This window comes from Symsagittifera roscoffensis, chromosome 5, assembly GCF_963678635.1.
Source record: "Symsagittifera roscoffensis chromosome 5, txSymRosc1.1, whole genome shotgun sequence".
Taxonomy (NCBI): domain Eukaryota; kingdom Metazoa; phylum Xenacoelomorpha; order Acoela; family Convolutidae; genus Symsagittifera; species Symsagittifera roscoffensis.
This window is the reverse complement of record NC_087066.1, coordinates 26,290,482-26,362,570: the sequence shown is the minus strand read 5'-3', so window position 1 is coordinate 26,362,570 and position 72,089 is coordinate 26,290,482. Positions and strand designations below refer to the sequence as shown.

Sequence of the window (72,089 nt, the reverse complement as noted above, 5' to 3'; positions counted from 1 at the left end):
TATTGGCACAGTTGAAAGTTGTTTTATTTTTCGGCGACAATGGTGTACTTCGGCGCTGTTGAGCGTTAGTTCAACAGCGCCGAAAAGAATGCTGTTCAACAGTGCCAACTTTTGATGATTTACGGCACTGTTTAACAATTTTCTTTTTTTCGGAGACGGTATTGTGCTTCAGCACTTTTGAGGGGTACAATAATGCCAAAAAAACCTGTTCAACAGTGCCAATTTTTGATGCTTTTCGGCACTGTTGAGCTTTTTTCGTTTTCCGGTGGCAATGTTGTACTTCGGCGCTTTTGATGGCTAGTACTACAGTGCGAAAACAAAGGTTGTTCATTAGTGCCAACTCTTGATGATTATTGGCACTGTTGAAAATGGTTTTCTTTTGCGGCGGCAGTGTTGTACTTCGGCACTGTTGAGAGTTAGTACATCAGTGCCGAAAAGAATGCTATTCAACAATGCCAATTTTTGAGAATTTTTCGGCACTGCTGAATATTTTCTTATTTTCCGATGGCAATGTTGTACTTCGGCGCTGTTGATGGCTAGTACATCAGTGCCGAAAAAATGCTATTCAACAATGCCAACTTTTGATGATTTTTGGGCACTGCTTATTTTTTTAATTTTCCGGCATCAAGGTTGTACTTGGCGCTAGTGGTGGTTGGTACTACAGTGCCGAAACAAAGTTTGTTCATTAGTGCCAATTTTTGATGATTATTGGCACAGTTGAAAGTTGTTTTATTTTTTGGCGACAATGGTGTACTTGGGCGCTGTTGATGGCTATTACTACAATGCCGATACAAAGGTTGTTCATTAGTGCCAATTTTTGATGATTATTGGCACTGTTGAAAATTCTTTTATTTTTTGGCGGCAATGTTGTACTTCGGCACTGTTGAGAGTTAGTACATCAGTGCCGAAAATAATGCTATTCAACAATACCAACTTTTGATAATTTTTCGGCACTGCTGATCATTTTATTATTTTCAGGCGGCAATGTTGTAGTTCGGTGCTGCTGATGATTAGTACATCAGTGCCAAAAAAAATGCTATTCAACAATGCCAACTTTTGATGATTGGACACTGCTGATCAATTTATTATTTTCAGGGGGCAATGTTGTACTTCGGCGCTGTTGATGGTTAGTACATCAATGCCGAAAAAATGCTATTCAACAATGCCAACTTTTGATGATTTTTGGGCACCTTTTTTTTTTTATTTTCCGGCATCAAGGTTGTACTTGGCGCTAGTGGTGGTTGGTACTACAGTGCCGAAACAAAAATTGTTCATTAGTGCCACTTTTTGATGATTATTGGCACAGTTGAAAGTTGTTTTGTTTTTTGGCGGCAATGTTGTACTTCGGCACTGTTGAGGGTTAGTACAACAGCGCCGAAAAGAATGCTGTTCAACAGTTCCAACTTTTGATGATTTCCGGCATTGCTGATCATTTTATTATTTTCAGGCGGCAATGTTGTACTTCGGCGCTGTTGATGGCTAGTACATCAGGGCCGAAAAAATGTTAATCAACAATGCCAAATTTTGATGATTTTTGGGCACTGCTTATTTTTTTTATTATTTTCCGGCGTCAAGGTTGTACTTGGCGCTAGTGGTGGTTGGTACTACAGTGCCGAAACAAAGGTTGTTCATTAGTGCCAATTTTTGATGATTATTGGCACAGTTGAAAGTTGTTTTATTTTTTGGCGGCAATGGTGTACTTCGGCGCTGTTGATGGCTATTACTACAGTGCCGATACAAAGGTTGTTCATTAGTGCGAATTTTTGATGGTTATTGGCACTGTTCAAAATTCTTTTTTTTTGGCGGCAATGTTGTACTTCGGCACTGTTGAGCGTTAGTACAACAGCGCCGAAAAGAATGCTGTTCAAGAATGCCAACTTTTGATGATTTCAAGCACTGCTGATCATTTTATTATTTTCAGGCGGCAATGTTGTACTTCGGCGCTGTTGATGGCTAGTACATCAGGACCGAAAAAATGTTATTCAACAATGCCAAATTTTGATGATTTTTGGGCACTGCTTAATTTTTTTATTATTTTCCGGCGTCAAGGTTGTACTTGGCGCTAGTGGTGGTTGGTACTACAGTGCCGAAACAAAGGTTGTTCATTAGTGCCAATTTTTGATGATTATTGGCACAGTTGAAAGTTGTTTTATTTTTTGGCGGCAATGGTGTACTCCGGCGCTGTTGATGGCTATTACTACAGTGCCGATACAAAGGTTGTTCATTAGTGCCAATTTTTGATGGTTATTGGCACTGTTGAAAATTCTTTTTTTTTGGCGGCAATGTTGTACTTCGGCACTGTTGAGCGTTAGTACAACAGCGCCGAAAAAAATGCTGTTCAAAAACGCCAATTTTTGATGATTTCAAGCACTGCTGATCATTTTATTATTTTCAGGCGGCATAGTTGTACTTCGGCGCTGTTGATGGCTAGTACATCAGGACCGAAAAAATGTTATTCAACAATGCCAAATTTTGATGATTTTTGGGCACTGCTTATTTTTTTTATTATTTTCCGGCGTCAAGGTTGTACTTGGCGCTAGTGGTGGTTGATACTACAGTGCCGAAACAAAGGTTGTTCATTAGTGCCAATTTTTGATGATTACTGGCACAGTTGAAAGTTGTTTTATTTTTTGGCGGCAATGGTGTACTTCGGCGCTGTTGATGGCTATTACTACAGTGCCGATACAAAGGTTGTTCATTTGTGCCAATTTTCGATGACTATTGGCACTGTTGAAAATTCATTTGTTTTTTGGCGGCAATGTTGTACTTCGGCACTGTTGAGCGTTAGTACAACAGCGCCGAAAAGAATGCTGCTCAAAAATGCCAACTTTTGATGATTTCAAGCACTGCTGATCATTTTATTATTTTCAGGCAGCATAGTTCTACTTCGGCGCTGTTGATGGCTAGTACATCAGGACCGAAAAAATGTTATTCAACAATGCCAAATTTTGATGATTTTTGGGCACTGCTTATTTTTTAAATTATTTTCCGGCGTCAAGGTTGTACTTGGCGCTAGTGGTGGTTGATACTACAGTGCCGAAACAAAGGTTGTTCATTAGTGCCAATTTTTGATGATTACTGGCACAGTTGAAAGTTGTTTTATTTTTTGGCGGCAAAGGTGTACTTCGGCGCTTTTGATAGCTAGTACTACAGTGCCGAAACAAAGGTTGTCAATTAGTGCCAACTTTTGATGATTATTGGCACAGTTGAAAGTTGTTTTATTTTTCGGCGACAATGGTGTACTTCGGCGCTGTTGAGCGTTAGTTCAACAGCGCCGAAAAGAATGCTGTTCAACAGTGCCAACTTTTGATGATTTACGGCACTGTTTAACAATTTTCTTTTTTTCGGAGACGGTATTGTGCTTCAGCACTGTTGAGGGGTACAATAATGCCAAAAAAACCTGTTCAACAGTGCCAATTTTTGATGCTTTTCGGCACTGTTGAGCTTTTTTCGTTTTCCGGTGGCAATGTTGTACTTCGGCGCTTTTGATGGCTAGTACTACAGTGCGAAAACAAAGGTTGTTCATTAGTGCCAACTCTTGATGATTATTGGCACTGTTGAAAATGGTTTTCTTTTGCGGCGGCAGTGTTGTACTTCGGCACTGTTGAGAGTTAGTACATCAGTGCCGAAAAGAATGCTAATCAACAATGCCAATTTTTGAGAATTTTTCGGCACTGCTGAATATTTTCTTATTTTCCGATGGCAATGTTGTACTTCGGCGCTGTTGATGGCTAGTACATCAGTGCCGAAAAAATGTTATTCAACAATGCCAATTTTTGATGATTTTTGGGCACTGCTTAAATTTTTTTATTTTCCGGCGTCAAGGTTGCACTTGGCGCTAGTGGTGGTTGGTACTACAGTGCCGAAACAAAGGTTGTTCATTAGTGCCAATTTTTGATGATTATTGGCACAGTTGAAAGTTGTTTTATTTTTTGGCGACAATGGTGTACTTCGGCGCTGTTGATGGCTATTACTACAATGCCGATACAAAGGTTGTTCATTAGTGCCAATTTTTGATGATTATTGGCACTGTTGAAAATTCTTTTATTTTTTGGCGGCAATGTTGTACTTCGGCACTTTTGAGAGTTAGTACATCAGTGCCGAAAAGAATGCTATTCAACAATACCAACTTTTGATAATTTTTCGGCACTGCTGATCATTTTATTATTTTCAGGCGGCAATGTTGTAGTTCGGCGCTGTTGATGATTAGTACATCAGTGCCGAAAAAATGCTATTCAACAATGCCAACTTTTGATGATTTTTGGGCACTGCTGATCAATTTATTATTTTCAGGCGGCAATGTTGTACTTCTGCGCTGTTGATGGTTAGTACATCAGTGCCGAAAAAATGCTATTCAACAATGCCAACTTTTGATGATTTTTGGGCACTGCTTATTTTTTTTATTTTCCGGCATCAAGGTTTTACTTGGCGCTAGTGGTGGTTGGTACTACAGTGCCGAAACAAAGATTGCTCATTAGTGCCTTTTTTTGATGATTATTGGCACAGTTGAAAGTTGTTTTGTTTTTTGGCGGCAATGTTGTACTTCGGCACTGTTGAGGGTTAGTACAACAGCGCCGAAAAGAATGCTGTTCAACAGTTCCAACTTTTGATGATTTCCGGCACTGCTGATCATTTTATTATTTTCAGGCGGCAATGTTGTACTTCGGCGCTGTTGATGGCTAGTACATCAGGGCCGAAAAAATGTTAATCAACAATGCCAAATTTTGATGATTTTTGGGCACTGCTTAATTTTTTTATTATTTTCCGGCGTCAAGGTTGTACTTGGCGCTAGTGGTGGTTGGTACTACAGTGCCGAAACAAAGGTTGTTCATTAGTGCCAATTTTTGATGATTATTGGCACAGTTGAAAGTTGTTTTATTTTTTGGCGGCAATGGTGTACTTCGGCGCTGTTGATGGCTATTACTACAGTGCCGATACAAAGGTTGTTCATTAGTGCGAATTTTTGATGGTTATTGGCACTGTTCAAAATTCTTTTTTTTTTGGTGGCAATGTTGTACTTCGGCACTGTTGAGCGTTAGTACAACAGCGCCGAAAAGAATGCTGTTCAAAAATGCCAACTTTTGATGATTTCAAGCACTGCTGATCATTTTATTATTTTCAGGCGGTAATGTTGTACTTCGGCGCTGATGATGGCTAGTACATCAGGACCGAAAAAATGTTATTCAACAATGCCAAATTTTGATGATTTTTGGGCACTGCTTAATTTTTTTATTATTTTCCGGTGTCAAGGTTGTACTTGGCGCTAGTGGTGGTTGGTACTACAGTGCCGAAACAAAGGTTGTTCATTAGTGCCAATTTTTGATGATTATTGGCACAGTTGAAATTTGTTTTATTTTTTGGCGGCAATGGTGTACTTCGGCGCTGTTGATGGCTATTACTACAGTGCCGATACAAAGGTTGTTCATTAGTGCCAATTTTTGATGGTTATTGGCACTGTTGAAAATTCTTTTTTTTTGGCGGCAATGTTGTACTTCGGCACTGTTGAGCGTTAGTACAACAGCGCCGAAAAAAATGCTGTTCAAAAACGCCAAGTTTTGATGATTTCAAGCACTGCTGATTATTTTATTATTTTCAGGCGGCATAGTTGTACTTCGGCGCTGTTGATGGCTAGTACATCAGGACCGAAAAAATGTTATTCAATAATGCCAAATTTTGATAATTTTTGGGCACTGCTTATTTTTTTAATTATTTTCCGGCGTCAAGGTTGTACTTGGCGCTAGTGGTGGTTGATACTACAGTGCCGAAACAAAGGTTGTTCATTAGTGCCAATTTTTGATGATTACTGGCACAGTTGAAAGTTGTTTTATTTTTTGGCGGCAATGGTGTACTTCGGCGCTGTTGATGGCTATTACTACAGTGCCGATACAAAGGTTGTTCATTTGTGCCAATTTTCGATGGTTATTGGCACTGTTGAATTTTTTTTTTTTTTGGCGGCAATGTTGTACTTCGGCACTGTTGAGCGTTAGTACAACAGCGCCGAAAAGAATGCTGCTCAAAAATGCCAATTTTTGATGATTTCAAGCACTGTTAAACCTTTTTTGGTTTTTTTGAAGCAGTATTGTGCTTCAGCACAGTTGGGGGGTACAATAGTGCCGAAAAAAAGCTGTTCAACAATTCCAAGGTTTGATGCTTTTCGGCACTATTGAGCTGTTTCTTGTTTTCCGGCGGCAATGTCGTACTTCAGCGCTTTTGATGGCTAACACTACAGTGTGGAAACAAAGGTTGTTTATTAGTGTCAATTCTTGATGATTATTGGCACTGTTGAAAATGGTTTTCTTTTGCGGCGGCAGTGTTGTACTTCGGCACTGTTGAGAGTTAGTACATCAGTGCCGAAAAGATTGCTATTCAACAAGTCTTACTTTTGAGAATTTTTTGGCACTGCTTAATCTTTTTTTATTTTTCGGCGTCAAGGTTGTACCTGGCGCTAGTGGTGGTTGGTACTACAGTGCCGAAACATCGGTTGTTCATTAGTGCCAATTTTTGATGATTAATGGCACAGTTGAAAGTTGTTTTATTTTTTGGCGGCAATGGTGTACTTCGGCACTGTTGAGGGTTACCATAACAGCGCCGAAAATAATGCTGACCAACAATGCCAACTTTTGATAATTTTTCGGCACTGTTTAACAATCTTCTTTTTTCGGAGACGGTATTGTGTTTCATCTTCTTATTTTCCGGCGGCAGTGTTGTACTTCAGCGCTGTTGATGGCTAGTACATCAGTGCCGAAAAAATGCTATTCAACAATGCCAATTTTTGATGATTTTTGGGCACTGCTTAATTTTTTTCATTTTCCGGCGTCAATGCTGTACTTGGCGCTAGTGGTGGTTGGTACTACAGTGCCGAAACAAAGGTTGTTCCTTAGTGCCAATTTTGATGATTGTTGTCACAGTTGAAAGTGTTTTTTTTTTGGCGGCAATGTTGTACTTCGGCACTGTTGAGGGTTACCATAACAGCGCCGAAAAGAATGCTGTTCAACAGTGCCAACTTTTGATGATTTCCGGCACTGTTTAACAATCTTCTTTTTTCGGAGACGGTATTGTGTTTCAGCACTGTTGAGGGGTACAATATTGGCAAAAAAAGCTATTCAACAGTGCCAATTTTTGATGCTTTTCGGCACTGTTGAGCTTTTTTCGTTTTCCGGCGTCAAGGTTGTACTTGGCGCTAGTGGTGGTTGGTACTACAGTGCCGAAACAAAGGTTGTTCATTAGTGCCAATTTTTGATGATTATTGGCACAGTTGAAATTTGTTTTATTTTTTGGCGGCAATGGTGTACTTCGGCGCTGTTGATGGCTATTACTACAGTGCCGATACAAAGGTTGTTCATTAGTGCCAATTTTTGATGGTTATTGGCACTGTTGAAAATTCTTTTTTTTTGGCGGCAATGTTGTACTTCGGCACTGTTGAGCGTTAGTACAACAGCGCCGAAAAAAATGCTGTTCAAAAACGCCAAGTTTTGATGATTTCAAGCACTGCTGATCATTTTATTATTTTCAGGCGGCATAGTTGTACTTCGGCGCTGTTGATGGCTAGTACATCAGGACCGAAAAAATGTTATTCAATAATGCCAAATTTTGATGATTTTTGGGCACTGCTTATTTTTTAAATTATTTTCCGGCGTCAAGGTTGTACTTGGCGCTAGTGGTGGTTGATACTACAGTGCCGAAACAAAGGTTGTTCATTAGTGCCAATTTTTGATGATTACTGGCACTGTTGAAAATTCTTTTATTTTTTGGCGGCAATGTTGTACTTCGGCACTGTTGAGCGTTAGTACAACAGCGCCGAGAAAAATGCTGTTCAAAAACGCCAAGTTTTGATGATTTCAAGCACTGCTGATCATTTTATTATTTTCAGGCGGCATAGTTGTACTTCGGCGCTGTTGATGGCTAGTACATCAGGACCGAAAAAATGTTATTCAATAATGCCAAATTTTGATGATTTTTGGGCACTGCTTATTTTTTTTATTATTTTCCGGCGTCAAGGTTGTACTTGGCGCTAGTGGTGGTTGATACTACAGTGCCGAAACAAAGGTTGTTCATTAGTGCCAATTTTTGATGATTACTGGCACAGTTGAAAGTTGTTTTATTTTTTGGCGGCAATGGTGTACTTCGGCGCTGTTGATGGCTATTACTACAGTGCCGATACAAAGGTTGTTCATTTGTGCCAATTTTCGATGGTTATTGGCACTGTTGAAAATTCTTTTATTTTTTGGCGGCAATGTTGTACTTCGGCACTGTTGAGCGTTAGTACAACAGCGCCGAAAAGAATGCTGCTCAAAAATGCCAACTTCTGATGATTTCAAGCACTGTTAAACCTTTTTTGGTTTTTTTGAAGCAGTATTGTGCTTCAGCACAGTTGGGGGGTACAATAGTGCCGAAAAAAAGCTGTTCAACAATTCCAAGGTTTGATGCTTTTCGGCACTATTGAGCTGTTTCTTGTTTTCCGGCGGCAATGTTGTACTTCAGCGCTTTTGATGGCTAGTACTACAGTGTGGAAACAAAGGTTGTTTATTAGTGTCAATTCTTGATGATTATTGGCACTGTTGAAAATGGTTTTCTTTTGCGGCGGCAGTGTTGTACTTCGGCACTGTTGAGAGTTAGTACATCAGTGCCGAAAAGATTGCTATTCAACAATGCCAACTTTTGATAATTTTTCGGCACTGTTTAACAATCTTCTTTTTTCGGAGACGGTATTGTGTTTCATCTTCTTATTTTCCGGCGGCAGTGTTGTACTTCAGCGCTGTTGATGGCTAGTACATCAGTGCCGAAAAAATGCTATTCAACAATGCCAATTTTTGATGTTTTTTGGGCACTGCTTAATTTTTTTTAAATTCCGGCGTCAAGGCTGTACTTGGCGCTAGTGGTGGTTGGTACTACAGTGCCGAAACAAAGGTTGTTCATTAGTGCCAATTCTTGATGATTATTGGCACTGTTGGAAATGGTTTTCTTTTGCGAAGGCAGTGTTGTACTTCGGCACTGTTGAGAGTTAGTACATCAGTGCCGAAAAGATTGCTATTCAACAATGCCAACTTTTGATAAATTTTTGGAACTGCTGAACATCTTCTTATTTTCCGGCGGCAATTTTGTACTTCGGCGCTGTTGATGGCTAGTACATCAGTGCCGAAAAAATGCTATTCAACAATGCCAATTTTCGATGATTTTTGGGCACTGCTTAATTTTTTATTTTCCGGCGTCAAGGTTGTACTTGGCGCTAGTGGTGGTTGGTACTACAGTGCCGAAACAAAGGTTGTTCCTTAGTGCCAATTTTGATGATTGTTGGCACAGTTGAAAGTGTTTTTTTTGGCGGCAATGTTGTACTTCGGCACTGTTGAGGGTTACCATAACAGCGCCGAAAAGAATGCTGTTCAACAGTGCCAACTTTTGATGATTTCCGGCACTGTTTAACAATCTTCTTTTTTCGGAGACGGTATTGTGTTTCAGCACTGTTGAGGGGTACGATATTGGCAAAAAAAGCTATTCAACAGTGCCAATTTTTGATGCTTTTCGGCACTGTTGAGCTTTTTTCGTTTTCCAGCGGCAATGTTGTACTTCGGCGCTTTTGATGGCTAGTACTACAGTGCCGAAGCAAAGGTTGTTCATTAGTGCCAATTTTTGATGATTATTGGCACAGTTGAAGGTTGTTTTATTTTTTGGCGGCAAGGGTGTTTTTCGGCGCTGTTGATGGCTATTACTACAGTGCCGATACAAAGGTTGTTCATTAGTGCCAATTTTTGATGGTTATTGGCACTGTTGAAATTTGTTTTATTTTTTGGCGGCAATGGTGTACTTCGGCGCTGTTGATGGCTATTACTACAGTGCCGATACAAAGGTTGTTCATTTGTGCCAATTTTCGATGGTTATTGGCACTATTGAAATTTTTTTTTTTTTTTGGCGGCAATGTTGTACTTCGGCACTGTTGAGCGTTAGTACAACAGCGCCGAAAAGAATGCTGCTCAAAAATGCCAACTTTTGATGATTTCAAGCACTGTTAAACCTTTTTTGGTTTTTTTGAAGCAGTATTGTGCTTCAGCACAGTTGGGGGGTACAATAGTGCCGAAAAAAAGCTGTTCAACAATTCCAAGGTTTGATGCTTTTCGGCACTATTGAGCTGTTTCTTGTTTTCCGGCGGCAATGTCGTACTTCAGCGCTTTTGATGGCTAACACTACAGTGTGGAAACAAAGGTTGTTTATTAGTGTCAATTCTTGATGATTATTGGCACTGTTGAAAATGGTTTTCTTTTGCGGCGGCAGTGTTGTACTTCGGCACTGTTGAGAGTTAGTACATCAGTGCCGAAAAGATTGCTATTCAACAATGCCAACTTTTGATAATTTTTCGGCACTGTTTAACAATCTTCTTTTTTCGGAGACGGTATTGTGTTTCATCTTCTTATTTTCCGGCGGCAGTGTTGTACTTCAGCGCTGTTGATGGCTAGTACATCAGTGCCGAAAAAATGCTATTCAACAATGCCAATTTTTGATGATTTTTGGGCACTGCTTAATTTTTTTCATTTTCCGGCGTCAATGCTGTACTTGGCGCTAGTGGTGGTTGGTACTACAGTGCCGAAACAAAGGTTGTTCCTTAGTGCCAATTTTGATGATTGTTGTCACAGTTGAAAGTGTTTTTTTTTGGCGGCAATGTTGTACTTCGGCACTGTTGAGGGTTACCATAACAGCGCCGAAAAGAATGCTGTTCAACAGTGCCAACTTTTGATGATTTCCGGCACTGTTTAACAATCTTCTTTTTTCGGAGACGGTATTGTGTTTCAGCACTGTTGAGGGGTACAATATTGGCAAAAAAAGCTATTCAACAGTGCCAATTTTTGATGCTTTTCGGCACTGTTGAGCTTTTTTCGTTTTCCGGCGTCAAGGTTGTACTTGGCGCTAGTGGTGGTTGGTACTACAGTGCCGAAACAAAGGTTGTTCATTAGTGCCAATTTTTGATGATTATTGGCACAGTTGAAATTTGTTTTATTTTTTGGCGGCAATGGTGTACTTCGGCGCTGTTGATGGCTATTACTACAGTGCCGATACAAAGGTTGTTCATTAGTGCCAATTTTTGATGGTTATTGGCACTGTTGAAAATTCTTTTTTTTTGGCGGCAATGTTGTACTTCGGCACTGTTGAGCGTTAGTACAACAGCGCCGAAAAAAATGCTGTTCAAAAACGCCAAGTTTTGATGATTTCAAGCACTGCTGATCATTTTATTATTTTCAGGCGGCATAGTTGTACTTCGGCGCTGTTGATGGCTAGTACATCAGGACCGAAAAAATGTTATTCAATAATGCCAAATTTTGATGATTTTTGGGCACTGCTTATTTTTTAAATTATTTTCCGGCGTCAAGGTTGTACTTGGCGCTAGTGGTGGTTGATACTACAGTGCCGAAACAAAGGTTGTTCATTAGTGCCAATTTTTGATGATTACTGGCACTGTTGAAAATTCTTTTATTTTTTGGCGGCAATGTTGTACTTCGGCACTGTTGAGCGTTAGTACAACAGCGCCGAGAAAAATGCTGTTCAAAAACGCCAAGTTTTGATGATTTCAAGCACTGCTGATCATTTTATTATTTTCAGGCGGCATAGTTGTACTTCGGCGCTGTTGATGGCTAGTACATCAGGACCGAAAAAATGTTATTCAATAATGCCAAATTTTGATGATTTTTGGGCACTGCTTATTTTTTTTATTATTTTCCGGCGTCAAGGTTGTACTTGGCGCTAGTGGTGGTTGATACTACAGTGCCGAAACAAAGGTTGTTCATTAGTGCCAATTTTTGATGATTACTGGCACAGTTGAAAGTTGTTTTATTTTTTGGCGGCAATGGTGTACTTCGGCGCTGTTGATGGCTATTACTACAGTGCCGATACAAAGGTTGTTCATTTGTGCCAATTTTCGATGGTTATTGGCACTGTTGAAAATTCTTTTATTTTTTGGCGGCAATGTTGTACTTCGGCACTGTTGAGCGTTAGTACAACAGCGCCGAAAAGAATGCTGCTCAAAAATGCCAACTTCTGATGATTTCAAGCACTGTTAAACCTTTTTTGGTTTTTTTGAAGCAGTATTGTGCTTCAGCACAGTTGGGGGGTACAATAGTGCCGAAAAAAAGCTGTTCAACAATTCCAAGGTTTGATGCTTTTCGGCACTATTGAGCTGTTTCTTGTTTTCCGGCGGCAATGTTGTACTTCAGCGCTTTTGATGGCTAGTACTACAGTGTGGAAACAAAGGTTGTTTATTAGTGTCAATTCTTGATGATTATTGGCACTGTTGAAAATGGTTTTCTTTTGCGGCGGCAGTGTTGTACTTCGGCACTGTTGAGAGTTAGTACATCAGTGCCGAAAAGATTGCTATTCAACAATGCCAACTTTTGATAATTTTTCGGCACTGTTTAACAATCTTCTTTTTTCGGAGACGGTATTGTGTTTCATCTTCTTATTTTCCGGCGGCAGTATTGTACTTCAGCGCTGTTGATGGCTAGTACATCAGTGCCGAAAAAATGCTATTCAACAATGCCAATTTTTGATGTTTTTTGGGCACTGCTTAATTTTTTTTATTTTCCGGCGTCAAGGCTGTACTTGGCGCTAGTGGTGGTTGGTACTACAGTGCCGAAACAAAGGTTGTTCATTAGTGCCAATTCTTGATGATTATTGGCACTGTTGGAAATGGTTTTCTTTTGCGAAGGCAGTGTTGTACTTCGGCACTGTTGAGAGTTAGTACATCAGTGCCGAAAAGATTGCTATTCAACAATGCCAACTTTTGATAAATTTTTGGCACTGCTGAACATCTTCTTATTTTCCGGCGGCAATTTTGTACTTCGGCGCTGTTGATGGCTAGTACATCAGTGCCGAAAAAATGCTATTCAACAATGCCAATTTTCGATGATTTTTGGGCACTGCTTAATTTTTTATTTTCCGGCGTCAAGGTTGTACTTGGCGCTAGTGGTGGTTGGTACTACAGTGCCGAAACAAAGGTTGTTCCTTAGTGCCAATTTTGATGATTGTTGGCACAGTTGAAAGTGTTTTTTTTTGGCGGCAATGTTGTACTTCGGCACTGTTGAGGGTTACCATAACAGCGCCGAAAAGAATGCTGTTCAACAGTGCCAACTTTTGATGATTTCCGGCACTGTTTAACAATCTTCTTTTTTCGGAGACGGTATTGTGTTTCAGCACTGTTGAGGGGTACGATATTGGCAAAAAAAGCTATTCAACAGTGCCAATTTTTGATGCTTTTCGGCACTGTTGAGCTTTTTTCGTTTTCCAGCGGCAATGTTGTACTTCGGCGCTTTTGATGGCTAGTACTACAGTGCCGAAGCAAAGGTTGTTCATTAGTGCCAATTTTTGATGATTATTGGCACAGTTGAAGGTTGTTTTATTTTTTGGCGGCAAGGGTGTTTTTCGGCGCTGTTGATGGCTAGTACTACAGTGCCGATACAATGGTTGTTCTTTAGTGCCAATTTTTGATGATTATTGGCACTGTTGAAAATTCTTTTATTTTTTTTTGGCGGCAATGTTGTACTTCGGCACTGTTGAGCGTTAGTACAACAGCGCTGAAAAGAATGCTGTTCAAAAATGCCAACTTTTGATGATTTCAAGCACTGTTTAACCTTTTTTTGTTTTTCGGAAGCAGTATTGTGCTTCAGCACAGTTGAGGGGTACAAAAGTGACAAAAAAAGCTGTTCAACAAGGCCAAGGTTTGATGCTTTTTGGCACTGTTGAGCTTTTTTGTATTCCGGCGTCAATGTTGTACTTCGACGCTAGTGTGGTTGGTACTACAGTGCCGAAACAAGGGTTGTTCATTAGTGCCAATTCTTGATGATTATTGGCACTGTTGGAAATGGTTTTCTTTTGCGGAGGCAGTGTTGTACTTCGGCACTGTTGAGAGTTAGTAGATCAGTGCCGAAAAGATTGCTATTCAACAATGCCAACTTTGGATAATTTTTTGGCACTGCTGAACATCTTCTTATTTTCCGGCGGCAATGTTTTACTTCGGCGCTGTTGATGGCTAGTACATCAGTGCCGAAAAAATGCTATTCAACAATGCCAATTTTTTATGATTTTCGGGCACTGCTTAATTTTTTATTTTCCGGCGTCAAGGTTGTACTTGGCGCTAGTGGTGGTTGGTACTACAGTGCCGAAACAAAGGTTGTTCATTAGTGCCAATTTTTGACGATTGATGGCACAGTTGAAAGTATTTTTTTGAGGGCAATGTTGTACTTCGGCACTGTTGAGGGTAGTATAACAGCGCCGAAAAGAATGCTGTTCAACAGTGACAACTTTTGATGATTTCCGGCACTGTTTAACAATCTTCTATTTTTCGGAGACGGTATTGTGTTTCAGCACTGTTGAGGGGTACAATATTGGCAAAAAAAGCTATTCAACAGTGCCAATTTTTGATGCTTTTCGGCACTGTTGAGCTTTTTATCGTTTTCCGGCGGCAATTTTGTACTTCGGCGCTTTTGATGGCTAGTACTACAGTGCCGAAACAAAGGTTGTTCATTAGTGCCAATTTTTGATGATTATTGGCACAGTTGAAGGTTGTTTTATTTTGTGGCGGCAAGGGTGTACTTCGGCGCCGTTGATGGCTAGTACTACAGTGCCGATACAATGGTTGTTCATTAGTGCCAATTTTTGGTGATTATTGGCACTGTTGAAAATTCTTTTATTTTTTTTTGGCGGCAATGTTGTATTTCGGCACTGTTGAGCGTTAGTACAACAGCGCCGAAAAGAATGCTGTTCAAAAATGCCAACTTTTGATGATTTCAAGCACTGTTTAACCTTTTTTGTTTTTCGGAAGCAGTATTGTGCTTCAGCACAGTTGAGGGGTACAAAAGTGCCTAAAAAAACTGTTCAACAAGGCCAAGGTTTGATGCTTTTCGTCACTGTTGAGCTTCTTTGTATTCCGGCGTCAATGTTGTTATTCGGCGCTTTTGATGGCTAGTACTACAGTGCGGAAACAAAGGTTGTTCATAAGTGCCAATTCTTGATCATTATTGGCACTGTTGAAAATGGTTTTCTTTTGCGGCGGCAGTGATGTACTTCGGCACTGTTGAGAGTTAGTACATCAGTGCCGAAAAGAATGCTATTCAACAATGCCAATTTTTGAGAAATTTTCGGCACTGCTGAACATCTTCTTATTTTCCGGCGGCAATGTTGTACTTCGGGGCTGTTGATGGCTAGTACATCAGTGCCGAAAAAATGCTATTCAACAATGCCGATTTTTGATGATTTCAAGCACTGTTTAACCTTTTTTGTTTTTCGGAAGCAGTATTGTGCTTCAGCACAGTTGAGGGGTACAAAAGTGCCTAAAAAAACTGTTCAACAAGGCCAAGGTTTGATGCTTTTCGTCACTGTTGAGCTTCTTTGTATTCCGGCGTCAATGTTGTACTTCGGCGCTTTTGATGGCTAGTACTACAGTGCGGAAACAAAGGTTGTTCATAAGTGCCAATTCTTGATCATTATTGGCACTGTTGAAAATGGTTTTCTTTTGCGGCGGCAGTGTTGTACTTCGGCACTGTTGAGAGTTAGTACATCAGTGCCGAAAAGAATGCTATTCAACAATGCCAATTTTTGAGAGTTTTTCGGCACTGCTGAACATCTTCTTATTTTCCGGCGGCAATGTTGTACTTCGGCGCTGTTGATGGCTAGTACATCAGTGCCGAAAAAATGCTATTCAACAATGCCGATTTTTGATGATTTTTGGGCACTGCTTAATTTTTTATTTTCCGGCATCAAGGTTGTACTTGGCGCTAGTGGTGGTTGGTACTACAGTGGCGAAACAAAGGTTGTTCATTAGTGCCAATTTTTGATGATTGTTGGCACAGTTGAAAGTATTTTTTTTGGCGGCAATGTTGTTCTTCGGTATTATTGAGCATTAGTACAACAGCGCCGAAAAGAATGTTCTTCAAAAATGCCAACTTTTGATCGTTTCAAGCACTGTTTAACCTTTTTTTTGTTTTCGGAAGCAGTATTGTTCTTCAGCACAGTTGAGGGGTACAAAAGTGCCAAAAAAGCTATTCAACAAGGCCAAGGTTTGCTGCTTTTCGGCACTGTTGAGCTTTTTTTTATTCCGGCGTCAATGTTGTACTTCGACGCTAGTGGTGGTTGGTACTACAGTGCCGAAACAAAGGTTGTTCACTAGTGCCAATTCTTGATGATTTTTGGCACTGTTTGAAATGGTTTTCTTTCGCGGAGGCATGTTGTACTTCGGCACTGTTGAGAGTTAGTACATCAGTGCCGAAAAGATTGCTATTCAACAATGCCAACTTTGGATAATTTTTTGGCACTGCTGAACCTCTTCCTATTTTCCGGCGGCAATGTTGTACTTCGGCGCTGTTGATGGCTAGTACATCAGTGCCGAAAAAATGCTACTCAACATTGCCAAATTTGGATGATTTTTGGGCATTGCTCAATTTTTTATTTTCCGGCGTCAAGGCTGTACTTGGCGCTAGTGGTGGTTGGTACTACAGTGCCGAAACAATGGTTGTTCATTAGTGCCAATTTTGATGATTGTTGGCACAGTTGAAAGTATTTGTTTTTGGCGGAAATGTTGTACTTCGGCACTATTGAGCGTTAGTATAACAGCGCCGAAAAGAATGCTGTTCAACAGTGACAACTTTTGATGATTTCCGGCACTGTTTAACAATCTTCTTTTTTTCGGAGACGGTTTTGTGTTTCAGCACTGTTGAGGGGTACAATATTGACAAAAAAAGCTATTCAACAGTGCCAATTTTTGATGCTTTTCGGCACTGTTGTGCTTTTTTTGTTTTCCGGCGGCAATGTTGTACTTCGGCGCTTTTGATGGCTAGTACTACAGTGCCGAAACAAAGGTTGTTCATTACTGCCAATTTTTGATGATTATTGGCACAGTTGAAGGTTGTTTTATTTTTTGGCGGCAAGGGTGTACTTCGGCGCTGTTGATGGCTAGTACTACAGTGCCGATACAATGGTTGTTCATTAGTGCCAATTTTTGATAATTATTGGCACTGTTGAAAATTCTTTTATTTTTTTTTGGCGGTAATGTTGTACTTCGGCACTGTTGAGCGTTAGTACAACAGCGCCGAAAAGAATGCTGTTCAAAAATGCCAACTTTTGATGATTTCAAGCACTGTTTAACCTTTTTTGTTTTTCGGAAGCAGTATTGTGCTTCAGCACAGTTGAGGGGTACAAAATTGCCAAAAAAACTGTTCAACAAGGCCAAGGTTTGATGCTTTTCGTCACTGTTGAACTTTTTTGTATTCCGGCGTCAATGTTGTACTTCGGCGCTTTTGATGGCTAGTACTACAGTGCGGAAACAAAGGTTGTTCATAAGTGCCAATTCTTGATCATTATTGGCACTGTTGAAAATGGTTTTCTTTTGCGGCGGCAGTGTTTTACTTGGGCACTGTTGAGAGTTACTACATCAGTGCCGAAAAGAATGCTATTCAACAATACCAACTTTTGATAATTTTTCGGCCTTGCTGATCATTTTATTTTTTTCAGGCGGCAATGTTGTACTTCGGCGCTGTTGAGCGTTAGTATAACAGCGCCGAAAAGAATGCTGTTCAACAGTGACAATTTTTGATAATTTTTCGGCCTTGCTGATCATTTTATTTTTTTCAGGCGGAAATGTTGTACTTCGGCACTATTGAGCGTTAGTATAACAGCGCCGAAAAGAATGCTGTTCAACAGTGACAACTTTTGATAATTTTTCGGCCTTGCTGATCATTTTATTTTTTCAGGCGGAAATGTTGTACTTCGGCACTATTGAGCGTTAGTATAACAGTGCCGAAAAGAATGCTATTCAACAATACCAACTTTTGATAATTTTTCGGCCTTGCTGATCATTTTATTTTTTTCAGGCGGAAATGTTGTACTTCGGCACTATTGAGCGTTAGTATAACAGCGCCGAAAAGAATGCTGTTCAACAGTGACAACTTTTGATGATTTCCGGCACTGTTTAACAATCTTCTTTTTTTCGGAGACGGTTTTGTGTTTCAGCACTGTTGAGGGGTACAATATTGACAAAAAAAGCTATTCAACAGTGCCAATTTTTGATGCTTTTCGGCACTGTTGAGCTTTTTTTGTTTTCCGGCGGCAATGTTGTACTTCGGCGCTTTTGATGGCTAGTACTACAGTGCCGAAACAAAGGTTGTTCATTACTGCCAATTTTTGATGATTATTGGCACAGTTGAAGGTTGTTTTATTTTTTGGCGGCAAGGGTGTACTTCGGCGCTGTTGATGGCTAGTACTACAGTGCCGATACAATGGTTGTTCATTAGTGCCAATTTTTGATAATTATTGGCACTGTTGAAAATTCTTTTATTTTTTTTTGGCGGCAATGTTGTACTTCGGCACTGTTGAGCGTTAGTACAACAGCGCCGAAAAGAATGCTGTTCAAAAATGCCAACTTTTGATGATTTCAAGCACTGTTTAACCTTTTTTGTTTTTCGGAAGCAGTATTGTGCTTCAGCACAGTTGAGGGGTACAAAATTGCCAAAAAAACTGTTCAACAAGGCCAAGGTTTGATGCTTTTCGTCACTGTTGAACTTTTTTGTATTCCGGCGTCAATGTTGTACTTCGGCGCTTTTGATGGCTAGTACTACAGTGCGGAAACAAAGGTTGTTCATAAGTGCCAATTCTTGATCATTATTGGCACTGTTGAAAATGGTTTTCTTTTGCGGCGGCAGTGTTTTACTTGGGCACTGTTGAGAGTTACTACATCAGTGCCGAAAAGAATGCTATTCAACAATACCAACTTTTGATAATTTTTCGGCCTTGCTGATCATTTTATTTTTTTCAGGCGGCAATGTTGTACTTCGGCGCTGTTGAGCGTTAGTATAACAGCGCCGAAAAGAATGCTGTTCAACAGTGACAACTTTTGATAATTTTTCGGCCTTGCTGATCATTTTATTTTTTTCAGGCGGAAATGTTGTACTTCGGCACTATTGAGCGTTAGTATAACAGCGCCGAAAAGAATGCTGTTCAACAGTGACAACTTTTGATAATTTTTCGGCCTTGCTGATCATTTTATTTTTTCAGGCGGAAATGTTGTACTTCGGCACTATTGAGCGTTAGTATAACAGTGCCGAAAAGAATGCTATTCAACAATACCAACTTTTGATAATTTTTCGGCCTTGCTGATCATTTTATTTTTTTCAGGCGGAAATGTTGTACTTCGGCACTATTGAGCGTTAGTATAACAGCGCCGAAAAGAATGCTGTTCAACAGTGACAACTTTTGATGATTTCCGGCTCTGTTTAACAATCTTCTTTTTTTCGGAGACGGTTTTGTGTTTCAGCACTGTTGAGGGGTACAATATTGACAAAAAAAGCTATTCAACAGTGCCAATTTTTGATGCTTTTCGGCACTGTTGAGCTTTTTTTGTTTTCCGGCGGCAATGTTGTACTTCGGCGCTTTTGATGGCTAGTACTACAGTGCCGAAACAAAGGTTGTTCATTACTGCCAATTTTTGATGATTATTGGCACAGTTGAAGGTTGTTTTATTTTTTGGCGGCAAGGGTGTACTTCGGCGCTGTTGATGGCTAGTACTACAGTGCCGATACAATGGTTGTTCATTAGTGCCAATTTTTGATAATTATTGGCACTGTTGAAAATTCTTTTATTTTTTTTTGGCGGCAATGTTGTACTTCGGCACTGTTGAGCGTTAGTACAACAGCACCGAAAAGAATGCTGTTCAAAAATGCCAACTTTTGATGATTTCAAGCACTGTTTAACCTTTTTTGTTTTTCGGAAGCAGTATTGTGCTTCAGCACAGTTGAGGGGTACAAAATTGCCAAAAAACTGTTCAACAAGGCCAAGGTTTGATGCTTTTCGTCACTGTTGAACTTTTTTGTATTCCGGCGTCAATGTTGTACTTCGGCGCTTTTGATGGCTAGTACTACAGTGCGGAAACAAAGGTTGTTCATAAGTGCCAATTCTTGATCATTATTGGCACTGTTGAAAATGGTTTTCTTTTGCGGCGGCAGTGTTTTACTTGGGCACTGTTGAGAGTTACTACATCAGTGCCGAAAAGAATGCTATTCAACAATACCAACTTTTGATAATTTTTCGGCCTTGCTGATCATTTTATTTTTTTCAGGCGGCAATGTTGTACTTCGGCGCTGTTGATGGCTAGTACATCAGTGCCGAAAAAATGCTATTCAACATTGCCAAATTTTGATGATTTTTGGGCATTGCTCAATGTTTTTTATTTTTCGGCATCAAGGTTGTACTCGGCGCTGTTGATGGCTGGTACTACAGTGCCGAAACAAAGCTTTTTCATTAGTGTCAAAGTTTGATGATTAGTGGCACTGTTGGAAATTGGAAATAGTTTTTTTTCGGCGGCAATGTTGTACTTCAGCACTTATGAGTGCTAGTACATCGGTGCCGAAAAGAATGCCATTCAACAATGACAACTTTTGATAATTTTTGGGCACTGCTTAACCTTATCTTTTTTACGGCGACAATGGTGTACTTCGGAGCTGTTGATGGCTAGTACTACAGTGCCGATGCAAAGGTTGTTCATTAGTGCCAATTTTTGATGATTATTGGCACTGTTGAAAGTTCTTTTGTTTTTTGGCGGCCATGTTGTGTTTCGGCACTGTTGAGCGTTAGTACAACGGCGCCTTGATCATTATTGGCACTGTTGAAAATAGTTTTCTTTTGCGGCGGAAGTGTTGTACTTCGGCACTGTTGAGAGTTAGTACATCAGTGCCGAAAAGAATGCTATTCAACAATGCCAACTTTTGATAATTTTTTCGGCACTGCTGATCAATTTATTGTTTTCAGGCAGCAATGTAGTACTTCGGCGCTTTTGATGGCTAGTACATCAGTGCCAAAAAAATCCTATTCAACAATGCCAACTTTTGATGATTTTTGGCACTGCTTAATTTTTTTTATTTTCCGGCGTCAAGGTTGTACTCGGCGCTGTTGATGGCTGGTACTACAGTGCCCAAACAAAGGTTTTTCATTAGTGTCAAAGTTTGATGATTAGTGGCACTGTTGGAAATTGTTTTTTTTTCGGCGGCAATGATGTAATTCGGCACTTATGAGTGCTAGTACATCGGTGCTGAAAAGAATGCCATTCAACAATGACAACTTTTGATAATTTTTGGGCACTGCTTAACCTTATCTTTTTTACGGCGGCAATGGTGTACTTCGGAGCTGTTGATGGCTAGTACTACAGTGCCGATACAAAGGTTGTTCATTAGTGCCAATTTTTGATGATTATTGGCACTGTTGAAAGTTCTTTTGTTTTTTGGCGGCAATGTTGTGTTTCGGCACTGTTGAGCGTTAGTACAACAGCGCCGAAAAGAATGCTGTTCAAAAAAGCCAATTTTTGATGATTTCAAGCACTGTTTAACCTTTATTTTTGTTTTTTGGAAGCAGTATTGTGCTTCAGCACAGTTGAGGGGTACAATAGTGCCAAAAAAAGCTGTTCAACAATGCCAAGGTTTGATGCTTTTCGGCACTGCTTAATTTTTTTTATTTTCCGGCGTCAATTTGGTACTTCAGCGCTTTTGATGGCTATTACTACAGTGCGGAAACAAAGGTTGTTCAATAGTGTCAATTCTTGATGGTGATTGGCACTATTGAAAATGGTTTTTTTTTGCGGCGGCAGTGTTGTACTTCGGCACTGTTGAGAGACTGTTGAGAGTTAGTACATCAGTGCCGAAAAGGTTGCTATTCAACAATGCCATTTTTTGAAAATTTTTTGGCACTGCTGAACATCTTCATATTTTCCGGCGGCAATGTTGTACTTCGGCGCTGTTGATGGCTAGTACATCAGTGCCGAAAAAATGCCAATTTTGATGATTTTTGGGCACTGCTTAATTTTTTTTTCCGGCGTCAAGGTTGTACTTGGCGCTAGTGGTGGTTGGTACTACAGTGCCGAAACAAAGGTTGTTCATTAGTGCCATTTTTTAATGATTATTAGCACAGTTGAAAGTTGTTTTTATTTTTTTGGGGCAATGTTGTGTTTCGGCACTGTTGAGCGTTAGTACAACAGCGCCGAAAAGAATGCTGTTCAAAAATGCCAACTTTTGATGATTTCAAGCACTGTTGCTTAACCATTTTTTTGTTTTTTGGAAGCAGTATTGTGCTTCAGCACAGTTGAGAGGTACAATAGTGCCAAAAAAGCTGTTCAACAATGCCAAGGTTTGATGCTTTTCGGCCTTGTTGAGCTTTTTTTGTTTTCCGGCGGCAATGTTGTACTTCAGCGCTTTTGATGGCTAGTACTACAGTGCGGAAGCAAAGGTTGTTCATTAGTGCCAGTTCTTGATTATTATTGGCACTGTTGAAAATGGTTTTCTTTTGCGGCGGCAGTGTTGTACTTCGGCACTGTTGAGAGTTAGTATATCAGTGCCGAAAAGATTGCTATTCAACAATGCCAAATTTTGATAATTTTTCGGCACTGCTGAACATCTTCTGATTTTCCGGCGGCAATTTTGTACTTCGGGGCTGTTGATGGCTACTACATCAGTGCCGAAAAAATGCTATTCAACAATGCCAATTTTTGATGATTTTTGGGCACTGCTTAGTTTTTTAAATTTTCCGGCGTCAAGGTTGTACTTGGCGCTAGTGGTGGTTGATACTACAGTGCCGAAACAAAGGTTGTTCATTAGTGCCATTTTTTAATGATTATTAGCACAGTTGAAAGTTGTTTTTATTTTTTTGGGGCAATGTTGTGTTTCGGCACTGTTGAGCGTTAGTACAACAGCGCCGAAAAGAATGCTGTTCAAAAATGCCAACTTTTGATGATTTCAAGCACTGTTGTTTAACCATTTTTTTGTTTTTTGGAAGCAGTATTGTGCTTCAGCACAGTTGAGAGGTACAATAGTGCCAAAAAAGCTGTTCAACAATGCCAAGGTTTGATGCTTTTCGGCCTTGTTGAGCTTTTTTTGTTTTCCGGTGGCAATGTTGTACTTCAGCGCTTTTGATGGCTAGTACTACAGTGCGGAAGCAAAGGTTGTTCATTAGTGCCAGTTCTTGATTATTATTGGCACTGTTGAAAATGGTTTTCTTTTGCGGCAGCAGTGTTGTACTTCGGCACTGTTGAGAGTTAGTACATCAGTGCCGAAAAGATTGCTATTCAACAATGCCAATCTTTGATAATTTTTCGGCACTGCTGAACATCTTTTTTTTCCGGCGACAATATTGTACTTCGGCGCTGTTGATGGCTAGTACAACAGTGCAGAAAAATGCTATTCAACAATGCCAATTTTTGATGATTTTTGGGCACTGCTTATTTTTTTTTATTTTCCGGCGTCAAGGTTGTACTTGGCGCTAGTGGTGGTTGGTACTACAGAATCGAAACAAAGGTTGTTCATTAGTGCCAGTTTTTGATGATGGTTGGCACAGTTGATAGTTGTTTTCTTTTTTGGCGGCAATGTTGTACTTCGGCACTGTTGAAGGTTAGTATAACCCCGCCGAAAAGAATGCTGTTCAACAGTGCCCAACAGTGCCAACTTTTGATGATTTCCGGCACTGTTTAACAATCTTTTTTTTCGGAGACGGTATTGTGTTTCAGCACTGTTGAGGGTACAATAAGGCCAAAAAAGCTGTTCAACAGTGCCAATTTTTGATGCTTTTCGGCACTGTTGAGCTTTTTTCGTTTTCCGGCGGCAATGTTGTACTTCGGCGCTTTTGATGGCTAGTACTACAGTGCGGAAACAAAGGTTGTTCATTAGTGCCAATTCTTGATGGTTATTGGCACTGTTGAAAATGGTTTTCTTTTGCGGCGGCAGTGTTGTACTTCGGCACTGTTGAGAGTTACTACATCAGTGCCGAAAAGAATGCTATTCAACAATGCCAACTTTTGAGAATTTTTCGGCACTGCTGAACATTTTCTTATTTTCCGGCGACAATGTTGTACTTCGGCGCTGTTGATGGCTAGTACATCAGTGCCGAAAAAATGTTATTCAACAATGCCAGTTTTTGATGATTTTTGGGCACTGCTTATTTTTTTTTATTTTCCGGCGTCAAGGTTGCACTTGGCGCTAGTGGTGGTTGGTACTACAGTGCCGAAACAAAGGTTGTTCATTAGTGCCATTTTTAAATGATTATCGGCACAGTTGAAAGTTGTTTTATTTTTTGGCGGCAAGGTTGTACTTCGGCACTGTTGAGGGTTAGTACAACAGCGCCGAAAAGAATGCTTTTCAACAAGGCCAACTTTTGATGATTTCCGGCACTGTTTAGTAATCTTCTTTTTTTCAGAGACTGTATTGTGCTTCAGCACTGTTGAGGGGTACAATAGTGCCAAAAAAATTGTTCAACAGTGCCAAATTTTGATGCTTTTTGGCACTGTTGGTCTTTTTTTGTTTTCCTGTGGCAATGATGTGTTCGGCGCTGTTAATGGCTGGTACTACATTGGCGAAATGAAGGTTGTTCATTAGAGCTAATTTTTGATGATTATTGGCACCGTTGAAAGTTCTTTTTTTTCGGCGGCAAGGTAATGTTGTACTTCGGCACTGTTAAGGGCTAGTACAACAGCGCCGAAAAGAATGCTGTTCAACAGTGCCAAGGTTTGATGCTTTTCGGCACTGTTGAGCTTTTTTTCCGCCGGCATTGTTAAACTTCTAAGCTTTTAACTGTGTAACTCTCAACTGTGTACTTCGTCACTGTTGAGAGTTAGTACATCAGTGCCAAAAAGAATGCTATTCAACAATGCCAACTTTTGATAGTTTTTCGGCACTGCTGAACCTTTTTTTTTCCGGCGGCAATTATGTACTTCGGCGCTGTAGATGGCTAGTACATCAGTGCCGAAAAAATAACAATTTTGATGATTTTTGGGCACTGCTTATTTTTTTTCCGGCGTCAAGGTTGTACTTGGCGCTAGTGGTGGTTGGTACTACAGTGCCGAAACAAAGGTTGTTCATTATTTTCAATTTTTGATGATTATTGGCACAGTTGAAAGTTGTTTTATTTTTTTTGGGGCAATGTTGTGTTTCGGCACTTTTGAGCGTTAGTACAACAGCGCTGAAAAGAATGCTGTTCAAAAATGCCAATTTTTGATGATTTCAAGCACTGTTTAACCATTTTTTTGTTTTTTGGAAGCAGTATTGTGCTTCAGCACAGAATCAGCACACTGCCGCCAGTTCTTGATTATTATTGGCACTGTTGAAAATGGTTTTCTTTTGCGTGTTGTACTTCGGCACAGTGTTGTACTTCGGCACTGTTGAGAGTTAGTATATCAGTGCCGAAAAGATTGCTATTCAATAATGCCAAATTTTGATAATTTTTCGGCACTGCTGAACATCTTCTTATTTTCCGCCGGCAATTTTGTACTTCGGGGCTGTTGATGGCTAGTACATCAGTGCCGAAAAAATGCTATTCAACAATACCAATTTTTGATGATTTTTGGGCAGTGCTTAGTTTTTTAAACTTTCCGGCGTCAAGGTTGTACTTGGCGCTAGTGGTGGTTGATACTACAGTGCCGAAACAAAGGTTCTTCATTAGTGCCAATTCTTGATGATTATTGGCACTGTTGAAAATGGTTTTCTTTTGCGGCGGCAGCGTTGTACTTCGGCACTGTTGAGAGTTAGTACATCAGTGCCGAAAAGATTGCTATTCAACAATGCCAACCTTTGATAATTTTTCGGCACTGCTGAACATCTTTTATTTTCCGGCGACAATATTGTACTTCGAGCGCTGTTGATGGCTATTACAACAGTGCAGAAAAATGCTATTCAACAATGCCAATTTTTGATGATTTTTGGGCACTGCTTAATTTTTTTTTCCGGCGTCAAGTTTGTACTTGGCGCTAGTGGTGGTTGGTACTACAGAACCGAAACAAAGGTTGTTCATTAGTGCCAGTTTTTGATGATTGTTGGCACAGTTGAAAGTTGTTTTCTTTTTTGGCGGCAATGTTGGCCTTCGGTACTGTTGAAGGTTAGTATAACCCCGCTCAAAAGAATGCTGTTCAACAGTGCCAACTTTTGATGATTTCCGTCACTGTTTAACAATCTTTTTTTTCGGAGACGGTATTGTGTTTCAGCACTGTTGAGGGGTACAATAAGAGCAAAAAAGCTGTTCAACAGTGCCAATTTTTGATGCTTTTCGGCACTGTTGAGCTTTTTTCGTTTTCCGGCGGCAATGTTGTACTTCGGCGCTTTTGATGGCTAGTACTACAGTGCGGAAACAAAGGTTGTTCATTAGTGCCAATTCTTGATGGTTATTGGCACTGTTGAAAATGGTTTTCTTTTGCGGTGGCAGTGTTGTACTTCGGCACTGTTGAGAGTTACTACATCAGTGCCGAAAAGAATGCTTTTCAACAATGCCAACTTTTGAGAATTTTTCGGCACTGCTGAACATTTTCTTATTTTCCGGCGACAATGTTGTACTTCGGCGCTGTTGATGGCTAGTACATCAGTGCCGAAAAAATGTTATTCAACAATGTCAGTTTTTGATGATTTTTGGGCAATGCGTAATTTTTTTTATTTTCCGGCGTCAAGGTTGCACTTGGTGCTAGTGGTGGTTGGTACTACAGTGTCGAAACAAAGGTTGTTCATTAGTGCCATTTTTTGTTGATTATCGGCACAGTTGAAAGTTGTTTTATTTTTTGGCGGCAAGGTTGTACTTCGGCACTAATGAGGGTTAGTACAACAGCGCCGAAAAGTATGCTTTTCAACAGGGCCAACTTTTGATGATTTCCGGCACTGTTAGTAATCTTCTTTTTTTCAGAGACGGTATTGTGCTTCAGCACTGTTGAGGGGTACAATAGTGCCAAAAAAATGTTCAACAGTGCCAAATTTTGATGCTTTTTGGCACTGTTGATCTTTTTTTGTTTTCCTGCGGCAATGATGTGTTCGGCGCTGTTAATGGCTAGTACTACATTGGCGAAATGAAGGTTGTTCATTAGAGCTAATTTTTGATGATTATTGGCACCGTTGAAAGTTCTTTTTTTTCGGCGGCAAGGCAATGTTGTACTTCGGCACTGTTAAGGGCTAGTACAACAGCGCCGAAAAGAATGCTGTTCAACAGTGTCAAGGTTTGATGCTTTTCGGCACTGTTGAGCTTTTTTTCCGCCGGCATTGTTAAAATTCTAAGCTTTTAACTGTGTAACTCTCAACTGTGTACTTCGTCACTGTTGAGAGTTAGTACATCAGTGCCAAAAAGAATGCTATTCAACAATGCCAACTTTTGATAGTTTTTCGGCACTGCTGAACATTTTTTTTATTTTCCGGCGGCAATATTGTACTTCGGCGCTGTTGATGGCTAGTATATCAGTGCCGAAAAGAATGCTATTCAACGATGCCATTTTTTGATAAATTTTTGGCACTGCTGATCAACTTGTTATTTTCAGGTGGTAATGTTGTACTTCGGCGCTGTTGATGGCTAGTACATCAGTGCCGAAAAAATGCTATTCAACAATGCCAACTTTTGATGATTTTTGGGCACTGGTTAATTTTTTTTTTATTTTCCGGCGTCAAGGCTGTACTTAGCGCTGTTGGTGGTTGGTACTAGATTGCCGAAACAAAAGTTGTTCATAAGTGCCAAATTTTGATGATTATTGGCACTGTTGAATGTTCTTTTTTTTCGGCGGCAATGTTGTACTTCGGCACTGTTGAGGGTTAGTACAACAGCGCCTAAAAAAATGCTGTTCAACAGTGCCAAGAATTGATGCTTCTCGGCACTGTTGAGCTTTTTTATATTCTGGCTGCAATGTTAAACGTCGGCGCTTTTAAGTGTTAATACATCGGTGCCGAAAACAATGCTATACAACAATGCCAATTTTTTAACGATTTTTGGGCACTGCTTATCATTATCTTTTTTCCGGCGGAAATGTTGTACTTCGGCGCTGTTGATGGCTAGTACTACAGTGCCGAAACAAAGGTTGTTTATTAGTGCCAATTTTTGATGATTATTGGTATCGTTGAAAATTCTTTTCTTTTTCGGCGGCAATGCTGTACTTTGGACTGATGAGGGTTGGTACAGCAGTGCCGAATAAAATGCTATTCAAAAATGCCAACTTTTGATGATTTTTGGGCACTGTTTAACCTTTTTTGTTTTTCGGAAGCAGTATTGTGCTTCAGCACAGTTGAGGGGTACAAAATTGCCAAAAAAAATGTTCAACAAGGCCAAGATTTGATGCTTTTCGTCACTGTTGAGCTTTTCTGTATTCCGGCGTCAATGTTGTACTTGGCGCTAGTGGTGGTTGGTACTACAGTGCGGAAACAAAAGTTGTTCATTAGTGCCAATTTTTGATGATTATTGGCACTGTTAAAAAATGTTTTATTTTTTGGCGGCAATGTTGTACTTCGGCACTGTTTAGGGTTAGTACAACAGCGCCGAAAAGAATTCTATTCAACAATGCCAACTTTTGATGACTTTGCGGCACTGCTGAACAATTTCTTGTTTTCCGGCGGCAATATTGTACTTCGGCGCTGTTGATGGCTACTACTTCAGTGCCGAAACAAAGGTTGTTCATTAGTGCCAATTTTTGATGATAATTGTCTCTGTTGAAATTCATTTTTATTTTGGCAGCAATCTTGTATTTCGGCACTGTTGAGGGTTAGTAAATCAGTGCCGAAAAAAGTGCTATTCAACAATGCCAACTTTTGATGATTTTTGAGCACTGCTAAAAATTTTTTATTTTCCGTCGTCAAGGCTGTACTTGGCGCTGTTGGTGGTTGGTACTACCTTGCCAAAAGAAAGGTTGTTCATTAGTGCCAATTTTTGATAATAATTGGCACTTTTGGACATTGTTTTATTTTCGGCATCAATGTTATACTTCGGAACTGTTGAGGGGTAGTAACACAGTGCCTAAAAGAGTGCTGTTCGCTGAAGACTTTTGATGATTTCCGGCACTGTTTAACAATCTTCTTTTTTTGTGTGCTTCAGCACTGTTGAGGGGTACAATAGTGCCAAAAAAAGCAGTTCAACATTGCCAAATTTTGATGCTTTTCGACACTGTTGAATTTTTTTTGTTTTCCTGCGGCACTGTGTACTTCGGCGCTGTTAATGGAAAATACTACATTGGCGAAACGAAGGTTGTTCATTAGAGCCAATTTTTGATGACTATTGGCACTGTTGAAAGTTCTTTTATTTTTCGGCGGCAAGGTTGTACTTCGGCACTGTTGAGGGTTAGTACAACAGCGCCGAAAAGAATGCTGTTCAACAGTGCCAAGGTTTGATGCTTTTGGGCACTGTTGAGCTTTTTCATTTTCGGCGGCAATGTTAAACTTCGGAGCTTTTTAGTGTTAGTACATTGGTGCCGAAAACAATGCTATTCAACAATGCCAATTTTTGATGATTTTGGGCACTGCTTATCATTATTTTTTTTCCGGCGGAAATGTTGTACTTCGGCGCTGTTGATGGCTAGTACTACAGTGCCGAAACAAAGGTTGTTCAATAGTGCCAACTTTTGATGATTGTTGCCACTGTTGAAAACGCTTTTTGTTTCGGCGGCAATGCTGTACTTCGGCACTGATGAGGGTTAGTACATCAGTGCCCAAAAGAATGCTTTTCAACAATGCCGTTTTTTGATGATTTTTGGCAACTGCTTAACATTATTTTATTTTCCGGCGGCAACGTTTTACTTCGGCGCTCTTGATGGCTTTACTACAGTGCTGAAACAAAGTTTGTTGATTAGTGCCAATTTTTGATGATTATTGGCACTGTTGAGAGTTCGTTTTTTTTCGGCGGCAATGTTGTACTTCGGCACTGTTGAGGGTTTGTACATCAGTGCCGAAACAAAGGTTCTTCATTAGTGCCAAAATTTGATAATTCTTGGCGCAGTTGAACATTCTCGTTTTCTCGGCGGCAATGTTGTATTTAGGCACTGTTGAGGGGTAGTACAACAGTGCCGAAAAGAATGCTCTTCAACAGTGCCAATTTTTGATGTTTTCAGGCACTGTTTGACCCTCTTTTATTTGTCGGCGGTGATTCGGTTCTTCAGCACTGTTGAGGGGTATAATATTGCCAAAAAAAGCTGTTCAACAGTGCCAAGGTTTGATGATTTTCGGCAATGTTGAGCTTTTCTTCTATTTTTCGGCGACAACGTTGTACTTCGGCACTGTTGAGGGCTAGTACATATGTGCCGAAACAATTGATCTTCAACAGTGCCAAATTTTGATGATTTTTAGCACTGTTGAACATTCTTTTTTGCCGGCAATGTTGTACTTCGGAGCTGTTGAGGGGTAGTACAACAGTGCCAAAATTCATCAATTTTTTGGAACTGTTGCATACTTTTTCAATTTAGGCAGTTTTGTACTTTGGCACTGTTGAACGCCCCTCAACCAAACAGTGAATAACAAGTTTAACAAAGGTCAAAAGGTTGGAATGAAATAATAAGTTTTAGTTTTGGGTTGTCAATAAATTTTGGTGATTATAATCATCATCAACTCCACACTTGTCCTCGTGGACAATGATAGCATCCCTAGTCGATCAAGGGAGGTTATCTTGCAAGATCTTGCAAGAATCTTGCAAGATTCTTTTAAAGAGGATGCATCTCTTTAAAAGATCTTGCAAGATTCTTGCAAGATCTTGCAAGACAACCTCCTTTAAAGATAACCTTTTTTTTGCAAGATCTTTAAAGATACAATTTTTTTGGGCAAAAACAGCTTTACACGCGAAGACAACCAAGTAGCGTTCGTGGAAGAAGGAAGCAATCTTAGCTACGCTTACATACACACAGCCCGCTAGGCGGTTGCCCCCAGAAAGCTTCTTTTTTTAAAAACTTTTTTTTGTGATAGGCAGCTATTTTCAAATTTTGATCGACTACTTATACCTTTGTAGATTGCAAAGGAGTAATGAACGCAAGTAGACTCGAAGATTGCAAAGGAGTAATGAACGCAATTAAACCTTAAAAAATAACACTGACGTTGTTGAAAAATCTCAACTTTCAAAACTCAAAGAAAAAAATAGAAGCCCTTTAAGCTCTTTAAATTTCTAGAACAATTTATGATGGGCGCTTTTTTGATAACATGAAACCGACTTGAGAAAACTGGATCAATAAGTAAAGTTTTTATTCTCTGGAAATCTAAAAAATAAATTCCACTTTCAAAACTAGAAATCGATAGTCGAAAAAACTAAATATCCCCGGTTTGAACTAATTAAAGCAATTCGTCACAAAAACTTTTTGGCCAATAATCCTTCAATTTTCGCAAACCAGTAGCAGCAATAATTGCGAATAAATTAAAAAGATTTGATTGGTTGATACTTTTAATCTCATTGAATAAATTAACAACAGATATGCGACTACTTTTTAACGCATGATTTTTGTCTAATTTTATTCGTTAAGCATTTATTTGAAGTGATGCAAGTAAATTTTTGAGATCAATTCGAAAAAGTTTTGGATTCTCGTTCTAGAAACAATTTTTTTGATCTTACACCTAATTTCTGTTATTTTTTTTGTGTTTTTTGGACAGAAATTTTGGGATGGTTATCTTGCAAGATTCTTGCAAGATTCTTGCAAGATAGCCTCCCTCTTTCAAGATTCTTGCAAGATAACCTCCATCTTGCAAGATCTTGCAAGATAACCTCCATCTTGCAAGATCTTGCAAGATAACCCTCTTTTGCAAGAATCTTGCAAGATCTTGCAAGATAACCTCCCTTGATCGACTAGGGATGTTCGTTTAGTTATGATTGTACACGCTGTCTAATTGAATACGAACTTCTCTAAATACTTGAAACATCTAGAATATTTCGTCGAATAGCTTTACTCTTTGTCTTTACAATCATGTGCTCAAGTTTGTTTAACCATCATAAGGTGATATTTGGAAAACGAGATTAAACATAAAACAAAAAGGCCAATATTACAGCATACCTTACCATTTCTTGCAACTAGTGTGATCAATTTTGAAAACTATTGAGCCTGCAAAAGGAAAGCAATCGCAAGAATAAAATGGGTATTACTAGATCTACGCCTCAGCAAAACTTGGACCCTGTCGAGCTTGGTGGAATCTCGGCTGACCTGAAAAACCTTCTGGAGTTGAATGGATTGGGGAAGGAAATGTTCGAGAGAATTCAGGAGGAATCAGATCAGTGGAAAAAGGTACAGTTTAAAGAGCTGCGATGTGATGTTGGCGGCTGACTTCTCGAAAAAATGTAGCCAGTTTTTATTTTTTTTAGGCACGTCTCAATTAATTATGTAAAAAAAACAGGATTTTTTCAACATTCGATTGTTTGTATTTTGAAGTTGAGTTAGCAAACATTGGCACTTAGCATAGTGGTAATTCGTTCACTTCGTGATCATCAGATTGTCAAATCGACTTGATCCCCTGCCATGACAATGATAGAGTGTGAGGTCGAGCTCAATCTTGACCTCCAGCTTCAGGTCTACCACAACCTGACCGATGTCCGCTGCAATAGTGGTAACACGTGAAGGTTCTAGTTGCAAAAAAGAGCTTCGCTAACAAAAAAACTCATTCTAGAATGTAAAGAAACAAGAGTGTGCCGGCTCCAATCTGTCAATGTCTCAAAAAAAACCTGAAAATAATGCTAAGAAACACTTGAGTTATAAAGAGTAATTCTTCGGTAAACAACTCTCAAAACGATCAATTTCGGCTTTTTATATCAATCATAACAACAACAATTTATAGCTGCAAAATCAAAGCAAGCTTTTAACACACTGGTACTTGCTCTTGAGACAAACTGCTCTTTTATGGAGGTCAGACTCAATCAAGTGTGAACCGTGTTTGAAAGAAAAAAAAAACAATTAAAAATGATCAAACGGGTATATAGCCCCTCCATTATATATGTATAAAGGTCAGCGTATGGGGGTATTCGAACTCGGCGACCGGCGGTTTGAACGTTTTCATATACATTAGCCCATAGTCGCTTTTCAGTTCTATTTACGTTCGCACTTTCGTTATATGCATTTTAATTTTGCACTGCAACATCCTCTGCCCCCAACGACGGAAGAACTGGGGTAAGCTTAACCGTCAGTCGGTTAAGTTCCTTCGAGGCTGTCTCAATGAGGGCGAAACGAGCACATCCGTCTTTGTCGTAGTTAATTTTAACGACGCCAGCGGCAGGGTAAAATCCTCGCGGGCGGTCGGGCTCAATCACCCATACGAGAACACCTGATTTAAGTGTGAAGTCAGACTGAGTGTGCCACTTGACACGCTTATTCAGTGAGGGAAAATATTGGCGAAGCCAACGAGACCACATAGTGTAAGCGTACGATTGCGCTCGCACGTACTTTTTGTGTGGTCGAATTGTTCCTCAGGTAGAAGCGAAGGAAAGCTTGTGGCATGTTGACCAACTAAAAAGTGTTTTGGGGTTAACGCTTCAACTCACGTGAGTTGGTACTAACGGGAGTGATTGGCCTCGAAGTCGAAGCCTGCTCAACTAAGCAGAGTGTTGTTCCTATTAAATCTTCAGTGATTTGCCTACTGCCTAGTATATCGTAAAGCACGCGCTTCTTGCTTCGGACGAGGCGCGCCCAGGAGCCGCCAGAATGGGGTGCGCCTGGCGAGTTAAATTTCCAGACAAAAACTTTGTGTGCAAAAATGGTCGGAGCCATGCCATTCTAGTTTTTGATGCAGGCAAGTAATTCCTTTTTCGCACAAACGAAGTTCGCGTCGTTGACCGACCAGATCGTGCTTAGTTTACCACGACGCTTACTGACTTGTGTCCAGAGATGGCGAAACCTCAAGGTGTGCAGCCCTTGTGGTGAGACAAGTGAAAGAAATCCCCATCTTTGTTCAGTGCTTTTGCAAATCGGAACGTAAAGTGGTCGTAAGTAATCCACACTCGTATGGTTAAAGGATGGTTGGTTATATCCGAGACGTTCGATAGTTAAATCGGACATAATTGGCTGGATGGTACTAGCTTTGCGTATGTTACATGTTGTTTTTCGATATAACGAAGTAGTCAACGCAATACAAGTTTTGCATATTTCATATTTAAAATTAAGCGCAGTGGTCTACGCCTGGATGAAGATGCTTACAGTGGAGGCTGTGGGCCAACAGGTGAGCCACGGCATGACGGGCGTGGAGTAATATTGGGTGCTTCGTATCAAACTCATTATTCACTGAGAGCACAATCCGGCTGGTGGAAGTTCTAACTTAGGTTTTGACACCGCTTTCACTGGCACAACAATCGTTTTAGCGAAGTCAAAAAATATTTCAGTATTGTGCAACTTTATAAAACGCGCATGCAAAATCTGACGGCGCAGAAAATATCCTGCGAGCTATCACCGAACATGTGAAGCTCGATACGATCCACAGGCTCTGTGAAGTAACTGCGGGGAAGTGTCAGTTGAACTAAAAGATAGAGGCCGGAGTGCCACTCATTAAAATTTTCACTCTGCTCTTCTGGTAAATCATCAACCTTTTTTAGCCACTTATTCGCCAAACGTCTCTAGATAAACGACGGGCAATTACAGTGTACGGGGCTTCTAACCCCTAATAAGGTCAAATACCGACAATACAAAACTCAAAAGGGCTCCTTGAGTTATCGCCAAATCGAGAGGGCGATTAACACCTCGGCTTAAAACTAATCTTTCTTTTCCAGGATCCTAATTAAGACCTAAGTTGTGCGACGATTGTTCAGCTTTTCATATCTCCTTTACCAAAGAAGGTGTCTCAATGGCTTCGGGGTTATTTGTGAATGTTGTTTCTTCAACTGACAAGACTAATGAAAACAGGCCGTTCAAGGGTTTCTTAGATAATGAATTTAATTAAGTGCAATCTCAAAACCATGGCATTACTGAAAAATTCAGACAAAACAAAACCACCTAATTTAAGTAAATTGACCCAATCCCGACTAATTGTTACTGCCTGCTCGATTTTTTTGTCCATATAATTGTCCATATAAAACTTTTCGGCAACCCTTGATGCTGCTTCAGGATATGTCGACATGTTATCATTTGCTGTTTTTTGTAAAGTGCAATTCGCATCTGTAGGCGAATCCCGGGCGCCAAATACATGGCGAGAGTACTGATGACCTACCACATCCGATTTGGGATCCTTCCTCCACAAAAAAGGAAGGAAAGATATATCTTGGTCGCGGCCTCCTACCTGTAGAAATATGCCCTCTATATCCGCGGAGACGACGTACTTGTGCACCAAAAGCACGAATATCAGATTTTGGGGTGGGTATGGAGCCACAGATAGGGGTTGATTTAAGGTTGTGCTACGAAAGATAGCAGCCCTGTTAAGGACTCGGCGCACTTTAACCGGCTTATTCGGATTTGTATCTGTGTGGTGCGAAAGATACCACTCGAAACCGCTTCGCAAATGTGGATCATGCGGCTCAACTGTAAAGACATGACCTTTCTTGATGTTCTCCCTTATTGTATTTGCGTACCTTCTGCGCAGTTCTGGGTCTTTACTTAGCTTTCGCTCCAAAGTTGTCAATTTTGCAAGCGATGACTAACAATTGTTAGGTAGGCTGCCACTGTTATCAGCCCAAAGCATAGTCACAATTTAATTTTCACCATTATGAAAAATTTCGGAATATCAAATGGATAAAGCGCGTTTTTTGCGGCACAACGGCTCCATAAGATTGCAATTCTTACCAAGAGTTTATCTGGCCCTTTAGAGAAGAATCCTCAACAACGCACTTAAAGCAAGAAGAAGTTAAACCGGCGGACGGCTGTAACTGATCACTAATGAACCAACCTAACGTTAGGCGGACGGAACATGGTGAGTTAGAGTCTTCTCCTAAGAGAACTCAACCGGATGATTGGCGTGGTAGTAATAATGTCCGAGGATAACTTCTGCATCCTCATAATTGTACTTTATGGGCTTTATTGGAGCAAACTAAAAATTTTTACTCTGCAACTCAGGTACATTGATACATTCTGTGCCAATATGAATGTTGTCTCCTACGTAAATTTCCATATTGGAGGATAAATTTGCGTTATTCAATTCAGACGCGACATTGAATTTAACCCGGTGAGTTTCCATGACTTTTACGGCATTAAAATCTCTGATAGATAAGTGGACTGGCTCACCAACCAAATTCAAGCGGCTACCGAGAGATGCGGAAACCCACGAATATGTAGATGCTCCTTCAAAAAAAAGAAGCTCTGGAATCTGGTGCTACCCGAAGATAAACCAGTTGTTGCAATTGGCAACAGTGCTTTCGGTAATTTTTTGTAAATTTCACACCCAACAGATGCATGAGTGATTCATTTTTTTAACTTGATGTTTTTTCCTTTGATGGAAAAATTCTTTCAGCGCCGTGAAGAAGGATGTTGTTCTTGCTTTCACAGTCTTGTTTTGGACACTTCTTTGCCTTCGAGCATTTACGGAAGCCGTGGTTCCCATTGAGGCATGCGAAGCAATGGATTTGCTCAGCTAGAAATTTTGCCCGCTGAGTGGCATTCTTTTCCTTGTTTTTTTTACACAACAGGCACGGCAGAAAAATAGGCTTGCGTTTATAATCGCTAGTGCTTTATAAATACTTCGGTTTTTTCGGGTTTTACCATTTCTGCTGTTTTAGCTCTAGAACCAACAGTGCGTAATCTTTCGTGGCTCTGCCCTTTCTTATTTTAACCAATTATTGAAAACTAAAAGGCTAGGACGCTGCCAATTATGCGTAACGGTATGCATTACACAAGCTTCTTCAAGGTTTGTGAGAGCTTGGAGAGAGCCTGTTTTAGACGAATTTCGCTTTTAAGGTCATCTTGAAATGACAACGATTGAAAAATTGCGACCAGTCCTAAAACGGCGGAAGAAAAATTGATGAAGTTCTCTGAACTATGCATTTGGAAGGGAAACGAATTGTATGACGCTGGCCAAATTTTCTCTGCAAGGTAGCAATTGTATCATTGTATAAGACTTCACTATAACTGTCTTCGGCGATATCCGCTTTGGGTTTTCCTGTTTCGAGCGCTTTTTAAATCAATTGATTTCTCGTCATCACTCGGAAGGGCGCAATCGATGATTGAGGTAAATTGTCAAAAGCAGTCAAACCAGTTAAAAGCGTTACCATCCAATTTACTAAAAAAAATTGATTGCTCTACCGGATGTTCATATGAAGAATCATCAAGAGGATTAGAAAATCATTGGTAAGCGTGATTTGTACTTTAGAGATTAGCTTGAGGAGTAAAATATACGGTACCACCATTGATATACGGAGAGCCCTTTTGAAGTACCACCAATCAGAGTGTACAATGAAAACACATTTGCATTGGCAACCTTGATTGCGGGGTCAAACCATATGCTGAAATTCCCAAATGGGCCCCAACAGGCAAACTGTTTGCAGCGCCAACATGCGCACAAAGGGGCTGCTGATTCTGTCTCCGGCAATTATGTGAATGAGCTGTTGACAAATGATGAATTATCGGATAATTCCAAGAAACCTGAAGCACAGAAGGCGAGACTTTTTGCGGAACTGTGTGCTTTAGCGGAAATTGATTCAACAGACCCTGCATACTTGTGTCATCAAAATTTGATCCCGAGTTTGGAAGGAAACCAGGCTGAGAAATAACGGGAGTAGGTTAATAATTAACACCGACATAAGGTGCTAGACAAAGAGGAACCGTAACAGATGCGTCATTAGTACTTAAAGACAAATTTGATCTCGAGCTATTTGGCCGAGAGGCTATATGATTACTGATGTGCAAACCAGGATCACTAAATACTCCATGCCCAGCAATGTCCATGAAACTCAGGAAATGACGTTAATCCCACTGTGGAAAATTTGGCTGCTCAAAATTAACTGTGTTTTCCGGTTGGGCGGCCGAGACAACGGAAGTATAATCTTTGATAGAATCAACCCAGGAACCAGTACGATCCTTCTCTTTTTTTTCAACAGGCTGAAGACTGACTTTAGTTAAACTCGTTCCATCTAATTTTTCGCTTTCGGAAGATAGGTCATCTTCTATTTAAAATCCTTCAAACTCGACTCTATTTGACTTTATCCTCTGATCTTCAGCTAATGCCTCTAACTCTTAATCATTTTGTTGCTGTTTTATTTTCAAAGCTACGCTGGCGTGCCTGGCATGTTTGTCTTGCCGCAACCTATCCAATGCGAGGTTGCGTTTTGTCTTCCTGGAGTTCTTAGACTCCAATGCGGCCGTATACGGACTGAACGTGAATTTGAATCAAGGGTTCTTTTTGTGTTCAATTTCTTAGAAGCTACATTCGACATTTTGGAACCAGTGCCTCCAATTCGAAACGCAGATTTAGACCTAGTGTCTCAAGCTACTTCATCCTTTTGGATCCTCACTAAAGTCTCGTTTACTTCTGCTTTTTCTTAACCCAATTTATAAGTTCCGGCCTCCTGTAATATTTTACAATTAGTCTCTGTTAATATGTGGAGCCAAAATTTTTTTTGGGTATCTATTTGTCGGGTTCTTTAGTTTTTCGAGCCAATAAAATGATTTCCTCTCATAGTTCAACTGCGTGTTCCATTAAAAGTTTAATTTTTATGATAAGTATATCCATTTTTGTCGAGTGGGTTCGATTTTCAATGTACTCTAGTACGAGAGCATGATATTTATAAAGCTCAATTTCCATATAGTCTCTGCTTTAAAAAACTTATTTAATGTTTATGTATCTTTTCTTCCATGCTGTTACCCAATCTAATTTCTGTATGCTTGATAAGTTACAAATGAAACTTAAAAGATTAATTTATATGTATGACATAAGCAATCAACTACTACGTCATTCAAAATCCATTTACTTACGATTACTTTTGCAAAGATAACTGTGAGTGGAGAAAAATTTTTGAGTTCAAGGAAGTTCAAACACCGACTGGCAAGATCGGAAGGGTCTCGGTATACGAGAGGAACAATGTCTCGGACACGAAAAAGAAGACAAATTTCAAGTTAGCTAAATGAAGACAACGAAGAGTCAAGCTATCAATGAGAAGGCCTTATATGTTTTTTTGCTTTTTAAAACGAGCGCCAAAGACCTTGAAACCTTGCAGTCCTTATTAAATCACGAGAGAGTTATCACAGAAAGCCTAGCAATTATGTGAATGCGCTGGTGACAAATGATGAGTTATCGGATGATTCCAAGAAACCTGCGGCACAGAAGGCGAGACAGTTCGCGGAACTGTGTACCTTAGCGGAAATTGATTCAACAGACCCTGCATACTTGTGTCATCAAAATTTGATCCCGAGTTTGAAAGGAAACCAGATTGAGAAATAACGGGAGTAGGTTAATAATTAACACCGACTTAAGGTGCTAGACAAAGAGGAACCGTAACAGATGCGTCATTAGTACTTAAAGACAAATTTGATCTCGAGCTATTTGGCCGAGAGGCTATATGATTACTGATATGCAAACCAGGATCAGTAGATAATTCATGCCCAGCAGTGAAACCGTGACGGGATGGTCCATGAAACTCAGAAAATGACGGTAATCTCATTGTGGAAAATTCGGTTGTTCAATATTAACTGTGTTTTCCGGTTGGGCAACCGAGACAGCGGAAATATAATCTTTGATAAAATCAGCCCAGGAATCAGTACGATCCTCCTCACTTTTTTCAGCAAGTTGAAAACTGACTTTTTTTAAACTCGTCCTAACTAGTTTTTCCTTTTCGGAAGATATGTCAACTTCTATTGTTGGTAAAACAAGTATTTGCAATCCCTCAAACACGAATTTTTTTAGCTTTCTCCTCTGATCTTCAGCTAATGCCTCTAACTCTTAACCAATTTGTTGCTGTTTTTTTTCAAAGCTACGCTAGCCTGCCTGGCATTTTAGTCTTGCCGCAACCTATTCAATGCGAGATTGCGTTTTGTCTTCCTGGAGTTCTTAGACTCCAATGCGGCCGTATACGGACTGATACGTGAGTTTGAATCATGGGTTCTTTTTGTGTTCAGTTTTTTAGAAGCTACATTTGACATTTTGTATCCAGTGCCTCCAGTTCGAAGTGAGGATTTAGACCTAGTGTCTCAAGCTACTTCATCTTTTTGGGTCCTCACTATAGTCTCATTTACATCTGTTTTTTCTTAACCCAATTTATAAGTTCCGGCCTCCTGTAAAATCATATAACTAGTCTGGGTTAATATGTGGAGCAAAAAATCTTTTTCGGGTATGTAATTGTCGGGTTCTTCGGCTTTTTCAGCCAACTGAATGATTTATTCTTTTAGTTCAACTGCGTGTTCTGTTCATGTTTTTTTTTTATGATAACTGCATCAGTTTTTGTCGAGCGGGTTTGATTTTCAATGTACTCTAGAACGAGAGCATGATGTTTGTAAAGCTCATTTTCTGTATAGTCTCTGTTTTCAAACAATTTGTTTAATCCATTATGTATCTTTTCTTCCATGTTTTTACCGAATCTCTTGGCCGTATGCTTCATAAATTACAAGCGAAGCTTAAAAGAAAAATTTACATGTATGACATAAACAATCAACTACTACGTCATTCAAAATCAATTTTTTTTCGATTACTTTTGCAAAGAAAATTGTGATTGGAAAAGAACTTTTGAATTCCAGAGGGTTCAAACACCGACTGGCAAGATCGGAAGGGGCTCGGTATACGAGCGGAAAAATTTCTCGGACACGAAAAAGAAGACAAATTGCAAGTTAGCTAAATGAAGACAATGAAGATTCAAGCTATTAATGAGAAGGCCTTATATGTTCCTTGCTTTTTAAAACAAGCGCCAAAGACCTTGAAACATTGCAGTCCTTATTAAATCACGAGAGAGATATCACAGAAAGCCTAGCTTTCAAGGGGTACTAACTTGACTACCCAAAGCCTCTGGTTGAAGCCTGTTTTTTACGGATTTTGGTTTTTAACTGGTAAACGTCTCCACTTTTTACGGGGTTAGCGGGTGCTGAGGCTAGCTCTCTTCGCTTTATCAAGAGGAGAGTCTTTAATTCAATACGTGGGGGCTGGTGAAGCTCCTTGTACTTCTCAATGAGAACCTGGTTCTTAGCTTTACGCTTGGAAATGTAGTCTTTCACCACGTTAACCACGAGAATGGCTGCTCCAACTGATTGCTTCTCTTCATCCTCCAGAATTACCAATGGCGTCGCGCCAAATGACAAGATCGGTTCGTAACGATTAAAATTGATGCAGGTAGAACTGAATAGTCTTCTGCGAGTCCTTAGAGTTGAAGTTCAAACTTGAACGGGGTTTTGTGAAGCAAGTCTCTTTCACGCGCTTTTGCGACGTTGCGGGAAGTTTGTAGCGCATGATGTAACGAACTAGCACTTAAGACTAGCACACCATAGGCACACCAATTCTTACTTAGTCGATAGACTTACGAGCGGAACGGGGTTTGTTTTTATATTTACCAAAAGAAGGTCAGGAATCAGGCAAGTCGAATGAATTCCAACAACACACACGAAAAAAAACCTTAGGCTGGAAAACTCAACTTAATTTGCCTGATATTACACTGAAAGACCACTTAATATGTAATTGATTTCAACTACAGCAAATTTTTGCTGAGTTATGGGTATACATTTTAGGGGTTTAGCAACTGTTGTCTATTGTATGATCACAAGGATCTTGAATTCCTAAAAGTTTTATCCAAAAGTTTTGGTATTGAGAAAAAAACTAGTACAGTTTGTCTGTCTAAGATTGCACGTATTTCAATTCAACTAAACTGATCCATAAAGTTTGAATTTCCAGAAAAAATAGAAAACGAACCAGTCCAAAATTTTTGGCATCGACAAAAAATTAGAGCTCGGAACTTGCTTTGAGTCGGAAAATAATATAGAACATCGTAATCAAACTTATAGCAGCAAGTTTTTAAGACCGGCAATCACGGGGAAAAAATCCAAAAACGTCGAGTGTCGAGAAAAACACCGCTCCACTTCGACCCAAAGTCCACAATCAGGACAACTGAACAGGCCTCTCCTCCGCCAGTCTGCTCTTATGTCTGTCCGTCTGTCGTCTGTCGGCTGACGGGCTCCTCTCCTCGTCCAATCGCAAACTTTGAGGACTTTCAGCCAGTTCGGCTAGCTGCACACTGTGACAATTTTCGGCCAACTGAGCACTGCGACGAGTTTCGGCCAACTGAGCCCTGGGCGAATATCGGCCGATTCTGTTAGCTGCTCACTATGACAACTGTCGGTCAAGTGAGCACCTTGGCGACTTTCGGTCAATTCGGTTAGCTGCTCACTATGACGGCTTTTGGCTAGTTAGATTATCGATCAACTGACCACTCGGCCAACTAAGGGTAGTCATTTGACTATTCGTAGTCCTTTGTCGACTTTCGAGCAGCTCTGACTAGTAGTTGTGAGCAGAATACGAGAATATGACGACTTCTGGTACCCGCTCGTTGTTCGTTGTCATTGACGAGCAGCTCTGACAGTATTTGTGAGCAGAAAATGAAAAAAATGACGACTTCCCTCGCTCGTCTGTCCCTAGTGGGACGCCAAACTGTGCCCGCTTCAATCTGATAATATCTCGAAAAAAAACTAAAAAATATGTAAAGAAACACTTTTTGAAATAAGAAGAAAAATTCTTCGGTAAAGAACGCTCAAAACTATCAACTTCCGCTTTTTGTATCAACTATAACAACATCAATTTATAGCTGCAAACTGAAAGCAAGCTGTCAAAACACTGTTATCTGTCCTTGAGAAAAATTGCTCGTTTTTGGAGAACAGTCTTAATGAAGTCTGAACCGTGTTTGAGAAATCTGAAGAACCGTGTTTGAGAGAAAAAACGATTAAAATCGGTCGAATGTGTGGATAGCCTGTCGAATATACATGTATAAAGGTTAGCATCTGGGGGATAAGAACCCAGTCGACCTGCGAGTTGAACGGTTTCATATACGATTGGCTATAGTCGCTGTTCACTTTTACTTACTTTCGCAATTTCTGTAGTTGCACACGGGTTGATAAAAAAAGCTTATCATAAAATTTTCCTAATTGAAAAAAAAAGTTTATAATACTCTTTCATACAATTTCATAGAGCAAAAATAAGTGAATGAATTTAGCAAAATAAGCGTTTTTTCCATAAATGAAATTGTATGGCAAGCATTTTTTCCATACGATGCAGTGATTTGAATAGTGTTTTTTCCATGCATGAAAAAAAACAATTTTTGTTTTCAAATTTTGTGTTTCAACCAAAACACTAGCCAAGGATTTTTTTGCCATAACACGACCAAGAGTGTAACTGGCAGTTACCACGCAGATAAACTGCATTTGGTGATTTCAGCCGTAAAAATAAATTTTAACATTTTCACATGGAATTATATACCAAAAAATTAATTTTTTGAATATGGATAGATAAATTTTAGTTTAAAAATTTTGGTGGTTTAGAAAAAAGGCCTGTTTTTCTACAAGGATATTTTTCTTTTAGCAAATGAAACAAAAGATAATATCCATGTTTACAAAAAAAACACTTTGTGATTTTTGGATTTTTTGGGTGAAAAACTCATCCTGGACTACGTTATAAACACAAAAAGTCAAAATTGGCATGCAAAATTTTCGTTTCGCAAAAATTAATATTTTAGCACAAAAATTAGATTTGCAGCCAAAAAAGGAATCAAAAACTTTTTACCTCAAATGTTTGTTAATGTTTCTGAAAAAAATGCATATCATACAATTTTCATATATAAAAATTGTATGATAAGCATTTCTTTTAAGAAAACTTAAATCATTTTTTTTAATGACCAGAAAGCTTCAATTGAGGCAAGTAGACTAAAAAAGTTCCCTAAAACTTTTAAAGTTTTTTTAGAATTATGTATGAGTTTTCTATGATACGCATTTTTTCAATAGACTTCATATATGAAACTGTATGATAAGCATTTTTCTTCTGTGGACGTCAACGCGGGCATTTAAATTTTGCACTGCAACAAAGAGAAGTGGACTATGCTTAGACAGGCTGCAAAGCTGAGTTGGGATGAAGCTCTAACTCATAGAGTAATTTCGGATAAGGTACACCGTCTGCTCGTCACGCTATCTTATTTTCGGCCGGATAGATTCGTGCAACTTCTTAGTCTAATACCGATCTTAATCTTACTCTTATATCTCTTAGTCTCAATAGATCTAGAGTATACTGGTTTGTTACGAGATGGTCTCTTGGAAAAGGCAACTAAGATGTAAGTTAAATTCAGAATGCTCTGGTGCTGAAACTACAAGTAGTTTCAGCACTTACAAAAGTCTGATTGGTTAGTCTTCAGTTTTTTATAGAGATACAATATCTAATTTATAACCAATAATAATATACAGTTGGGATCCGGGGTTTACAGAGTTTTTGTTTCTTTGACTTATTTCTGTAGTGGAGGATGGATGATCGATCGTTTGTGTTCCGCGATCATCATTTCTTTTCCATTCTTGGAGGAGGAAGCTCCAGGAAGCTGGAATCGCAGATTTCATCTTGTCCTTCAAAGATGAATGAGATCATTAACAAAGTCAATCTGATTTCAAGATGGTTTGTTAAGATCGGTGTGAAGAATTTTGTTTCGATATGAATTGGGATGGGAGTGAAGCTCGAGTTTGGAGGGAATGCCCTGTAACTCGGATCTGTACGTATACTTGAACATCGAGGTGGTCATTGGCCTGTTTCAATAAAGTCCTTTGCTTCGGAGTCAAGTCGTACATTAAATCCTTTGAGTTGTGGTTGTGAGCGGCATATCGGTTGTGTTCAGCCATTCTGTAGGTTGTGCGTGATGAGGTCGTCTTAGCTGCTTGATGCTCGTCTTCGTGATTATGTATGATCTATATTACTGCAATATAAATTTTACATAAATAAAGATTTAGTAAGTCCTTCTTTTTAGTTGTGATTTTTAATTAGTTTTTATCGCAAAAGCTTTTGTTTTTAGTTCAGTTATTTTAAAAGAATGACTCACACTTGAGTACCTCTTATCAAAAATAGGGAGTGAGTCACAAATCGGGATTCTAGCACGGTGGGTTAGGCCGGCTTTTAAGCATACTCAGGACTTCGTCCTCTTCTGGTGGGTTAGGCCAGGAGTGAGGGTATGATTTTATGCTGGTTTTTTATGGGGTCTTGTTTTGTGTTGACCTTTTGTGTCGTGTTTGTTTCTGGTTTTTTCCTTTTGTTGTTTTAGTTGTGCCCTTTTCTTAAAAATCAAATTGTTTGAGTTGAGTTTGTCTTTCGACTGTCTGGTGTTTTATACTTTCTTTTTTAGACTTATCAATAGTCTTCAAAAGAAAAAATTATCGGTTCTTTAAGCTGGTTTAATCCAGTTTGAGTACTGTGGGTTTTCTTTTCTTAGTCATGATGTTAGTTTGTGTTTCATGGTGTTTAGTAAGCTGCGTTGTTTAGCTGGGAAAATTATATAATTCCTTTCCAACCGGGTTAAAAGAAAGTTTGAAACTTGTTATTATATGTTTGAGTTGTTATCAGTGAAAGTTAAAACTTGAAATCACTTTTTTAAACAATTCGTCGTGGGCGAGCTGTGCGAGTGAGGATAGAATTTGTGTGCGATTGATTCTTGAAAAAGTTAGTACTGCTGATATTTGTATAAATTTACTGCTGAAAATTTTATATTTACTGCATTGTGGGGATTGAAATAATTTATTTTTTTTTTCAATGTATTTAGATTTACTACATTGGGGAAAATATTTTATAGATGATTTTTCTGCGGTGGAGAATTAATTTTACTGCTTCATCAATTGCGGTTTTCAGAAAGGTTTCTGAATTATAAAAAAGTATGTTATATGAAAATTTTATAATGTAGAAAAGACTTTGAAATTTTTATTTCTGTTTTCTGTTTTCTTGTTTGTAGATGAAGGTGATCTAAAGACTAATGAAAAAACATTTAATAAGAAATGCTTAGTCTGTTTTGAATTTATTAGCGTTAAATTATTTAATTTATACCTACCTAATTATCGGGGAAGAAGCCATAAGGGAAGATATCGTGAATTGAATCTTATGTGGTTAGTAATTTTGCTAATATGCGAATGATGTTTTTGGTTTCAAGCAAGGGCCAAAGCAATTCAAGTGCTTTTATGGTATTTAGTTCTTCAGTGCCAACAGTAAACTCGTGATTGGTGTGCTGGATGAGGTTAAAAAGCTTGTGATTAAATTTAGTATTGTGAATGAATTCTAATATTGGGATTAGGTTGAATATATTCATGCGGGACAATGAGGACAACAAGGGCTCCTCTCCTCGTCCAATCGCAAACTTTGAGGACTTTCAGCCAGTTCGGCTAGCTGCACACTGTGACAATTTTCGGCCAACTGAGCACTGCGACGAGTTTCGGCCAACTGAGCCCTGGGCGAATATCGGCCGATTCTGTTAGCTGCTCACTATGACAACTGTCGGTCAAGTGAGCACCTTGGCGACTTTCGGTCAATTCGGTTAGCTGCTCACTATGACGGCTTTTGGCTAGTTAGATTATCGATCAACTGACCACTCGGCCAACTAAGGGTAGTCATTTGACTATTCGTAGTCCTTTGTCGACTTTCGAGCAGCTCTGACTAGTAGTTGTGAGCAGAATACGAGAATATGACGACTTCTGGTACCCGCTCGTTGTTCGTTGTCATTGACGAGCAGCTCTGACAGTATTTGTGAGCAGAAAATGAAAAAAATGACGACTTCCCTCGCTCGTCTGTCCCTAGTGGGACGCCAAACTGTGCCCGCTTCAATCTGATAATATCTCGAAAAAAAACTAAAAAATATGTAAAGAAACACTTTTTGAAATAAGAAGAAAAATTCTTCGGTAAAGAACGCTCAAAACTATTAACTTCCGCTTTTTGTATCAACTATAACAACATCAATTTATAGCTGCAAACTGAAAGCAAGCTGTCAAAACACTGTTATCTGTCCTTGAGAAAAATTGCTCGTTTTTGGAGAACAGTCTTAATGAAGTCTGAACCGTGTTTGAGAAATCTGAAGAACCGTGTTTGAGAGAAAAAACGATTAAAATCGGTCGAACGTGTGGATAGCCTGTCGAATATACATGTATAAAGGTTAGCATCTGGGGGATAAGAACCCAGTCGACCTGCGAGTTGAACGGTTTCATATACGATTGGCTATAGTCGCTGTTCACTTTTACTTACTTTCGCAATTTCTGTAGTTGCACACGGGTTGATAAAAAAAGCTTATCATAAAATTTTCCTAATTGAAAAAAAAAGTTTATAATACTCTTTCATACAATTTCATAGAGCAAAAATAAGTGAATGAATTTAGCAAAATAAGCGTTTTTTCCATAAATGAAATTGTATGGCAAGCATTTTTTCCATACGATGCAGTGATTTGAATAGTGTTTTTTCCATGCATGAAAAAAACAATTTTTGTTTTCAAATTTTGTGTTTCAACCAAAACACTAGCCAAGGATTTTTTGCCATAACACGACCAAGAGTGTAACTGGCAGTTACCACGCAGATAAACTGCATTTGGTGATTTCAGCCGTAAAAATAAATTTTAACATTTTCACATGGAATTATATACCAAAAAATTAATTTTTTGAATATGGATAGATAAATTTTAGTTTAAAAATTTTGGTGGTTTAGAAAAAAGGCCTGTTTTTCTACAAGGATATTTTTCTTTTAGCAAATGAAACAAAAGATAATATCCATGTTTACAAAAAAAACACTTTGTGATTTTTGGATTTTTTGGGTGAAAAACTCATCCTGGACTACGTTATAAACACAAAAAGTCAAAATTGGCATGCAAAATTTTCGTTTCGCAAAAATTAATATTTTAGCACAAAAATTAGATTTGCAGCCAAAAAAGGAATCAAAAACTTTTTACCTCAAATGTTTGTTAATGTTTCTGAAAAAAATGCATATCATACAATTTTCATATATAAAAATTGTATGATAAGCATTTCTTTTAAGAAAACTTAAATCATTTTTTTTAATGACCAGAAAGCTTCAATTGAGGCAAGTAGACTAAAAAAGTTCCCTAAAACTTTTAAAGTTTTTTTAGAATTATGTATGAGTTTTCTATGATACGCATTTTTTCAATAGACTTCATATATGAAACTGTATGATAAGCATTTTTCTTCTGTGGACGTCAACGCGGGCATTTAAATTTTGCACTGCAACAAAGAGAAGTGGACTATGCTTAGACAGGCTGCAAAGCTGAGTTGGGATGAAGCTCTAACTCATAGAGTAATTTCGGATAAGGTACACCGTCTGCTCGTCACGCTATCTTATTTTCGGCCGGATAGATTCGTGCAACTTCTTAGTCTAATACCGATCTTAATCTTACTCTTATATCTCTTAGTCTCAATAGATCTAGAGTATACTGGTTTGTTACGAGATGGTCTCTTGGAAAAGGCAACTAAGATGTAAGTTAAATTCAGAATGCTCTGGTGCTGAAACTACAAGTAGTTTCAGCACTTACAAAAGTCTGATTGGTTAGTCTTCAGTTTTTTATAGAGATACAATATCTAATTTATAACCAATAATAATATACAGTTGGGATCCGGGGTTTACAGAGTTTTTGTTTCTTTGACTTATTTCTGTAGTGGAGGATGGATGATCGATCGTTTGTGTTCCGCGATCATCATTTCTTTTCCATTCTTGGAGGAGGAAGCTCCAGGAAGCTGGAATCGCAGATTTCATCTTGTCCTTCAAAGATGAATGAGATCATTAACAAAGTCAATCTGATTTCAAGATGGTTTGTTAAGATCGGTGTGAAGAATTTTGTTTCGATATGAATTGGGATGGGAGTGAAGCTCGAGTTTGGAGGGAATGCCCTGTAACTCGGATCTGTACGTATACTTGAACATCGAGGTGGTCATTGGCCTGTTTCAATAAAGTCCTTTGCTTCGGAGTCAAGTCGTACATTAAATCCTTTGAGTTGTGGTTGTGAGCGGCATATCGGTTGTGTTCAGCCATTCTGTAGGTTGTGCGTGATGAGGTCGTCTTAGCTGCTTGATGCTCGTCTTCGTGATTATGTATGATCTATATTACTGCAATATAAGTTTTACATAAATAAAGATTTAGTAAGTCCTTCTTTTTAGTTGTGATTTTTAATTAGTTTTTATCGCAAAAGCTTTTGTTTTTAGTTCAGTTATTTTAAAAGAATGACTCACACTTGAGTACCTCTTATCAAAAATAGGGAGTGAGTCACAAATCGGGATTCTAGCACGGTGGGTTAGGCCGGCTTTTAAGCATACTCAGGACTTCGTCCTCTTCTGGTGGGTTAGGCCAGGAGTGAGGGTATGATTTTATGCTGGTTTTTTATGGGGTCTTGTTTTGTGTTGACCTTTTGTGTCGTGTTTGTTTCTGGTTTTTCCTTTTGTTGTTTTAGTTGTGCCCTTTTCTTAAAAATCAAATTGTTTGAGTTGAGTTTGTCTTTCGACTGTCTGGTGTTTTATACTTTCTTTTTTAGACTTATCAATAGTCTTCAAAAGAAAAAATTATCGGTTCTTTAAGCTGGTTTAATCCAGTTTGAGTACTGTGGGTTTTCTTTTCTTAGTCATGATGTTAGTTTGTGTTTCATGGTGTTTAGTAAGCTGCGTTGTTTAGCTGGGAAAATTATATAATTCCTTTCCAACCGGGTTAAAAGAAAGTTTGAAACTTGTTATTATATGTTTGAGTTGTTATCAGTGAAAGTTAAAACTTGAAATCACTTTTTTAAACAATTCGTCGTGGGCGAGCTGTGCGAGTGAGGATAGAATTTGTGTGCGATTGATTCTTGAAAAAGTTAGTACTGCTGATATTTGTATAAATTTACTGCTGAAAACTTTATATTTACTGCATTGTGGGGATTGAAATAATTTTTTTTTTTCAATGTATTTAGATTTACTACATTGGGGAAAATATTTTATAGATGATTTTTCTGCGGTGGAGAATTAATTTTACTGCTTCATCAATTGCGGTTTTCAGAAAGGTTTCTGAATTATAAAAAAGTATGTTATATGAAAATTTTATAATGTAGAAAAGACTTTGAAATTTTTATTTCTGTTTTCTGTTTTCTTGTTTGTAGATGAAGGTGATCTAAAGACTAATGAAAAAACATTTAATAAGAAATGCTTAGTCTGTTTTGAATTTATTAGCGTTAAATTCTTTAATTTATACCTACCTAATTATCGGGGAAGAAGCCATAAGGGAAGATATCGTGAATTGAATCTTATGTGGTTAGTAATTTTGCTATTATGCGAATGATGTTTTTGGTTTCAAGCAAGGGCCAAAGCAATTCAAGTGCTTTTATGGTATTTAGTTCTTCAGTGCCAACAGTAAACTCGTGATTGGTGTGCTGGATGAGGTTAAAAAGCTTGTGATTAAATTTAGTATTGTGAATGAATTCTAATATTGGGATTAGGTTGAATATATTCATGCGGGACAATGAGGAGTCGGGATTCTTCTACATTAAAGGTCTTGGTGAGTGGACAAAATATATACATTTGGGTTATTGGGTCGTATTTTCTGAGGATGCCTTGGAAGCTAGTGTTTGTAAAACAGTATGTGAAATTTAAGAAAAATGGTGAAGTGTACTTTGAATTAATACACTGAAAACGTTGGTGGGGTTGTCGTGAAGGTGTGTGTCAATTAAAATGATTTTGAATGAATTAAAAAATGTGTAAGTATGCGTTTGTTTAATTCGTAACATGATGTCGTGTGAACAGTGCAGATCTCGTTCTTTTGAAGTGAGGAAGTGAAAGGTTAGTGAAAAAGTTTCAAAATTATAGTAAAATGATTCATAAGCTTGGATGACAGTTAGTGCTTCGGAAATAATGTGGTCGTGTTTTTTATCTAGTGAGCTTAGCGTAAAGATGTAGCGTGTTTGGTTGAAAATTTTTTCGGTTAGTTGTGGGTTAGCGATTTTATCTTCGTCGAGAAATTGGTCTTGGATAGGTCTGATGATGTTGTGATCATAATATTCAATAGAATAATCATTAGCTCGGGGTGCAGTGAAAATTTTTAGAAGCTTTTTATATCCTACGTAAATGGTCTAGGTGTTAGTGCTGTGGTTAGTCTAAAAAAGTCAAATTTATTTTTTTCTATTTCGTGAGGTGTGTTATTTAATGGTATACAAAGTGGATTTGAGAAAAAATAAAGTGATGTCCAGTGAAGTGTAGGGATTAGTACATGCTCATCGACATAGTGGAGTTGATCAGTGTTAGGGTTGGAATGACTAATGGTATATTGGGGGAAGAGGGGTAGGGAAGTTTGGAGAAAGGCTGGAGTCTTAGTGTGGTCAGGGCGGTTTACATAATCGCGGGCTGTTCCGGGTTTGGAGGGAAACGGGTGGTTAGGAAATTTTCTTTTGAAAGTTCTATTTGCACGGTTAGTAGTGGATGATGATTGGATTGATATCGGAGATTGGGCTAAAGAAGGGGCATAATCTGAAGAAGGTTTAGGAGTTGGTGGGTTTGAGGATGTTATGGTTGATGATGGGAATTGAGTTTTGGAGGTTGGCTGGATGGGAAATGGAACGGTGAAGGGATCCAACTTGTCGGCTCATCGTGGGCTAAAAAAAAGAATGTTCTGAGAGTGAAAATTTGTGGTATGTGGTTGTTCGATTATTTGTTTATATCGATCGTCATTTTGAGGTTGTTGTGTTACGATGTGTTGAATGGGACTTTGTATATGATTTGATCTTGAATTTGCGATGTTTACTAGTGCTAAGCTTCTGAAGCTCCGTAGTACTAGTGATACTGGATGGTTACAATTTAAACATGGTAGCTGTGGTGCTGTAGGTAATGTATTTGTGTTATTGTGTGATTCGTCTTATGAGTTTGGTGTAGTTGACAATTTTGTTTTGTATTCTTTTATTTGTGCATCGAAAAGTATTTTATTTATAGATATGGAAAATATTCCGAAAAATCCCGCAAAAAGCATGCGTGCTACACTAGCTTGTCTTTTAACCTGAGTGCGGATTGCGCATGTGTTATAAATGCCTTTTAATAAAGACAAAATAAATCCAATAAAAATAAACATTGCGTATAATATAGTCAATATTTTTAAGATATAATGTGGCCATCCTAGAAAGGCTAAACGTTCGTTTTTGAAATGTACAAAACTAAAAATAGTCATTGGTTATATATCTTTTGGTCGATATTTTTTGCCGTTTAGATAAATATAATCTTTTATGTCTTTAAAATATCCGCTGTAATCTTGTGCGTAAATGTCTGTAAATCCTGCTGTTTCTGCAAGTTTTCGTAAGTTTTGAACTATTGAATGTCGTTGTATAGTGTCCATCTTTGTAAGTAGTTAATGAAATTGCTCTGTACGTATGTGGTGTTGTATGTCGGTTTTAGAAGAGATGCCTATCGATTGTCAACCGATAATCGGGTTTCGGGCTATAGCTCTAATGCTTTGGGGTGAAAACTTTTTTAGTGGTGGCATTAATGTTAGATATGGTGTAAGTAGATTGTATTTGTCTTCATCAGGATCTAATTGTACAACGTTGTGGCTATTTTTTGATCCACATGGTACTGCTGTATCCCGAAAATATGTTCTTCTTGAGAGTGTATCAACAAAATATACTTTATTTTTGTAGAAAATTGGGATTCTTTTGTAACATCGTTTATCTTCAAAAACGTATAAAGATGATACTTTTTTGGTACAAGTGTAATACTATAAGATGTTTTCTTCATAATCAATGAAATTTGATCTAATTCCGGAGAATAAATATCCTGCATATGGTATTTTTTAGAACTGCTAGTGCTAGTGACTGTAGAATTTGTGTTCTTTCAAGTTCACAAAGTTGGTGTAGTGTTTCTAATTCTGAAAGTGACATTTCTTGAAAAATTCTGCTTATTGTGTAGTCTAATTTCATATTTAAATCTATATCATAGTGAATTACTTATTGATTATTACGGATTATTTATTGATTTTTTGACAAGTCGGTTGGATTTCGGCAATTTTTGAGAGTTGAAAATGTTAATGAACTCAAAAAGGTTTTTGAAATTCAACTTTCTTTAATATTTTAGATTGTGAGATGAATGTTTTGTAGTCTTTTCGTGGCTGATTTCGTAATAATCGAAGGAGTAATTATTAGCTTTAAGTGCAGTGAATTTGGTTACGGATTCTTTGTATCCTATTTGCGTGAACTGGCTTGGGGTTAGTGCTGTTGTGAGAAGGTAACATATGGTGCTGGATACTTCATTATCATGGGTGTTATATAGTGGTAGTGTTAATGGATTAGTAAAGTGGTAATGAGTGTTGGAGTGTTTCAAATTCTGTCAAAGACATTTCCTGAAAGATTCTACTTATTGTGTAACCTAATTTCATGTCTAAGTTTATGTCATAGTGAGTTGCGCCAAAGTGAGTGCTGTTCATAAGTGATAGTTCTTGTAATCGTGTACTTTCTGTATCTTGTGGTTTTAATTTTCCACCAATTGGTCCTGTGTTTTTCTGAAAATTTACTGAAACGTAGGGATTTTCGTCAGTAAATGAGTGAGATGTGGCCATCGGGCTTACGATTAAAAGTCCTGTATTCATGTCGAAAACATTTTCGTATTCGAAAAAGAGTTTTTGAATACTGTTTTTTATAAATTGGCTTGTTGTATTTACATGCAAGTTCTGTTTCTGGGTATATTTGAAATCGTTATAATTTGTTTTCTATATTGTGGATGTTTCTAAATTTGTAGTTTTTAGTTCTGATTTGCTCAGGGTTTACATCTCCATATTGAATTGATTCGATAAAATATTTTTGGTGAAATTTGATCATTCTAGCGTGTATTTTTGCTACTTGAAAAACTGTGCAGGTTTCTTCGGACGGAAAACCATACAATGGTTGCTTGTGTGCGTGTTGTAGGATCGCAATATCCTTGTTCATTTTTGCAAGGGAGTCTAATTCCTTGGTAAAGAATTGTATTGTCTTTTAAGTCGCGTATAACTTTTTCGAGTTGTATTTTCCAGTCAAAAAACATTATCTCTTGGTATCCTTTATTTTTTGTGTCTGCTTTACAATTTGAGGGATTATTTATTCCTATGTGTGGTATCCAATGTTTATCATGAAGATTGTATGTTAATCTTCCGTGTGCTCCATGGAAGGGGAATTTTGTATCTAGTCTTATGTGACCTTGGTATTTTTCAAGTTCCGCTAGATGTGCTACATCTGGGAAAAATTGAAAATTTACAAATTTTCTGTTTGTGCCTTCATTTGGTGTTAAGTTAGTCGCTTTAATTCGTTTTTACATTCATGAGGGCTAGGATGTAGTAATCTTTCAAAATTGCCTTGGTAGAAAGATTCGTGGTCCAATCTATTTTTATTTCCGTTTGAAACTTGTGAGCAATGTACTTTCTTTTCGGAAAGTGTTGCTGTAAATTTGTATCCTGCTAGTGTTGATGCTCGGGCTTTTGAGTATACTCTAGCTATTATATTTGTTGTTTCTATAGTTTTTGGTTCGGTTTCACATTGTGTGACTTGATTTATAGCATATTTGTGTAGTGTTTTTTGTTCGTTTTCTTCACAATCGTTACTAATAAAGCTTGAGGTCCTGTGCGAGCAGGGGGATTTTGATTTGGATCGGAAAAAATGAGAAAAAGGAGGTGTGATTATCTTTAGAATACACATGTGTATGACAATCCTGAGTATGGGTTATAAAAGGTTATGTATCTGATTGTCTTTTTTGTATATCTGTCGTTTTTATATATTATTTCTGTTGTTATAAATGGGGGAGGTAAAGATTGAGCTGTGATAGTAGGAGGGTCTAATTGAAATGAATGTTGAACAATGTTATTTATTCTTACTGAAAATTCGAACTTTAGTATGAGACTGCTTGGTTGTAGTATTTGGATGTTATCTTCTTGTATATCTTTGTGAATATCGTGTCGATATTGCAATCTGTTTAATGCCCAGTTGTGTAACCTATTACTTTCCTGATGCTGACCAAATAATGATGGGGGTGCTACGAATGTATTCCAATCTAATCGTAGTGGTATATTCTGAGATGATTGTTCTTGATATCGTGAATCAAGGTTGGTAGGAAAATTTAGGGGAAACGTTGATGGTGATATTTGGCTTAAAGAAGGTGTTGAGGGAAAGGAAAGTGTTTCGGGTAATGTAGATAGTGTTGTATCGAATGAAACGTCAGTTAGGTTGTTAACTAAATTTGGTTCACCGTGAGGGTATTTATTTGTCAACCAATATTGAGGGAGTTCTATGGTTGTTGGGTTATTAAAAGGGTTTTCTCTAATTTGTTCTGATCTAGGGGTTGCACCTAAGTAATCGGATGGAATATTTAAAGTGTGTTGTTGTAAAGCAGTTGGAGGTGTATCTGTTATTGTGCTACCTGAAAGGTCTAAGGGACTTGATGTTGGCGATTGAGGTATGTTGAATTGAGCTCTGGGAGTTTGAAAATTTCTATTTCGTCTTGGATGTATAATTTGTCTATTTATTTCGAGTGTGTTCTGGTTTTGACTTGTTAAGATCCTGTCGTAGGTGTGAGTATATATAATATGTTGGTTCGTATTCTGGTTCACTTAAAGGTGCTTGGCGGACAACTGGTTCTAATGGTTCAGATAATCGTGCGTGTCTTTTTTCAAAACTATATGGATTTTTTTTGAAAAGAAACGCATGTAGATCAATGGAGATTCTGGATACTTGTGGGGTTGTTGGATTTTCTTGGGACGTTGTTGGTGGGGACTGGTGTAGGGGTTAATGATTTGCAATTTTGGAAAATTTATTTGAGTGAAGTTTTTTTATGATGAAAATTTATGTTTGTTCCAGTATTCTTCAACGTAAAGAAACAAGAGAATAGTGGCTAATGCGAATGTGATGATTGCCTTTTTTATACATTTACATTTTGTCATAATAAGTGATGTTAAAATGTGAGAAAAATTACAAATAGTAGAAACACATCTGTTCTACTAAATAGATTACGAAACATTTAAAGAGTTATGAAATTATCGTACCAGAGGAGGTTATCAAGGATTGTGGAAAAGGATATATATACTTCAAAGATTTTGTAGAAAATTAAGAAAAAATTGCAAAATATTATGAAAAGGATGAATAGGGTTTCTATGATATTAGTTAAAATTATTGTAAAAAAAAATTAAGATTTGAAAATTTTAATAAAAGGTTTGAAAAAATTTGTTTGAATTTAGTGACTGTTGTTGAGAGAAGAATTTAAGAAGTGATTTGGTTTTTCGAATTTTTTTCAATTTTTTGGGGCTAAATTCGAGTGCGGTCGGATTATTTATTGATTTTTTGACAAGTGGGTTATTTCGTCAAGAGTTGTTGAGTGGTTTTTTTGAGGTGTCGGGGAGATCTTCGTAGTTTTGTTTTTATTTATGGAATCATTGGGGGTGTCCAAGAAATTTTCGTACTTCAGGCTAAATGATCACGTGCTCTTGGTTCTTAAGGCTAATTTAATAATTTTGCTTGAGGGGTTTGTGAGTGCTAAGTTGGGAAAATATTGTTGATCTTTGTACTGTTTGATAGGGGAGTGTTGTAATATTGAGATTATTTTTACTTTAGCTGTCATTTTGTAGCGTTTTGCTTATTTTTGACCTGGAGGTCTAGAAGATATAGTTATAAATAAGCTTAGAGGTGAATATGTGTCGGCTAATAAACCCTATTCATCCTTTTCATAATACTTTGCAATCTTCTCTTAATTTTCTACACAGTCTTATATAATAATAATCATCCCGAAAGTGTTTTATTCGGGATGATTTCTATTGGCTGATTTCGAACTAGATCTGTTCGACTGTTTTTCAGCATGTTATTTTGAAAATGTGTATTGTTCAAAATAATTAAAAGAAAATGATGGAAAATGAAACTTATTTTTTGAATTCAACTTTCTTTAATATTTTATATTGTGGAATGAAGGTTTTATAATTTTTTCGTGATCATGATGATTCTCTATGCTCAGATTTTGCTTTTTGATCTTGTGGTAGAATTTTCTCGGTCATTTACTTTTTTTATCTTTTTGAGATGTTCGTGTTTTTTGTTTAGGGGACGTTTGGTTTACAATTTCTTTTTGTTGATCTAATTTTGAGCTTGCTTGTTCATCGGTGTGGTAATTCAATTTAGTTTCTGAATTGTTTTGAACAATTTTTAAAACTGTGAAAGAATATAATTGTGTTAGTTCACGGAGTGCATATTCTTTTGGGTGATAGGGTAATAGTTTTTTTGGTGTTTAAAAATTTCTTTTTTATTTGTGTCTATTAATTGGTATGTGACATCAGTGGGTTTCTCAATTATTTGGTATGGTCCTTTTCGGAGTGGTTGTATTTTTATTAGAAATTCCTTTTTGTGTTGTAAAATTGGGAATTAAAACAAATGTTCCTATTTTTAAATCTGTTGCTGGTGTATAGAGTGAATTAATTTGGGTATTTAAGTTTTGTCTTTGTAGCAATTTTTTGTTTTTTTTTCTGATAAGTTTCATTGTATTTTTATCTCTATTTAAAATCTATTCGGTGTGTGTACCGGGGGCTAATTTTAAAACTTGTGGATGACGAAAGTGGTCTTCATCATGGGTGTGTAGTGGTAGATTATAACAAATTGAATCTTTGTTTGGTTGACAATAACCTTGTGCATTTTTTTGGGCGTTTGCTGTAAACATTATTGGTTTACGTGGTTTTTGGTTGAATGCCATTTCATCCGGTGACATTCCTAATGTTGATGTGATTTGTGAATTATATGAGAGTGGAAACAATTTTACATCTGCTGATTCAGTATATCGGGTATCATTTACATTAAGGATACATCTGAGGTATTCCTGTAATGAACGGTTCATACCTTCGACTAATCCATTTGTCCAAGGTGCATGAGATGTACGTGGTTTTTGTTTAATGTTATATAAGTGGCATAATGTGATGATTTCATTGTTAATAAATTCAGTGCCATTGTCTGTGACTAAAATTTCGGGCAATCCAAATTTAGCTATCCAGTGTTCGTAGAGTGTTGTATATGCATAATAAGCATTACAATGGGGTACTGGGTTAAGTGCTACATAATGTGTAAATGCATCAACAATTACCATTATATATGAGTTTCCTACTGACGATGGTGAAATTGGTCCTTTTGTGTCAAATGATATTCTGTGATTAAAATAAAGACTTTATCTTTCATATAGATGTTTACATCTCCATATAGAATTGATTCGATAAAATATTTTTGGTGAAATTTGATCATTCTAGCGTGTATTTTTGCTACTTGAAAAACTGTGCAGGTTTCTTCGGAAAACCATACAATGGTTGCTTGTGTGCGTGTTGTAGGATCGCAATATCCTTGTTCATTTTTGCAAGGGAGTCTAATTCCTTGGTAAAGAATTGTATTGTCTTTTAAGTCGCGGGTAAGTTTTTCGAGTTGTATTTTCCAGTCAAAAAACATTATCTCTTGGTATCCTATATTTTTTGTGTCTGCTTTACAATTTGAGGGATTATTTATTCCTATGTGTGGTATCCAATGTTTATCATGAAGATTGTATGTTAATCTTCCGTGTGCTCCATGGAAGGGGAATTTTGTATCTAGTCTTATGTGACCTTGGTGTTTTTCAAGTTCTGCTAGATGTGCTACATCTGGGAAAACTTGAAAATTTACAAATTTTCTGTTTGTGCCTTCATCTGGTGTTAAGTTAGTCGCTTTAATTCCTTTTTACATTCATGAGGGCTACGATGTAGTAATCTTTCAAAATCACTTTGGTAGAAAGATTCGTGGTCCAATCTATTTTTATTTCCGTTTGAAACTTGTGAACAATGTACTTTCTTTTCGGAAAATGTTGCTGTAAATTTGTATCTTGCTAGTGTTGATGCTCGGGCTTTTGAGTATATTGTAGCTATTATATTCGTTGTTTCTATAGTTTTTGGTTCGGATTAACATTGTGTGACTTGATTTATAGCATATTTGTGTAGTGTTTTTTGTTCGTTTTCTTCACAATCGTTACTAAAAAAGCCTGAGGTCCTGTGCGAGTAGGGAGATTTTGATTTGGATCGGAAAAAATGACAAAAAGGAGGTGTTGAAATCTGTTTATCTTTAGAATATACATGTGTATGACAATCCTGAGTTTGGGTTATAAACGGTTATGTAGCTGATTGTCTTTTTTGTATATCTGTCGTTTTTATATATTATTTCTGTTGTTATAAATGGGGGAGGTAAAGATTGAGCTGTGATAGTAGGAGGGTCTAATGGAAATGAATGTTGAACAATGTAATTTAGTTTTACTGAAAATTCGAACTTTAGTGTGAGAATGCTTGGTTGTAGTATTTGGATGTTATCTTCTTGTATATCTTTGTGAATATCGTGTCGATATTGCAATCTGTTTAATGCCCAGTTGTGTAATCTATTACTTTCCTGATGCTGACCAAATAATGATGGGGGTGCTACGAATGTATTCCAATCTAATCGTAGTGGTATATTCTGAGATGATTGTTCTGGTATCGTGAATCAAGGTTGGTAGGAAAATTTAGGGGAAACGTTGATGGTGATATTTGGCTTAAAGAAGGTGTTGAGGGAAAGGAAAGTGTTTCGGGTAATGTAGATAGTGTTGTATCGAATGAAACGTCAGTTGGGTTTTTAACTAAATTTGGTTCACCGTGAGGGTATTTGTTTGTCACCCAATATGGAGGGCGTTCTATGGTTGTTGGGTTATTAAAAGGGTTTTCTCTAATTTGTTCTGATCTAGGGGTTGAACCTAAGTAATCGGATGGAACATTTAAAGTGTTTTGTTGTAAAGCAGTTGGAGGTGTATCTGTTATTGTGCTACCTGAAAGGTCTAAGGGACTTGATGTTGGCGATTGAGGTATGTTGAATTGAGCTCTGGGAGTTTGAAAATTTCTATTTCGTCTTATATGTATAATTTGTCTTTTTATTTCGAGTGTGTTCTGGTTTTGACTTATGTGTCCTACTCTGTTAAGATTTTGTCGTAGGTGTGAGTATATTTTTTATGTTGGTTCGTATTCTGGTTCACTTAAAGGTGCTTGGCGGACAACTGGTTCTAATGGTTCAGATAATCGTGCGTGTCTTTTTTCAAAAATATTTGGTTTTTTTGAAAAGAAATGCGTGTAGATCAATGGAGATTCTGGATACTTGTGGGGTTGTTGGATTTTCTTGGGACGTTGTTGGTGGGGACTGGTGTGGGGGTTGTTGATTTGCAATTTTGGAAAATTTATATGAGTGAAGTTTTTTTTGATGAAAATTTATGTTTGTTCCAGTATTCTTCAACGTAAAGAAACAAGAGAAAAGTGGCTAATGCGAATGTGAAGATTGCCTTTTTTATACATTTATATTTTGTCAAAATAAGTGATGTTAAAAATGTGAGAAAAATTACAAATAGTAGAAACACATCTGTTCTACTATATAGATTACGAAACATTTAAAGAGTTATGAAATTATCGTACCAGAGGAGGTTATCAAGGATTGTGGAAAAGGATATATATACTTCAAAGGTTCTGTAGAAAATTAAGAAAAAATTGCAAAATATTATGATAAGGACGAATAGGGTTTCTATGATATTAGTTAAAATTATTGTAAAAAAATTAAGAAGATTTGAAAAAAACTATTAGTGATTGTTGTTGAGAGAAGCATTAAAGAAGTGATTTGGTTTGTCGAATTTTTTTCAATTTTTTGGGGCTAAATTTGAGTGCGGTCGGATTATTTATTGATTTTTTGACAAGTGGGTTGGATTTCGTGAAGTAAGTTGGGAAAATATTGTTGATCTTTGTACTGTTTGATAGGGGAGGGTTGTAATATTGAGATTTTTTTTATTTTAGCTGTCATTTTGTAGCGTTTTGCTTATTTTTGACCTGGAGGTCTAGAAGATATAGTTTTAAATAAGCTTAGAGGTGAATAAGTGTCGGCTAATAAACCCTTTTCATCCTTTTCATAATGTTTTGCAATCTTCTCTTAATTTTCTACACAGTTTTATATAACAATAATCATCCCGAAAATGTTTTATTCGGGATGATTTCTATTGGCTGATTTCGAACTAGATCTGTTCAACTGTTTTTCAGCATGTTTTTTTAAAAATGTGTATTGTTCAAATTAATTAAAAGAAAATGATGGAAAATGAAACTTATTTTTAAATTCAACTTTCTTTAATATTTTAGATTGTGGAATGAAGGTTTTATAATTTTTTCGTGTTTGACTTCCAAGTCATGATGATTCTCTATGTTCAGATTTTACTTTTTGATCTTGTGGTAGAATTTTCTCGGTCATTTACTTATTTTTTTTTCTTTTTGAGATGTTCGTGTTTTTTGTTTAGGGGATGTTTGGTCTACAATTTCTTTTTGTTGATCTAATTTTGAGCTTGCTTGTTCATCAGTGTGGTGATTCAATTTAGTTTCTGAATTGTTTTGAATAATTTTTAAAACTGTGAAAGAATATAATTGTCTTAGTTCACGGAGTGCATGTTCTTTTGGGTGATAGTGTAATAGGTTATTTCGGTGTTGAATAATTTCTTTTTTCTTTGTGTCAATTAATTTGTATGTGACATCAGTGGGTTTCTCAATAATTTGGTGTGGTCCTTTCGGAGTGGTTGTATTTTTAATAGAAATTCCTTTTTGTGTTGTAAAATTGGGAATTAAAACAAATGTTCCTATTTTTAAATCTGTTGCTGGTGTATAGAGTGAATTAATTTGGCTATTTAAGTTTCGTCTTTGTAGCAATTTTTTGTTTTTTTTTCTGATAATTTTTATTGTGTTTTTTATCTCTATTTAAAATCTATTCGGTGTGTGTACCGGGGGCTAATTTTAAAACTTGTGGATGACGAAAGTGGTCTTCATCATGGGTGTGTAGTGGTAGATTATAACAAATTGAATCTTTGTTTGGTTGACAATAACGTTGTGCATTTTTATGGGCGTTTGCTGTAAACATTATTGGTTTACGTGGTTTTTGGTTGAATACCATTTCATACGGTGACATTCCTAATGTTGATGTGATTTGTGATTTATATGAGAGTGGAAACAATTTTACATCTGCTGATTCAGTATATCGGGTATCATTTCCATTAATGATACATCTGAGGTATTCCTGTAAAGAACGGTTCATACCTTCGACTAATCCATTTGTCCAAGGTGCATGAGATGTACGTGGTTTTTGTTTAATGTTATATAAGTGGCATAATGTGATGATTTCATTGTTAATAAATTCAGTGCCATTGTCTGTGACTAAAATTTCGGGCAATCCAAATTTAGCTATCCAGTGTTCGTAGAGTGTTGTATATGCATAATAAGCATTACAATGGGGTACTGGGTTAAGTGCTACATAATGTGTAAATGCATCAACAATTACCATTATATATGAGTTTCCTACTGACGATGGTGAAATTGGTCCTTTTGTGTCAAATGATATTCTGTGATTAAAATAAAGACTTTGTAGTTTTTAGTTCTGATTTGCTCAGGGTTTACATCTCCATATTGAATTGATTCGATAAAATATTTTTGGTGAAATTTGATCATTCTAGCGTGTATTTTTGCTACTTGAAAAACTGTGCAGGTTTCTTCGGACGGAAAACCATACAATGGTTGCTTGTGTGCGTGTTGTAGGATCGCAATATCCTTGTTCATTTTTGCAAGGGAGTCTAATTCCTTGGTAAAGAATTGTATTGTCTTTTAAATCGCGTGTAAGTTTTTCGAGTTGTATTTTCCAGTCAAAAAACATTATCTCTTGGTATCCTATATGTTTTGTGTCTGCTTTACAATTTGAGGGATTATTTATTCCTATGTGTGGTATCCAATGTTTATAATGAAGATTGTATGTTAATCTTCCGTGTGCTCCATGGAAGGGTAAGGTGATTTTGTATGGTGAATTATTATACACGTGTAGAGAAATCATATCGGAATTTGAGTTTTTCATATATTTTATCGATGAAATTGTTACTCTCAAAAATTTGTGAATTGTCCTAAATTCAAAGTCTGACATATAGAGATGTTGTCTATTTTGATTTTTGTCGTACTGGTGAACTTGTTTAATCGGAAGTTCAGAAATATAACCTGAGAGTGGTTTGAGATGTTTTCTTTCCTTATTACAGATGGGGTAAAATTTTGAAAAAAAAATGGTGGTTGTTTGTTCATTCTTTGGAAGAATGTTAAAGCGGTGTTTTGCGTTTTGTATATTTATCTTTTATATTAATTTTACTATCTAATATATTAATATTTGGTTTATACTTTGTGATGAATGGAATTCCAATAATATTGTGTTTTATATCTGTGATATGGAATATTTGTTTAACTGGTTCATTGAGAAGTTTATTTTGTTTCATTGTTTTAGTGGGAACAAGGAAAAGTTGAATTTTTCCATAATTTGTTAGGGTTGAACCTTGTGCTGTTGCTAGTCTACTTGTTGTTTTTATGGGTGTTGGGATTTTGATAGTCTTGGGTGTAGGATTTTGATTTCATTCCAAGTTGGAATTTTGATGATATTTGATTCTGCTGCAGAGTCTATTAAAAAATCTATTTCAAGGTCTGGTGGTTGAAAATCTTTACTTTTTGGACTTTCTAAAAGTAAGGAGATTTTACAAATTTTTTCTTTTGGTGGTTCTTTTGGTATATTCTGGTAAATGAGATTTGTACTAGAACATGGTGTTTGTTTTTTTCCAGGTTGTTGTGATGTTGTTACTTCATTTACTATTTGTTCTAATGGTATGTTATTACTTCTAGGTCTAATGTGATAATCTAAAAGTAATTCCAAACGATTTTTGTAAATTTGTGAATGAAAAGGTTGTTCGTATGTAACAGTCTCATAATCTTTTTCAACTTTTATCATGTTGACTAAAAGTGTGTTTTCTATATCACTTTCACTGTCAGTGAATGCACAATTAATGTGATTTAATTGTAACTCAGTAGTTTCTGTGTTATCAATACCAGGGGGTCTGAATTTGTTTCATCAGTTGTTTGTACTTGATTTATTTGTCTCTGATGTTTTGGTGTATTACTACTATATTTGTTTTGAGAGTCTGGATAACGTGTGTTATTCCTATGTTGTGAATTTTCTCGTGATCTATTTTGATAATTGTTATAATTAAATCTTTGGCGATTTGAACGATTGTTTGAATAATCTCGGGATCGATTGTTTTATTGTTGATTGCGATTATTTGAATAACTTCTGTTCCTATTGTTGGGATAATTTCTATGTCTATTGTGTGATGAGTTTCTTGATCTATCAATTGAATGGTGTCTATTCCTAGGATGTGAATAGAAATTGGTATCAAACGAGTAATTCTGTCTGTTTGAGTTTGGTCGTGAATAATTACTTCGATAAAGGGGAACTTCTACTGTGTGATCGACTATATCAATTTTGTGAGGACTTTCGTGAATTTCTTTTATCTGGTGATCTACCTCTGTAGTTAGAGTTATAAGGTGATTGATTTCTTGAATGATTTGAGCTATTTGGCAGTGGTTTTCCAGAGCTATTGTTACTATGAATGTTTTTGTTTGGTAAATTTCGATCTTTTTTCATGTATTGATAGAATGATTTATTTGGTTTTTTGTACTTTTGTGGTTTATTTTGATTGTCTTCCTGTTTATGTCTGCATTCAGCAATACTGTGTCCGTATCTTCGACAAAAGTTACACAATTTTTTCAATGATGGTTTACCTTTAAAATTTGGGTTTTCCTCATATATATTCAGCGTTTTAGTGATTTTTTCGAATAAATCTGTATCTGAAATATGTATATTATTTATTTATGTTGTAGTTGTTTGAATATTATTAACGTACTGTAATTTGAAATTTTCCGTTTCTTCTTGTTTCATAGTAATCTCTGCTTGTTCTAGTTAATCTACTAATTTTCTGAAATCTAGATCTGGTTCTCGACATGAGGAAGGATGCTCTATTTTTAATTGCTATTTTTCGTAATTGAGGTGTTAGAGTCATCATTAAAATTTCTGTCATTTTTGTGTTTCTATAATCATGAGTTTTTAGTGAACATGTTTTCTGACTAGTGTTTCGATCCTTACTACTAGTTGTTTGATCGTTTCATTTGGTAGTCTACGGATTTCATTGCAAAAACTCTTTGAAGTTGTTTGTTCCTTTCTGAATCAAACATTTTTGAAAATTCTTGTCTGAATCTTTTCTAATCTGATTTTATTTCTATAGGTACAACTGAAAACCATTTTTGAGCTGCACCATCAAGTGTGGTTTGTTTTAACGCTGTGCGTCTATGTATCCAATTTTGGTGAAGTGGCGTAATTATGGTTTCAGGTCCTATGTTTAAAATTAAATTTGCTGTGACTGCATTTAAATACTCTTCTACAGAATATTCAGGATCTGTGCAGGTGAATACCATCAATGGCTTGTTTGATTGTATTGATAATCCACCCATGAGGTATGGATTAATAGTCGTCTGTGTGATTCTGCGGCATTTGGCATTTGTGAAAAGTTTGTAAGTTGACTTTTTTGTGATTTTGTGTTGTTGTAAATAATAGGGTAGTGGGATTTCATTTTGCATTTGTGTTAGTTGATAGTAATCTGTGTTTACTGGATTTTACTTTTGTATTGGTTGATATGATTGTGTATAGGTTGGGTTTTGCGTTTGCAATATTTGGTGGTTTTGTGTATTAGCAAGGTTTTTTGAGTAAAAATTTGTATTTTAGGACGCTTGATTTGGTCGTGGTGCTTTCACACGGTATTCTTGTGTATATGGTGCAAAAACATCTGGTTGATAATAGTCATCTTCATCTGATGATAAATAATTAGATGTATAATAAGGTGTTTTGCGTTTACCTTGGTTTTGTTCATTATTTTTACTCTGTTTGGTCTTGTGAAAAGCGTGGATAGTCAAGAGGTGAAATGGTCTTGTGAAATGCGTGGATAGTCATGAGAATTGACTGAGGTTGTTGTTGGTTGTCGGAAATTTTGTCTTTGTGAAAATAAATGATTTTGGGTATTTGGGCGAAAAGATTTCGATGTTTGGTGTCTATTTACATAGTTATAATTGTGTTCTGCAAAGTTATTTCTAGTGAATGTTCTTTGTTTTTGTATTGGTTTGATCATTGGTCTAAATGGTTGGTAGCTCACATGTAGGTATCTTGGTTCGATGGTGGGTTAAACTGTAGATTTTAAGGTTACCTGTGGTAAGCTTGGATTTTTTGGTCTTGGAGTTGTAAGATTCGGATGTATTGGTGAGATACTTTGTTGTGAAGTTTTTACTACTGTGGTAACTACTCATTCATTTGTGAGATGTGATGATGTTTGAATATCTTTTTATGTGAGATTCCTAGTTCTATTTAGGTTTTTCTGTTGTATGACAGTTGAATTTAAACTATTATTTCCTGTTCTATCGGGTTAAAATGATTTAAAGTTTAAAGGTGTTGCATCAGTTGTGAGTGGATATACCTTAACATAATCTTTCTATTTGGAAATTGCGCCAATGGCTTGACTTGAATTATCTGTTGGTATGTTAATGAATAATGGATGAGACCATTCAGAGTCCCAAACATAATCTGATTTTTCTGCTAATTCTGTATCATCTGTTGAATTTTGTGGTCTGAAATTCTTTCTCGCTTGTGAAATTAAATCAAGATTATGTGTGAAATAATCTATGATAAACCATGCTAAGATTTTTTTGTAAATTGTGTTTATCGTTTTGTGCAACGTCATTAATGGTTAAATTTTCACGGATTGTATTTAAATATTCGGAAAATATCGTGATTTCATGTCTTACAGTTGTATGTTTTGATGTTTGAACAGGTGAAGTTCCTTGCGATTCTGGTTTTTCTAATATAGATAAATAGCTATAAACTATTCTAAATACTTGACTTGTAAATATTGAATATGCTCTTTGTGAATTTTGGTGTTGTATATTTTTTATGTATTCTGTGAATACAATTGAAAATTCTATATCTAAGTCGTCTGTTTGAAGTAGATACCTACCATGAAATTTACTTGGGGTCTGTATTTCTATGGTATAGGTTCCGTACTGTTGTGTTAGGTTACATATTCCTTTGAGATAGTGGTCGACAATTTGTCTTTTGATTTTTACTTCTGGAAATTCTGCTGTGCATGGACTAACTCCTCTTTCAAATAAATTTGCTTTTAAATTTTGACAAAAATTTGTTTGTCCTCTATCATCAGTGAGAGGAGTGATTATAAATGGGAGGATGGAGTTTTCATCTCCACTTTCTTCATTTTGACTCATTTTTAAGCTTTATGACTGACAGTTTGTAACTTTCAATGTGTTTTATTGGTTGATTCCAATTGTACAGTCGTACTGGTTTGTTCTTTTATGTGTTTTTTATTTTTCGTTTTCCTTGTATTGATGAATGTGATGTGGTTTCTGAGTCAGAAAATTACAATATATTTTTAACTGGGTAATTCTTATTTATTGAGTCTTTTAATCTATAATGTTCTTCTAAATGACTTGTTTCTGATTCGGAGAAAAGCGTTTCTTTGTTTTGAAAATTTTTTCGTGTAATCTGTCTTTATTTGCTTAAAATTTTTCGTTTGATTTTTTGCCGTTTGGTTCTGTTATATCCTGTTGACTGTCTGTGTGGAGTGATTACGAGATCATATTTCTCGTTGTTTATTTCACAACTGTGTAATTTGATTGTTTGTTTATTTCCTAAATTGTCTAGTGACATAAGGTTTGGGATGAAGGGTGCAATATTTGGATTAGTGATTTTTAATGCATAAACCATTAGTTCTTACAATTTTTTCGGGTTAGCATAACTTGGGTCTTGTTGTTTAGGGTTGGAGAGAAAAGCATGTATCGATTCCGAAGAATGATTGTTACTTTCTCGTGGCTAGTCTTAGTTAAGGTGTTAACTTACTTAATCTTACTTAAGGGTAATGATTGTGTTCAAGGGTTGGAGAATATTAAATCGATCCAGAAGGTTCAAGTATAAATAGAACACAAGTAGTTCGTTAGATACTATTTTAAACTTACTAAGTTTAAATATTAACCTGGGTGAGGTAAAAGGGGGGATCAAGTGAAGGATGAATAACCGAAGTTCTTCACTGTTTATCCTAATTAGAATGGTTAGTGTGATTGAAAAATTTCTGTTAGTCCTGGGTCATAGAAAGGGTTGGGTAGTGAATTGACGTTTGAGGTCGTTAGACACTATGCGAACTGTGTGGGGGGAACAAAATTGTTCTATTTGATCCAAGGATAAGCCTTGATGATCATAATATAAATTAATGATATAAAAATTAGTAGGCAATAAAAAAATGGAGGTCCAAGAAAATCCTTGATGATCTGTTTAAATTGAAAGGTTTAATTTATGTGAAAGTAAAAAAGAATAGGCCTCTTTAAAGTAATTTAAAGTTTAATTGATAGGAAGGTTTAGTTTTTGATGATGTTAGTGGTTTTATGATTTGTTTGTTTTGTTTAGGTGATGAAGCTGAGATGAAGAAATGATTTCTAAATTACTAACAATTTGTGTATTTTAACTAACTCAATTTTGTTTTTTATTCTAATAAATCTTTTCTGTAGATACCTTTTTCAAATTTACTGCAGATTAAACGAAACGACTAGTGATATTTTTATCAGTCGTTAATGTACAATAATAAGTTTAGCGCCTGTAACTATTGATGAAGATTTTTCTTCAAAGATACTATGTCTGCAAATGAAAATCTAAATTCATTGCTAATAAAACTCTAAATGTAAAAGTTTGTGTTGGCTTTTGCCGTACGACCATGAAACTTATGGGTAAGTTCCGTTGTAGTCGTATATCGTGTCTTGTCCGAGATCTTCTTCCAAGACCGGGGAGTTCTCGTATTGTTCGGAATAATGGCTCTGATCTATTGAGTCGTAGAGACATTTCAATTAAATTAATAACGTGTAAAATTTTTGTGAATGTTTGTCTAAGTTTAATCTATTTTTGGTTAGTTCTAAGCTATTTTATTCCTTAAGGTCTCATTCGAGACTTCTGGTCGCACCAGATGAGTTGGGATGAAGCTCTAACTTATAGAGTAATTTCAGATAAGGTACACCGTCTGCTCGTCACGCTATCTTACTTTTGGCCGGATAGATTCGTCCAACTTCTTAGTCTAATACCGATCTTAATCTTACTCTTATATCTCTTAGTCTCAATAGATCTAGAGTATACTGGTTTGTTACGAGTTGGTCTCTTGGAAAAGGCAACTAAGCTGTAAGTTAAATTCAGAATGCTCTGGTGCTGAAACTACAAGTAGTTTCAGCACTTACAAATAAATGGGTTGTTAGCTAGATGGAGTATGATTGGTTAGTCTTCAGTATTTTATAGAGATAAAATATCTAATTTATAACCAATAATAATATACAGTTTGGATCAGGTTCCAAACCTTTTCATAGAACCTCTGCGAATCGCAGGAACGACAATTATTATTAATTAGTTAACGGTAAAAGTTTGAGATTGAAGTTGCACTTCACTATGTTAAAAGTTTTTGGTAAACTAATGAGCGCTAAATTCACGAACATTCCCGGCACGCCGCTCTAAAAAGTGATACATGTTTATAGGTGAAGATAAATATTGCGGTTGTTGGGCAAGCGAGACAGGGCAAGTCGGCGCTCATCAATGCCCTTCTCGGCTCAGAAATAGCAGAAGTGCGAGAAGACGGGGTGTGCACAGCAGAAGTTACAGCCTACCCCCACCCGAGGAGTGAAAACATTGTATTCTGGGACGTTCCTGGAATCGACGGAACGCGACACAGGATTGAGACCTATTTTGACACCATAAACTATGCTCAAAACGATTACGATTTTTTTATTATTGTGACCCGAGACGTATTTTCAGACAACGCGCTCAAAATTGCAGAAAAAGTGAACCGCGAGCTAAATAAAAGATTCTATTTAGTCAGAACCCATGTCGATGAATCAATTAAGAAAATGTTTAAATTGGATAAATCTAGAACAATCACGGCAAAAAAAGCAGTCAGCTCAATAAGGCGAAAAATTGAGAAGGAAATGGAGACAAATACCTTCAAATCATGCATTTTCAAGCTTTATTTGGTCAATAATTATGATCCATCAAAGTACGATTTTCCAAAATTGCAGAAAGATATCTGTAAGGACGCGCCAAATATTATTAGCGAAGCTCTAAAGCTAACAATCAGTGCGAGAAGCGAAGAACTGATTGAACTCAAGTACCAAATGTTCCTGCCACGGCTGAAAATGGGTTCTCTGGCTTCCGCTGCGACCGCGGCTGTTCCTGTTCCGGGTTTCGGCGCTTCTGTCGATTTGGATATTTTAGTTTATGAAACCTGTAATTATCTTTTTTCCTTTGGCCTCGATCCCAAAGGCATTCGTGCCTATGAAAGACTTCTGTCTTTAGATGAAGGTGATCTTGAACGCGATCTAAATAATTACTTGAAAAACCATGCTCCTTTTGTCTTTTTCGTGCGTAATAAATCTCTCGATGTCGACATAACTTCGGAATCGCTTTGGACTACCGCCGCAACTGTGGTGAAATCGGGAGGACCAATTTTAGCTAAAATGGTAGCAGAGCAAGCTACCTCAGAGGCTGTGGAGTCAACACTGAAAATTTTCATTCCGGTTATTGGTCAAATAATTGCAGGTTCTATTTCCTTTGGGTTGACATAATGCCAGCTGAAGAAATCTCTCGACACAGTCAGAAAAGCTGCACTATTTATAAATAGAGCTGGCGTGCAAATGCAAGCAGATCGGCTGGGGGATTATGAGATCGACGACGATGTGGAGGAAAACTCATCTAGTCCGGAATCATCTGGAAGCAACTCCTCGGAGCGCCGTCATCAAATCCAAAAGACTGTTTTAATCATCCAAAACAATGTAAGAATTATGTCGCTATTTTCAGCCTCGGGAGCTGCGGTGCCTGTCCCGGCTTTAAGTGCTATCATTGACATGACGATTATTTACCAGCAGGCACAGTCTTTCATATACCAGTTTAATTTGGATCAAAAATCGGTGGCGGGGACTGAAAGGCGGCACAGAGTCAACCCCGGGTTGTTTGAGACACAGCTGAATAACTACATGAAGTTCAGACAGCCCTTGATGCACTACATTCGAAACCTGAGCGATGATCAACATCTGAATGCTGGTTTGCTCAAATCTACCCTGGTATACTCTCAGAATCAGGTATTGGTAACGACCACGTCTGAGTTTGTAGAAAACGGCGCCAAATATGTAGTTCCGTTTTTCGGTTCATTCATTGCAGCTGCAGTGTCTTTTGGAACTACAAGGATCCAGTTGCTAAAACTTCTGGAAGGAGCGAGCGATGCTGCTTATCATGTGGAGCACTTAGTAGCAAGGTTCGGAATGTAGAAACTATTGTGAAAAAATTAGATAACTGAATTTAAAAGAACTAGGGCTATTATTTTGACGAAAACAAAGAAAAAATCTACAAGAATTAGCTTAGTGCCATTTTTTTGCTTTACAATGATCCGCAAAAAGACTGCTTTGAAACTGATACCAAATTTTCTCAGTTATAAATCAATAAATTTTATTTTCAAATTGAATGATAAAATTAATTCAAAAAACTTGAAAAAACAATGAAAAAATCACGAACCATATATATGTTATCACATGCTCATCAGTCGCACAATAATCTTTTCTAGTCATTTGACATTTGACATTTACACAATCAACTTTATCAGCATCTCGGCTCTTGTATGCCTCATGAAAAGTACCCTAAAAAGCATGCGTATCCATGATCATTCAAAAAAAATTGAAACGCTTAGAAAAGGAATGGGTGCTGTGATAACTTGAGGAACGTCCCTTAGTTGATGATACAAAACTAACGATTTCAAAGAAGTCAATTCATCTTCAACGTGCTTTCTTTTCTTTAGCTCAGATCCTCTGGCTCGATACAATAGCTACGTATCGTAGACTGAATTCGCATTCTTTTAATTCAACCTCTTTTAGATTTGGCACTAAATGGCCTTGACATAATAGCTAACATAATAACATAAAGATTACTACAACCGCACTACCGCATTCGCTGGGGAATAGGAAAACTTTATGAGATTGCTACGATAAAAATTTAGATTATCATACGTGTTTTGTTTCTTAGTTTTCATAATTTTAAGATTTCAACTTCTGTACTTCATCAACTTCCCTGTAGTCGGGCTCCAATGGTACCCTTCACGTCGCGTTTCACGACTTCGTGATATCCAGAGAAGCGTTGCCAAGCTTCCTAAGCAATAAGTGTTTTTCTAAGAGACTTAGTCTGTCAAATTGTCGGTCAGCGGCTTGAGTTTTGCCAGTTTTGTCCGATACGCCTACAAGACGGCTTTCACGAAATCGGTGATTGCATTTCATCCATACTAATCTCCCTCACCGAATGCTCAAGAAGATCCCAAAATCATTTCGGTTCTTGATTTTGTTCCTCGAATTTTACTTCCTGGTGAACCTTCTTGACTGGATTCATCAGAAAATCCAGCAGTTCGGAAATGAAAAGGAATTATCGCGTATCGTCATTTGGATATCTTGCTCGTAGAATCGCGGCAACCGTTTTCTGCACTGCTCGCGTCATCAATTGGTCTGCAAGACTCTCCCACACTTTGGGTGCATATCTTGATGCTGGAACGCATCTAGTAT

At 37.5% G+C, this 72,089-nt stretch overlaps 1 protein-coding gene across 1 annotated transcript; it reads left to right on the top strand.

The window, feature by feature from the left end:
* The first annotated feature begins 31,606 nt into the window (after nucleotides 1-31,606).
* LOC134845785 (interferon-inducible GTPase 5-like) lies at nucleotides 31,607-71,008 on the top strand. The gene is made up of 2 exons (XM_063862866.1): nucleotides 31,607-31,978; nucleotides 69,033-71,008. Exons 1-2 carry the CDS (start codon nucleotides 31,829-31,831, stop codon nucleotides 70,113-70,115), a joined length of 1,233 nt encoding a protein of 410 aa, XP_063718936.1. The 5' UTR covers nucleotides 31,607-31,828; the 3' UTR covers nucleotides 70,116-71,008.
* Nucleotides 71,009-72,089: the final 1,081 nt, after the last annotated feature.

Excerpts from the sequence above, each read along its gene's own strand:
- LOC134845785 (XM_063862866.1), top strand. The coding sequence starts at position 31,829 with ATGGGTATTACTAGATCTACGCCTCAGCAAAACTTGGACCCTGTCGAG. Across the intron at positions 31,979-69,032 it reads AATCAGATCAGTGGAAAAAG|GTGAAGATAAATATTGCGGT; the intron begins GTACAGTTTAAA and ends ACATGTTTATAG.